General features: G+C 40.1%; 4 protein-coding genes and 1 pseudogene across 4 annotated transcripts; 4 read left to right on the top strand and 1 right to left on the bottom strand.

The window, feature by feature from the left end:
* The first annotated feature begins 12,463 nt into the window (after nucleotides 1–12,463).
* Nucleotides 12,464–14,896, top strand: hyal6 (hyaluronoglucosaminidase 6). The gene is made up of 3 exons (XM_069718715.1): nucleotides 12,464–13,399; nucleotides 13,859–13,948; nucleotides 14,408–14,896. The coding sequence occupies exons 1-3, from the start codon at nucleotides 12,464–12,466 to the stop codon at nucleotides 14,894–14,896; spliced, it is 1,515 nt and encodes a 504-aa protein (XP_069574816.1).
* A 15,262-nt stretch (nucleotides 14,897–30,158) lies between these two features.
* On the top strand, nucleotides 30,159–52,228 carry hyal4 (hyaluronidase 4). The gene is made up of 4 exons (XM_069718730.1): nucleotides 30,159–30,276; nucleotides 44,808–45,797; nucleotides 47,120–47,209; nucleotides 48,378–52,228. The coding sequence occupies exons 2-4, from the start codon at nucleotides 44,841–44,843 to the stop codon at nucleotides 48,885–48,887; spliced, it is 1,557 nt and encodes a 518-aa protein (XP_069574831.1). The 5' UTR covers nucleotides 30,159–30,276; nucleotides 44,808–44,840; the 3' UTR covers nucleotides 48,888–52,228.
* Nucleotides 52,229–53,817: 1,589 nt separating this feature from the next.
* LOC138632862 (hyaluronidase PH-20-like) lies at nucleotides 53,818–57,404 on the top strand. The gene is made up of 4 exons (XM_069718717.1): nucleotides 53,818–53,895; nucleotides 54,462–55,386; nucleotides 55,815–55,904; nucleotides 56,678–57,404. Exons 2-4 carry the CDS (start codon nucleotides 54,472–54,474, stop codon nucleotides 57,005–57,007), a joined length of 1,335 nt encoding a protein of 444 aa, XP_069574818.1. The 5' UTR covers nucleotides 53,818–53,895; nucleotides 54,462–54,471; the 3' UTR covers nucleotides 57,008–57,404.
* A 1,250-nt stretch (nucleotides 57,405–58,654) lies between these two features.
* LOC138632861 (hyaluronidase-5-like) lies at nucleotides 58,655–64,586 on the top strand. Its single transcript, XM_069718716.1, has 4 exons — nucleotides 58,655–58,745; nucleotides 62,508–63,468; nucleotides 63,854–63,943; nucleotides 64,040–64,586. The coding sequence occupies exons 2-4, from the start codon at nucleotides 62,527–62,529 to the stop codon at nucleotides 64,448–64,450; spliced, it is 1,443 nt and encodes a 480-aa protein (XP_069574817.1). The 5' UTR covers nucleotides 58,655–58,745; nucleotides 62,508–62,526; the 3' UTR covers nucleotides 64,451–64,586.
* On the bottom strand, nucleotides 60,526–61,797 carry LOC138632857 (trace amine-associated receptor 13c-like; annotated as a pseudogene).
* Nucleotides 64,587–72,089: the final 7,503 nt, after the last annotated feature.

The raw sequence follows: 72,089 nt of genomic DNA, 5'->3' as shown, positions 1-72,089 counted from the left end.
ACACTTCTATAGACTCAGATTAAACAACACATAGAAGCTACAGACAATTTAAAGTACAGTCAGATAGCAAAGTAGCAGCAGACAAAGCAGATCAATACATACATAATGTTCCATTAATGTGTCCCTATTTTACACAGTTTTTTGTGACCAAACACATCCAGAGTAGGTTTGAATGGATTGCTCAGTTTTCAATCATTTTTTTATCTGAAGTTTTGAGTGTCTAAGTGGTGTCTGAACTAACAGTTGTGTCAGCAGCTTAATGCAGGTGCGAAGGAGGTCTGAAAGCTTGCGTGCTCGCTTTTTCGAGAGAAACACTTTTTAACTGATGACAAAGATTTATGGAAACCAGCCTTTCCCCTTATTCCTTCCAGCTTTGTCATCCAGCAATAACATCCATCTTCTCTGCTCAGCATTTCTAATATTTCTACAGCTGACAGGAACTGTTTTACTTCTATGTTCTGCATTATAAAACAAAGGTGCTGCTGCTGCTGCAGTTTGTCTGTGTGGTAGACCTGCACAGCAGCTTCACACAGATATCCCTGTCTAATCTGCGAATATATTAAGACACCTGCTGCTATCAGAAGAAAAAACAAAACTGCCCAGCAGTCTAACGCCCTTCTGTACTCCCTTCTGCAATGGTTCCAAATCCCTAGACCCCAGAACAAATACCAGGCTGGAGAGACTGCTGTTCATTTCCCGTTTCAAACTAAAAAAAATCAGGTTGATTCCATTTTATAACAATGTTTATTGTTGTAACCATAAAAACAAATTTCCTTGAACCTGAAGGAACAGCTTGTTTTAACCCAAATCATGATCTTTTCCCAAACCTAACCCAGGAGATGAAAAAGTCCCGGCATAAAATTATGTGAGGGACACATGAGCAGGAATTTGAAACTGATTCATCTGCGTTAAGAAAGTCAATCTTAAAAATCCGCTGAGGTCATAATTGTTGCACAAAAAAATTAAAACAGCCATTGAATTTTGATCACCAGAGCCCAAAAGGAACCTCTAAGTTTCTTGGAGCTTTCCCAGACATTAGTCACTAGAGGTCAAAGGTTTGGGGAACTTTTGGTGGATACACTATAAATAAAGGAAAAAAACACAACAGGAGTTATCCGAGATGCTGGCCTGGTATTTACTGACCCGAGTTCACTTTAAGAACAGAATCTGGCCAGACTCTGTCGTGGGTTGATAGAAACCATTAAAGCAGCCTTTAACCAATCGGCACTGACCACTATAATGCATGTTGTGCAAGTCGAAATGTATGCATAATTCTTTCCCTGGTCTCAATAACTTAATATTTGCTGTTCATATTGCTATAGCTGGCTCCACCACCGCTGGCATTATCGAAACTACAATTTAAAACAAATGCTGGACTGATTGGTCAGCCCATCAGAGTGGCTTAACAAATCTATGTGCAAACAGGGTTTCCAGAGTACAGCCACACCTTTTCAAATTGAACCTGTGAGCAATAGGTGGGCGGAGCCAGACTAGTGAGGAGCACTCATTTGTACAGATTCATTCTCAAGTGGAATTTATGAGTAGAAAAGGTGAACAACTGCTTGAAACAAGTAGTTACAACACATTTTTATAGTTAAAAGAATTTTATTTGCTTGACTTGTGACTTTGTATTTCCAAGACTTGGAATGACACTCTCAATTTTGCATATTCACCGATTGATATAGTTCAAAAGAGAGTTCAGTACGAGTGCAAAGTATTTGTTGGAACGTGTAACTTGCACTTCCCCATTTTTGTGCACACATTGCATGAATCTTAAAGAGAGATGAAACAGATAGGATCAGATATCAAAACTGAACATGATGGAATTGCTGTTTCACTAAAGAGTTGACAGGGCCTTTGAAAAAAAAAAAAAAAAAGGAAAGACAATGATGAAAGAATGATACTCTGCACATGTGTGTTAGCATAAAGAAACAAGGTGCAGCTAGTGGCTTTACAATCAATTGTGCCACATCTAAAATCAAAGTTTCAATCAGTCAGAAGGCCCTTTAAGGTGGAACATACACAGGCATGTCAGTATCTAATTAACTGGCAGCTGTAACACACACCATTATACTAATGGAAGAAAGTGAGGCCACATACATATCCTTACCTCAGCAGGTAATACTGTTCACTTGTTTCTCCAGGAAGTTCTTCAGATGAAGGAATGTACTGTGATTTGATCTGATGTGCGCTAATGTTTAGCTGTAAGCTACTCTAAAGTCAGTTTGAGGCGATACTGCGTGACAGCTGTTAGGAAGTTTGATGATAAAGTAAACTTGAGTGTTAAGGTTGTCTGTTTGTGTAGCTGTAATGTGATGTTTCTGGACATTTGTGTGGTGCTGATGCAGAGGTGAGGCTGTACAGACAGTCACTTTGTAATCTTACCCATGTTTTCTCAGCTGGAAGGATACAGATGGGAGAGAAGAATAATTGAGGCAGTGTCGGGAATCAGCCCCATAACTAACCCTGAAGACACTGATATCATGATGTCTGTATTGTTTTGGAATTTAGCAATTTGGTGATTGAGAGAAAAAAAAAAAAGAATAGATAGATTGTGATTCAATATTAAAATCTTTTTTTTGTACAATTTCTGCCAGATAAATATTTTTTCTCACCGTGTGGAGATGCATTTCAATCTTTCTGGCAAGAAACACAATAGTTCAATTATTCAAATGAATAATACATGTATCTCAATGTATCCTAATGCCTTCGGTGGTCTCTTCACTTCGATCAGCACATCAATATTATTCATTTGTTCAATACTAAAGACAGTAATAACTACCAAAAGGGTTAAGGTGTTTCCAGACCAAAAACCATGGTTTGGACAGAGATGTCCAGTCTCTACTCAGAGCTTGGGATGCTGCTTTCAGGACAGGTGACATGCTGGCCTACAGAAGTGCCCGGAGAGACCTGTAGAATGGAATCAGAGAAGCTAAGAGTAGTAAAATGCAGCACATTGAGGGATACTTTGAAAAAAGGTAAAGTCCTGGAGCATGTGTAGAGGAATTAAGTCCATAATGGACCACAAGAGCAAACACTTCACTGACCAACCATGACAGTGCACTCCCAAGCATCCTTAACCAGTTCTTTGCATGCTTCAACACACAGAACAGCAGAGTGAGAGCTCACAAGACTCTACCTGAGGAGGAGCAGGCATTCGTCCTGCAGCACCACCAATTCAGACCCACTCTAAAGAAAATAGATATCACCAAAGTGCCAGGACCAGGCTGTACATTGAGCTCACGTGCTGACCAGCTAGCAGTTTACTTCTTTAACCTGTCCCTACAACAGGCTGTAGTCCCACATGTCTCAAATCCACCACTGTCGTCCAGGTGCCCAAAGAGGCAGCAGTAAATAGCCTTAATGACTACTCCCCAGTTGCCCTGACCCCAGTCATTATAATGTGCTTTGAGAAGATTATACTAACCCACAGCAAGGACATCGTCCCCACAGATCTGGACAGCCGCCATTTTGCACATCGAGGGAACAGATCTACAGAGGATGTTGTCTCAATTTCACTTCTTACAGCCCTGCCCCACTTACAACATCCTACCACATATTGTATGTTAGGATGCTTTTTGTTGATTTCAGCTCTGCTTTCAATACAGTAATCATCCATAAATTGGTACACAAACTCATCAACTACACCCCTCACTCTGTTAATGGATTATAGACTCCCTTACTAACTGACTGAAGGTCAGGATGGGTAACCACACATCCTGAACACAGGTGCACAACAGGACTGTGTGCTCAGCCAAGTCCTCCGCACTCACTTCACCCACAACTGTACCCCCTTCTACTCCTCCGACACCACAGTGATGTTTGCTGGTGACACCGCTGTGGTGGGACTGATACCCAAAATTGAGGAGACCCACAATAGACAGGAGGTCCAGCATCTGACCGAGTAGTGTTCAGACAAAAAATCTGGTCTTGAACACCACGAAAACAAAGGAGATCAAGTTGGACTTTAGAAGGTCCTGTTAGGATATGGTGTTGTAACGGACCCAGATGCAGACACAGTAGGAAGATGTCTTTTATGACCCAGGAAGTCCTTTATTCTCTCCAAACACTGACACACAGTAGGCAGAGAAAACACAACATACAAGTCTGTACGAGGCCGGAGGCCAATGTTCAGTGAGGAGTCCAATCTCCTCTCCTCTCTACTCCTGAGCTGGAAGCTGGCTCCTTTGCGGATTGCGGCTGGCAGGCAGGCAGACAAGTACGTAGCATGGGCGTGGCTTCGCTGGTGAATCCCGAGGTTTCTACCAAGCCAGCGGCAGGCTGACGTAGCTTTGTGGGGAAATCCCGAGGTCCTCCACAAGCACAGCAGACAGGCAGGGTCACTGTGTGACATTCGAAGCTCGACACAGGATTGCCAAGGCTTCTCAGCTGATCTCTGAGGAGGATAGTACGAGGAACACGAAACAAAATAATAACAATAACAAACAGACAGGGAAATGACGCACACATGAGGAGAGGTGATCGGGGACACAAATAGAGGGAAACACACTAGGATCAGACAGGAATCCTCACAGGTCCGGGAAGATCATGCAACAGCCACTTCATATAAATGGAGGAGAAGGTGAACAGAGTCAACGAGATCACGTTCCTGGGAATCCACATTGCTCAAGGGCTAACATGGTCCCTCAACACTTCCCATCTGGTGAAGAAAACCCAGCAGAGGCTTCACTTCTTAAGCAAACTTTAAAAAGCTAGACTCCGCCCACCCGCTTGCAGTTGCTCCATTAATTGCACCGGCCTAATTTACATGTATACAGTATATCTATGCCAAACCTTACACATCCCTGATCAAGGAGAGGTAGTATTTTTAGTGTCTTACATTTTTTTGTCTCATAAAACCTTTTTTGGGGGGAAACATTTTTACCCCAAGTAAGTAGGAAATCGTTTCATTTCATAAATCACATAATATAATTTAATTAATCAATATATAATCTTTTTCCACAATAAAGGGTAAAATGTATTCCAGTCTGACTACTGTTACTTTCTGTTTGGTCCAGTAAATGAGGGTCCTATTGGTTGGGGAGGAGGGATCAAGCCAACAATAGTGGGGCATCTCTGCCCTGATGACGTCCATGGGACCTGACAGGCAGGGGGACCAAGACAGAGACATGATTCAACCGCTTATCTGATGGATAACATTTTCTGAAGTTTAAAACACCAACAGACTCAAAAATCATCCAACAGGAAGTCTTCATCTTCCGCAGTCAGCAGAGGAGAGGCAGGTATGTTATTTTCTCCAGAAAATTGTTGTCATTAGCTTTTACATATTTATTTTTTTTACCTCATCACACCAATTTCTATAGTTTCTATAGTCCCTGGTAATTGTGATGTGCTGCTAATGTTTGCGATCACTGATTTAAATTTATGGCTTGGGTTAGACAGAAAAACGTTTAACACAGACTGAAAGCCAGGCTGGTGGCAGTCTCAACAATTATGATTTTGTCAGCTTAAGTTAGCCAGACTCAGCTAATATTAACAGCCAAGCTCAGTAGTAAGTGGGTTGAAATCGCTCTCTCTGGACTTTCATGTTTCCAGGTAACTCTAACCTTTCTTTTAAATTTTATACTTACAATTGGAGGAACGATTTGATGGAAACACTCGACTAAACTAAAGCTTATTCCTACCCTTGCCTTACCTACAAGAGTGAATCAAAAAGTTACGAGACAGGGGTATAATCTTTATGAGTAAGTATTCCAATTTTCGTCACTTGATCAACAACAGCACCTGAGTTGCACACGTTCTTTTTTACCGATATCATATATTACCCAACGGTCGACCTGAAACTTGAATGGAGAGAGAAGTTTATGTCAAATCTTTGGGGAACAGAAAGAAGTGCACTGTTCACATCTTAAAACCTATTAATCCACACTCATGTTAAACATCTTTATGTCTAAAGTAAAAGTTGCAAAGAAAACTTCCTGAGCTCAAAAGTTTAAATTTACCACAAAGGAAAATATTGCACTTTCATTTGAAGATGAAGGTTTGTGTTTGTTTTTTGCGATCAGTACTGTATTTAGATTTACACTAACTTACAAATCGATTAAAAATCCACAGTAACACACTGTACAAAGCTTAAACAAAAAGAAACCTTTGAGATTACAGTAATAATACTGTGACAAAAACAACATCTACAGAGACATACAGAACACAGTTTATAAAGACAGAAATTGTTGAGAATACTCTAAGCTAATTATACCTACTGGAACTTATCCTAGCTGACTTTGGTCCATCTGAGGGCCAACACAAAAACACTGACAACCACTTACAATCACAGTCACACTTACGGCAGATTTAGAATCACAAATTAACCAAACAGGGACTATGGAAAGATGCCGGATTACCTGCAGAAGCCAGATGGATGGACACCCCGGTGTGAAAATCAAATGTAAAATTCAGGTTGTTGTTGTTGTTGCAAGAGAGAAGTATCTGAGCACTTTTGTTAATAAAACCATAAAATCCCATCTGGAAACTGTAGCAAAGAGGCCGCAGCATGAAAACCCACACATGAATATATTTAAGACACCAATAAAACCTGGAAACTAACGACATATAATCAGTGTGCGTCAAAGTGCTGTAGTATGAAGGCCTCATTAGGCTTCAAGTAAAAAAAAGTTTGTATGACATTTCAACAATGCAGCAAGCACTTGGTTTGAAACAGACTGAAACATAAACTGTATTGCAAATGTATATTGTATCTGTGTGTTTGAGGATACATGAGGTTTGCAATGATTGAATCCTGTTCTACAAGGGGAGAGTCGAGGTAAAGGGAATCGAAAATGCGCAATGCATTGTGGTACATTTAGGCACTGACAACAATGCTCCAAAAGCAGGAAAGCTCTGAAGAAAAAAATCTGTTTTCTTTTTCATTATAGCACACACTGAGGAATCCCTGCAATTGACTACATTTACCACCAGAAATGTGTCAACATCCACATAAAAAGCAGCAAATATTTCCTTTAATTTACTCTTAGCACATTTTTATTTATTTATTTTATTTGCAGACCGCTACCATGATCAATGATGTTAAATCAGCTCACTTATTTAAGTGAAATCAGCAGCCTGACTCAGAGTTTCTATGGTTTAAAAGCTCCCAACACACACACACACACACACACGCACGCACGCACGCACGCACACGCACACACACACACACACACACACACACACACACACACACACACACACACACACACACACACACACACACACACACACACACACACACACACACACACACACACACACTCAATGATGTGTGGTGTCCCTGTAAATGGGTAGTCACTCTGTCTCTGGTTGTTGGACATTAACGCTGGATCATTAACTGCTAATTCATGGCTAGCTTCATATTTTCCAGATTACACTATATCTGCTTGTCATGAATTAAACATACCTACTAAAAGTCATTTAGACCAGCCTGAGAGCCCAAACACATAACCACATCTGCACACACTTCTGCCAAAATACCACAGATAAAATCCAGCTAAAAAGCAAGCAAGAAAAAGTTTGACCACAATTTAGCAAGCTTAACAAATCATTAATTCTTCAGATCTCATCAAATGTTGCAGTAATGTGTATGGGGCTAAGGCCAAGTTTTAAAGCTGCTGTGTTTTTAGAGCCTTTCCAAAACCACAAAGACAAAAGCTTTAATTGTAGGGCTGGATTTAACAATGGGTTATCATGGACAGAATTGTTGGTATCCTTCCGTTAAAGAAATAAAAACCCACAATGGTCACTGAAATAACTTGAAACTCACAAAAATAATAATAAATAAAAATTTACTGAAAATTAACTAATGAAAATCAGACATTGCGTTTGAATTATGGTTCAACAGAATCATTTAAAAAAAACAAACTAATGAAAATGGCCATGACAAAAATGATGGTACCCCAATAAAAGATTGAAAATAATTTGACCATAGGGACATGTTAAACTAAGGTGTGTCCTCTAATTACCATCACAGGTGTCTTCAAACTTGTAATCAGTCAGTCTGCCTATTTAAAGGGTGAAAAGTAGTCACTGTGCTGTTTGGTATCATGGTGTGTACCACAATGAACATGGACCACAGAAAGCTAAGGAGAGTTGTCTCAGGACATTAGAAAGAAAATTATAGATTAATATTATTAAGGTCCACAGGACTGTAGCCAACCTCCCTGGACGTGGCCGCAAGAGGAAAATTGATGACAAATTGAAGAGACGGATAATACGAATGGTAACCAAAGACCCCAGAACAACTTCCAAAGAGATTAGAGGTGAATTCCAAGGTCAAGGTACATCACACCATCTGTCACAGTTTGAGCCAAAGTGGACTTCATGGAAGACGACCGAGGAGGACACCACTGTTGAAAACAAATCATAAAAAAGTGAGACTTGAATTTGCCAAAATGCATATTGACAAGCCACAAAGCTTCTGGGAGAATGTCCTTTGGAATAATGAGACAAAGCTGGAGCTTTTTGGCAAGTCACATCAGCTCTATTTTCACAGATGCAAAAATGAAGCATACAAAGAAAAGAACACTGGACCTACTGTGAAACATGGAGGAGGCTCGGTTATGTTCTGGGGTTGCTTTGCTGCATCTGGCACAGGGTGTCTTGAATCTGTGCAGGCTACAATGAAATCTCAAGACTATCAAGGCATTCTGGAGCGAAATGTGCTGCCCAGTGTCAGAAAGCTTGGTCTCAGTCACAGGTTATAGGTCCTCCAACAGGATAATGACCCAAAACACACAGCTAAAAACACCCAAGAATGGCTAAGAGCAAAACATTGGACTATTCTGAAGTGGCCTTCTATGAGCCCTGATCTAAATCCTATTCCTATCCCTATCTGTGGAAAGAGCTGAAACATGCAGTCTGGAGAAGGCACCCTTCAAACCTAAGACAGCTGGAGCAGTTTGCTCATGAGGAGTGGGGCAAAATACCTGTTGACAGGTGCAGAAGTCTCATTGAGAGTTACAGAAATCGCTTGATTGCAGTGATTGGCTCAAAAGGTTGTGCAACAAAATATTAAGTTAAGGGTACCATCATTTTTGTCTAGGCCATTTTCATTTGTTTATTTTTTTAAATGATTTTGTTGAACCACAATTTAAAAGAAATGTCTGATTTTCATTAGTTAATTTTCAGTACATTTTTATTTATTATTACTTTTGTCAGTTTCAAGTTATTTCAGTGACCATTGTGGGTTTTTCTTTCTTTAACGGAAGGGTACCAGCAATTTTGTCCACGTGTATAGGTGAGGGGTTCAGCACTCTATGAAAGACTGCGTTGGCAAGTAGTGCAACAATTTAAGAGTAATGTTCTTTAAAGAATCCTCACAAATAATTTGTGGGATGTCATAATCTACGATACATAATAGAAAATTAAAATAAAAAAATTAAAGATTTAAAGAATCTAGATAAATTCCTGTGCACAAGGGACAAGGCAGAGTAATATTGAATGGCTGTAATGACCAGCCCTCAAGCAGTACTGCATTAAAAACAGCCACAATTCTTTAGTGGAAATCACTGCATGGGCCCAGGAATGGACTGACGCAAAGTAGAAAACTGTCCTATGGTCTGAGGAATACAAATTTGAGAGGGAGGGAACCATGTATGCTGAATGATATATTCAGGTTTTGGAGCAATATATGCTGTCATCCAGACATCGTCTCTGTTAGGGAAGGCCTTGCTTATCTCAGCAAAATAATGCCAAACTGAATTCTGCACATATTACAACAGCATGACTCCATAGTAGATGAGTCCATTTTAGCCTGCCTGCAGTCCAGACCTGTAACCTATTGAAAGGATTTGTTTATCATGGAACAAAAAATACAACAAAGGAGATCCTAAACTTTTAAGCAGCTGAAATCCTATATTAGGCAAGATTGGGACATTTCATTTTTAAAACTCCAGAAACTCATCATGTCAGTGTTGTTAAAAGAGGTGATACAACACAGTGGTAAATATGCCCCTGTCCCAACTTTTTTGAAATGTGTTGCTCGCATCAAATTTAAAATGAGCATACATTTTTCCATACATGTTTCAACATCTGATGTCTTTGTTCTATTTTCAATTTCATATGGGTTTACATGATTTGCAAATGATCGCAATCCTTTTTTCCTTTCATTTTACACATCACCCCAACTTCTTTCAAAATGGGTTGTATGTAACTGTCCATCTCCCTTTAAATGTTTCTATAAGTACACCAAAAGCTACTTAAAACTTGAATCAACGTCCTTGTGTATGCACACATATTTGGTCAGTAAAGCTGACTCAGATTGGGACTTTTTGCCCAAAACATCCAGCTAACGTCAGTCTTTGAGCACAAGATAACGTAGAAAGCAAATGCATATATTAAGCTTGCAAACTGACCCACAGTCAGCTCAATAGCTCAACTCTGAATAATGAATGGAAATTGTTAACAAACTAGAGAACAAAATGCCCTAATGAGCAATAAATGGTTCACCCAACAAGGGTAAAGTATCATCTATCATGTTTACCTTTGTCACCAATCGAGTTAATTATATTAAAATACAAAAACATTAGTTAATGAGCACCAAACCCATTATAGAACAGAGGCTGGTGGGAATGCATTTAGTTGGTTATGCACCAAAGTAAGAATGGAATGATAATTTTAACCTGTCAATGGTGCTGGATGGAAAGTGATATCTCTTTTTTTTTTTTTTCAGAAAAGAATGTCGGAATCATTTTGCAGGTATAATAATGCCTTTCCATTAGTAGTTATAGTTGCTGAGACAATGATATCCATAGAGACATGCCATTAGTGTGGCTAAACATCACGAGGGTTCGCGCACTCTGGCAATTTATCCCCTGTCCTCATCTGGATCCAATTAGTTGAGTTCCGCTGTTTTTCACTATTTCGTTAAGTCAGTTTCAGACACAACATCAAACTGAGTCTCCTGTGTCAGTTTGGACTCAGACTTTGTGTTTGGGGGGCCTTTCTTGTGGTCCTGAGTCCCAGTGTTTCCAGAGGCTCCTGGGTTTCAGTGGTTTGGAGGACAGCTTTAGTGGCTTCACTGCAATGTTTGCTTTGGATCAGTCTCCCCAGAAAAACCACCCATCAGGAAGGATTATGAAACCGGTGTGAAACACACAGTCTGCTTTCATAAGATGAGCTATACATGAGAAAACTCTGATGAATTAAAGCCTTCTTAACATGTTTTAAAGAAAACATTTCGACAATTTATTTGGCAATATATCTCTGAATCTGACCCCTTCCACAGTCCTCGCCTCCAGCTCTCCACTTACTGATCCACATTCAAACTACTGTGATCATAAAATTCTCAAGCCTTTAAAAATGATCAGCTCCAGGCCAGTGCCTCCTAAGATGAATGAAAAATAGCAATGATTGGAGAATCCTCAGCCCACCAGTGGTTTCCCTTTTCCCTGCTTTGGTTACAATCCTGAGAAGAGAATGATGGGAGATTTTCCATGGCATCCTTGGAGGCAACCTCAGTGGCCATGTTTCCAAAGAGCCGGGTCACAATGTCTCTTCCCCAACTTTGGAAAAAGTGAAATATGAATTACTTGCATATGAGGGGGCGCCAAGAGCAATTAGAAGAGGAGGGTGTGGGGGGCTCTTACATAATAGCTAGAGGGAGGTTGAGAAGGAGGAGGGAAGGAAACAAGTCAAAGCTAAATTGAGACTAAACATGTCTTTTCCCACTGTATGTATACATCAGAATTCAGGTTTTCAGGCTTTGAAGATGGCGCTGCAAAGCAACATTAAAGATCTCCTTTTACACAAATTCATTGTGAAATGTTTTTCATGCTAAAACTACTGAAGAAAAAAAAACTGTTGTCAGTGTCAACTACCTTGACTTTCTGAGCTGAGATGAAATAGTTTTAAATATGTTGAAGATTTATTTTTGCAAGTTGACTTCCAATCCGCCTTTCCTATTTTTTTTTTTAATATATATCTTTTAATTTTTCTATATATGTCTTTATGAATCTAGCTGCCTTTATTAGAAAGTGACATCTGCATTTATAATTTCTTCACCGCCACCATAAGAGCTAATACGTGCATAATTTCCTTTTAACCTTAATCAACTGTGTTAAATTCAGAAAAGTGCAGTAGAAGTACTATGACACTATCTGATCAAATTTGCAAGAATTTTTTGTTTTAGTTGGTGTTAAACAATAAAATGAGGGAATGGTAAGCTTTTTCTGATCGTTCATTCTTTCCACATCGTTTCTGATTCTTTGAGATTTGCACTGACGTCCTTCCCATCACAGACCTGCTCTCTTTGAGAACAGGCTAGCTTTGTGTTTTGTTGTGTTGTGGAATTTGGAGCATTCACTTCAGTGATCATCACTCGTGTCCTTTCACAGGCCTGCCTGATTATCCCTGTTCACTGAAGCTCATAACGTATTTATTTTCGCTCAAAAAATGCAATATGTCTTTTCTCCCTGTGTAGGACCATTAATTGCTCCATGAGAAACCAAGGGCCATGGCGCTGATGGGGTTCCACCTCCTGCTGCTAGTCTTGTGGCTTGGCATTGGGGTAAAGCTCCATGTTGGGGGCGACCAGATGAAGCCGGCCCGGGCACCTCTGATCCCTAATCGGCCTTTTGTTGTTATTTGGAATGCTCCTACCGAGCCGTGCCGTCTTCGATTTAAGGTGAACCTGGACCTCAGCGTTTTCGACATTGTAGCAAACCTCAATGAAACCCTGAGTGGACCAAACGTGACCATATTTTACCACAGCCATCTGGGATACTACCCATACTACTCCAACACGGGGGATCCGATTAACGGGGGCCTGCCACAGAACCAGAGCATGTCCAAACACCTGAGCAAGGCACGGGCCGACATTGACAAGCTGATCCCCCACAAGGACTTTCGAGGCCTAGGTGTCATTGACTGGGAGAACTGGAGGCCTCAGTGGGTCCGAAACTGGGGCTCCAAAGACATTTATCGCAACAAATCCAAGGAACACATACGGAAACTTCATCCAAACTGGCCAGAGAGCAAAGTAGAGAAGGAAGCAAAGGAACATTTTGAGAGGGCTGGGCAAGCTTTCATGAACTTGACCTTGGCACTGGCTGAAAGTCGCAGGCCAAATGGGCTGTGGGGGTTTTACCTGTTCCCAGATTGTTACAACTACGGCTACAAGAGACACCCACAACGCTACACTGGGGAATGCCCCAACGTTGAACATGTTCGCAATGACCATTTAATGTGGCTCTGGAAGGAAAGCACGGTCCTCTACCCATCCATCTATCTGGACTATGAGCTGAAGTCCTCCTCCCACACCGTCAAGTTTGTCCACTACAGAGTGAAGGAAGCCATGAGGATCGCGTCTATTGCCCATACGGACTTCACATTGCCTGTGTTTGTCTACTCCAGACCATTCTACGCCTATACCTTTGTAGTTCTTTCAGAGGTACGCTCTCAGCTTTTTCAACAGATTAAGCAGAAAACCGGGGGTATCTGGTAGACAAATGATAAAGGTGCATACCACATAGTACAACATCCGTGGTTTGATTCTTAGGCGGTAGGCCTTTGTTGCATGTCGTTCCCTTCTCTGCCTCAGTTTTCTTTTTTTCTTCTGTATTGACTGTCAAATAAATGCAAAAACACCAAAAAGAATCAAACACCTGAACAAAATGAAAATGCTCACAAACCCCTACAATTGGCTGCTTGGTTAAAGCTATTCTCTTTTGATGTCAACATAGTCACACATTATGGATGGTTGTAGCCCTTAAGAGCATTTTTAGATTTTGAAATAAAGGAATGGAATGAGGAATTTGGATTCCAACATGTGTCATGAGACAATATAAACTATAAAGTTATAATTTGATTCCAGTTTTCTTGGCTAAACATACCTACCGTTTGGTTTAAGAGTGACCTGGTTCACACCATTGGTGAGAGCGCTGCCTTGGGAGCATCGGGTGTTGTCCTCTGGGGATCATCAGAATACTCTCGATCACAGGTAACAGTAAAAAGGACAACCAAAAATGTATGTCGAAGGTGGTGTGTTATAATAGTGCAAACTTGGTGTTTATTTGCAAATACGCAATAGAAACGTTGTTTTTTTTTTGTTTCAATAGGTTTCAATATTAAATTCAATAAAACAGACAGCTTTAATTTAATTTGAAATCAGATCAAAGAACAGCTGCAAGTTATGTTATAGCACCCCTCCCGTTTTTTTCTTTTTTCTACAGTTTCTTTAAGTAAACATCTGATTCATGTCATGTTACAATGAAAAACTTTAAATAAAATACAATGCCTGCAAAGTAGGAAACCAATAGCTGATGGTAGGGTGTGGAAAATCCTCAACAGAGAATTAAAGCAGAGACAATCTGGTTTATGGTTAAAAACAACAACAAACAAACATGAAGAGACACCACTATGATCTTTGATTGTGTGTTTTGTCGCCTTTGTCCTCCAGAGGAATTGCCTGACAGTGAAGAAGTACATTGACGGCCCTCTGGGACATTATGTAATCAATGTCACGTCGGCCGCTAAGCTGTGCAGCAAAGCACTGTGCAAGAAAAATGGGAGGTGTGTCCGCAAGAGCCTGGACTCAGGGGCTTACCTGCATCTCAACCCACGCTTCTTCCACATCCACCGCAACACCGCACCACGGGGACCGCACTTCCACGTCAGTGGTCACCTCAACCACCATGATATCCTGGACATGAAGCACAAGTTCACCTGTCAGTGCTACCAGGGCTGGACAGGAGTTTACTGTGAGATGCCTCAGGCTCTGCCCCTTTCCTCTCCTCCTCCCCCATCCCAGCCGGTCTTTCCACAGCCTCACCCCTGGGGGAACAGCCTGCTGGGAAATATCTTCCTCCTTCTAACGCTCCATTTCTCCTGTTTGTGCATCATCATGTTCCTGGCACTCTGTCTGATTATCAAGTGTCTCATACTTTAAATACCAAGATTAATTTTAGGACAAGAGGGCTGCTGTTAGTGTTAGCCAGACCTGAAGTGTGATGTGCTACAGTTCCTCTAATGTCTACTCGTTGAAGAAAACTGACTGTATTGAAATTAAAAGAAATACCTTCAATGTCGCCCTATGAATGTATAGTTCCCATTCTGATAATAATGTCTTACTGGCAAACTTGAGACTTTTTTTTGTTTTACCACAAAATTGTTCTTAATATAGAACAACCACAAAGGGTTCCTCACAAATGTTTGTAGCTAAGGTTACTAAAGATAGATTTACAAAGGCACGAAAGTTGTAACGTCATGTTTTTGACTAAATACACTGTGCAAGATATGTTTTAGAAGTTTGTGGTTTGACATGTCTACAATTTCTTTGCTCCAGTAAAACTATGGGATGACTTGAGGTGGTCCTGTATAACAATTCTGATGGAATTTATGGTAATAGTAGCAAACTTCAAATTAGCCAATGCATTTGGTGTTTAACAATCTAAATACAGTATCACCATACAAATGCTTAAGAATTTATATTTTACTCTCATCTTTCGGTGTTTTCTGGCTTCCTGCTTTTTGGCTTCTTTCTTGCTACTGCAGTTGATTGTGCCTTTGCGTTTTACTGTTTAAATTCTTAGCAAGAAGCTACAGAAATTATGGGAAAATGAGAGACTTCCTGTATCACATTGTCAGTCTCCGAGGGTGTTCAACTTGGCCATTAGCACCCCTCCTGGGTGATCGGATCACAAGTGGTCAGCTAAAGGGACAACAAATGTTTACCCAGTGTGAACGCACCCTGTAGATATCCAAGATGATCTGCTTCGCATACGTCCTCTGACCAAGCAGAAGAAATACTGAAGGCAGCTCTTGGTGCCACATTCCTTTGTTTGTATCTGACCTGGTACTCAATGTGTCACTGTCCGGTTACCGCAGGCAATAGTACTGGAAGATTTTTCTTCCACTCAAACAGTTCTTAACCCTCCCGTTGTCCTTGTGTCAAAATGACCCGCAGCTGTGTTCAACCAAGTTCTATTTTATTTTCATATTTTTTTTTTCATTGGTGACAAGTGATCATTCTGTAAAGGTTTCTTTACAGCCTCCTCACCAATGATCCAAAAAAAAAAAAAAAATATAGAAATAAAATAGGGTTAAACCTGAAGATCTTGGCGTGCTCTTCGGTAAAACAATTCTATGATTCTGCTGAGAGCAGTAGAACTACATACATACATACATACATACATACATACATACTACAGTAAGCAGAAGAGACTTACTTGCAAACGTGCAGCTATAAAGCAACTGTTTAGTGATGAAAAACACCAGTGCTATGCTTATTTTCACTAAAGCCTCCTCTGGGTTTACCTTTTTTTTCTTTAGTTTATCTTGTCTTGTCTAATTTCTGACACGTTGGATAAGTAAACTATTCCACAGCTGTGATCAGGCCCACAGCTGTGGAATAGTTCATTTATCCACCGCAGTGCAGAGCCCAACCCTCTCAAAACCACTGGAATAATTAAATAATCAGAGCCTGACAAATTAGGGCCTCATGCTTGAGGTTGTGAATTGCAACTCACTGAAGTAATTTCTGACAAGTACAAACATGGAATACGTCATACATTTCCAATAGACGGTAAATTGTAATGAAGCTCCAGAGAAAGATGTTTCATTTTGTTAAATGCGTCTTCTCCCGATTCTGCCTGCATTCTTGTGCTTATTTACTTAAATATTTACGTGATGTTTGTGTTCATTTGCATATAGATTCATTACACAGGATGCATAATGACATGTGTGAACAGGCTCTGTGACATGTGTGACCATGTCATTTGGAAAGTTGTACTTTGTGGGAAAAGTCTAATTTCAGGTAGACTTTCAGAAGGCAAAATATTTTATTAGCAGAAACACAGTTGGATTAAAGAAAAAAACATATAATTTTCTTCATTACAAGCTATTTTGCCATCTGCTTATGATTTCTAAAGTTTAAGTTTCTTTAAGAATTTCCTAAAAATAGACTGTAGTCTAATGTACACTGTAAAAATAAAGGTCTTTGGCAACCAGCAGGAAGTTTTAGCATGTTGCAAACTCATCACAAAAAAAAGAAACTAAGAGAAGAACAACAAACTTAATTGGAGATAATGTTCTCAAGCTGGAAAAATAAACTAAACACTAGTCTTCCTTAGACCTAAACAAACCTCATAAAACAATCAGTAAATCAAAACGTTCTCTTGATGACACTTCACTCAGTTTACAGTCAAAATTGTTTAATTGGGGATAATAACTGTGATGAGGCTGACATCACAGTCAGCACTTGTCAGCCTGCTGAGTGAAACCGCAGTCAGTCAAATAAGTCACAGCGAGCTGTGGCGGGACGGGTCACATGACCAAACAGTTTAACAATAGTCCTAGTTTGTCTCATGGGAAAGGGAGGGATGGCTGGTTGTCAAACGCTGTTTTGGTAATGGCAGGGGGGAGAAGTTTTCAGATGCAATGACTGCCTCATGATTCATCTCTGTTAAAAAAAAAACACCTGTCAAAACATTGTAAAGTGTGGATTATAGAGGTGTTGAAGTCAGATAATTATAAATGAAGGGCTTTGCCAACCAACTTCAACAGCAGCTTCAGAGTGATTCATCTGCTAATGTTTGAGGGTCCAGAGCTACATGGTAATGTTTTAACTGATGCAACAAACTTATTTTAATATGCTTATTGTATGTTTGTATGTTTACCCGTGGATATTACTAAGCAAAGTAGGTGTTGGAGGGAGGATTTTTCATAAACCAAACCATTTTGTAATTTGTAACCTAATTTTACAAGATCAAGTCCCACAATTTAAAGGAACAGTTGAATATTTTGGGACATAAGCACATTCTCTATCTGTCAAAAAGCAAGCTGTTTGTGGATTAATATCTATCTTGTGTCTGTGTGTTAAGTACAGAGCAAGAGTAAAAAAAAACAACACTGTTTGTGGGGCGCTACATACTGAAACTTTGTCCTGACAAACAACAGTATATCTATTCAGATGCGTTTTGTGCAGTATCTGCATGTATAGAGATGAAATTAATACTTGTATTGGAACAAAAACCTGGAAAACCCACTGTGACAACAAGGTTTCAGGAAGCTGCACAGTCACTCAAAACAGTTCCTGCACTTTTATTCCATTTTCCACATGACCACCTATACCTTGAGCTCTATGGATAAGAGACACTAGAGACAATTCCCAAATACAATTAGTGCCTGTTTTTATAACCAGATCCAAGTGAGAGCTGAAAATCTCTGAAGTTGTATGTTCGAGATCATCTTATAACAATAAATCAGTGACACTGACGTTACTGGATCTGTTCTAAAAACAATAAAAATTCTTCCAAATGGGATGCAACAGAGATAAAGCATAACAATCTTAGTTATAGTTGTATTAGGTGGCCTGTTCAGTGAATGCACAATGCTTAGCAACTTTCTTAATGGAGTCAGGTTGTATTTTTACAATAGGTTGTTCAGGGACCTCCTACGTTACTTTGTAATGCATTACTCCCAACATAAATACGATCCCTATTATATGCACCCAGTGAAGAGAGCAGATTTCTTTTGATAGTATTAGCATTTGCTATGAGATGAAGTATGAGTTAGACTTTATATCAGGAGAGAAAAAAACTGGATTGGTGCATCCATCATAGACACATTGGAGCCCAGGAGCAGTTAGAGGATATTAAGGCCTTGCGGAAGTGCATTTCAGTACTGATAATGAGGAAGGGAATAGCGTCTCCTTTTCAAATATGGAAAAAACTGCATTATAAATGGTAAAATCAGGGTGTCACAAACATTGTAAAAATAAAAAAATCATTAGTTTAATCATAACAACGTGTTGGATTAGTGCAACAGACTATTTGAAGTATTTTGCATTGTGGTCCAACATGAGGATGGTGTTAAAACCCATTCAGCTTTGTGGCCATAGTTTTTTGGCTTTGCGCAGCTGATAAAATTTGTAAAATCCACCTTCCTTTGTGGCATAAAAAAATATAAAGTTTAGAATTACATGACTGTTTTTGTCGAGATGAACTTTAAACTGTGGGAATATACATGCTGCTGCTGGGACAAGACATTTCCACAACTTATTTTATAAGACAATTGTGTTTTGCAACCTCATCAACTGTAACTATGGCAGGGTTGCATGTACATCATTGCAAAGGCAACAGGGATCATTTGCGCTTCTGCTTCCAAAATGATTTCTGCATTATAAAAAGTTTGAAAAGTCCTGGTAGATATACATGTACAAGTGAAATGAGGGTTACTGCTTTCTGGTTTTGTTTGTTGTAACTATGATGTGAACCATTCGACCAATCATGATGGACATTCATGGGTGACAGCCTTTAGCGCCCCACCCATTTCCGTCCCTCCGTCCATATGTACGTACGTCCTATTCCCTTGGCGAGGCTGTGACATTTATGACAGTTACTGAATTGGCGACATAATAATTGACAAAAAATTCTGGTAATTGTATAGCTCGTTTGTGCTGTCAGGGTTGAAGTTGTGCGTGAACCATCTATGTTTTAGAATGTTTAAGCTTCTTTGCAGCAGCATCTATATGGGTTTGGAGGGATATGTATGTAAACTACAACTTGAATGATGAGCTGAGGCATACAGTCGCCAGGCAGTAATTCTAGTTTATATGATTAACTTAATTGGAAGGTTGCATCAAAACATCTTGTTTAAATTATTTATGTAAATGGGATGAAATACATCGACACCCACCAACATGTCTGTGGGATTTCAGACAGGTCTGTCCGTGTGCGCTCTCACCCACTGAAGCAACAGAAATAGTCATCGCATAGACCTAATTTGACCTTAGAAAATTACACTGAAATTGCACTGCACTGCACATCTTTACCGACACGCGCCTTGTTCCGCCGTTCCACCCATCTATTCACAGCCAAGTTCATGCTGAACCACAAAAATATAAACTTTATTTGTAGTGGAAAAGTGCTAATAGTCCCCTGTCCTGTTGGGGTTTTTGTTTTTGTTTTTTCACATCTTTATCAATGGTCTAAGAATACATAAAAAATAATAACAAAAAAAAAGCCACTTGCACTGTACCAAAATACACTTAGACCAGCCCTGGATGTCTAAACTATATTTCATGGCCTTCACAACTCCTCATGAGTGCATGTGACTCAAGCAGAGCTGAAGCTGACTCGGCCAAATTATTCTGTCAGTTTGCCTCTGTTGGTGTTATTATGGGATTATGATGCTTTGACAACCATGGAAGTAAACAGACTCAGCAGCTGTCTTTTTCTTCTTCATCTTCTAAACACAAACATAAGAATGTGACGTTGTCAATCAAAGTTAGTTCAGAAAACACTATGAAGACAGGTTTTGCAAAGTTTGTTTCCTTCAACATTACATGACATTTAAATACTTTCTAAAACACTGTATCATATCTATGCACTGGATTGCATCGGAAAATATACTAAGGGCTCATCGTTCAATAGGTCTTAAATACACAGACACCAAACACCTGTAATTTTAAAAACCTCAGACCTCACTTAGCTCCTGCTTTTTGACTAACAACCATAATCAGCTTTAGTTAGTATCAGCAGTCTTTCTACAAATTCAGTTTGTCTGCAGGTGAAGCTGGCAGAGACTAAACATGAGTCTCTTCTCAAACTGACAGTGACAGTGTTACACTGTATAAGAAGTCAAACCAAGTCAACCCAAGTCTTAAAGTAAACTAATGAAAACTTCCGAAAGAATGAGCAGAATCTGAGTTCATAGTGTGCAGCTTCAAATGGCTGTAGATCGTCTTTCTACTGCCTCCCCTTCAGTTTCATCTTCCACTGCAGATTACAGGCAGGGTGGCACGGCAGCTAAACATTTACATCCTTCGTACACAAACAGTTAACAAGGTCTAAACAGCTACAACTGATGATCCAGATGAATACAAATATCTCACCTCCCAAACTAATTCAGATGGGGGAAAAAACAAAAAACATCTAGACTGTCTCAACTTCTGACTATCTGGCCGTAAAGATGACAACTAACCTCTTGGAAAACACATCATTTTGTCCTTTCAAAATGAAAGTGTGTATTAGAGAACAGAAGGGCCCAACAGCTGTTTCTGGAAAACGTGAACTCACATGATTGCAGGTTTGAATCTTGAATGAAGAAGAGGACATTCTAAGCTACTGCTGAAGTGCAGGAGACATGAAATGAAAGTTTTGCTGAAATCTGAAAAGCTTAACACAAAAACAAAGGAGAAAAACCCAAATAGAGAAAGCTGTGTCTACATAGGAGGGGATCAGGAATGTGGTCTTCATTGGTTCCACTTTCTTTTGAGAAACTGACACCAGACTGGACCAAACACATAAAGAGCAACCTGAACATAGATGTTTCACATCAGCAATTTCTTTGAAAAGGTATGAAAGATTGTTGTTTCGTAGAGAAAGTGCTATAGTGAATGAGCCCAGTATTCGTCCACTGTAAAACATTTTTACACTTTTTGAAATTAACAAAGAGTTCTGATGGCAGTAGTAGCTATTGATATTATATTTAGCTAACTGTGCTTGCTTGGTCGTATGACATTTCTTCAAAAAAGTAAGCTGAAGTTTGTGTCTCATCAGTGTTTTCCAATGAAGACAGCTGGCATCTTAAGTGATGACGGGGAAGCAGCAGCACAAGAAGACAAGCAGCTGCCAGCTTGAGTCGCCTCACAGATGTGAATACAGACAAGTCCTGAAGATGTGAACCTTTCCCACTAGGACCTCCCATGTTGTGAAAGAGGCTTCATGAAACCCTGTCCTGTCCAGTTGTATCAGGTAATTTAGGATCCACATGAAGTTTTACTTTTTAGTTTTTAACCATTTTTTTGTTTAATTGACAACAACAATCTAACCACAAGGATTATCAGTTGTATCAGTTTTATATTCACAAACTATCGTATCTCAGCACCAGGGATCTTCCAAGAATTTTCTGTCAAGACCCTTTCTGCTTCTTGGAGCAACTTTTACTAACGAACCATTAGACCCAGACACAAGTGATAGATAGAGTTTCTATTCCCTTTAGGGCAGTGGAATATGAGGCAGACGATTCTGAGCCTTCAAGTACAGAAAACTACAGTAGACAGGACAGGAAGTCCTCTGATAAAAACTGCTCTTTATCCTGTTGGGGTTCCTACAGTCACATCTATTTGACCTATTTCTGGTCTACACGTTTGGGTGTGAGATTTGTGCTGAAGGAAAATAGTTGGTAGTATCAGCAGTGTTCTGCTTTTGTAACTTGGAGTATTAAAAGCAGCTTTTTTTGGATGAGAATAAGTAAAAGAAACTTAACAAGTCTTATGCACAAGGTCAGCTGCTCATTTATATGCTTTATCCCCATTTTAATCTTCATTTCCTTATAACCTGAAGGGTTTTCTGAGCTGTCCTCATCACAACAGGGCTGTAAACTCTTATAAACAACCGTCTTGTGAAGGAAAATAATGCTCCTTGTCTGGTCATGAGTTAAACGATTGGGGAAAGGTGAGAAGGTCTGATGGTGGTGCTAGAGAAGAAGTTATGGTCACTAATCATTAGGTGGGGAAGATACATATCCACAGAAAATTCAAATGGTTCTTAATCGTGTTTATATATATATAAAAAACCAAACATTTATTTAACGTGACTAAAATAGATGAAGAACAATCACAGCGTTTTAAGAAAAGAATCGGCTCATCAGAGTGTGTAGAAGCCGTCTCTTCCAGTAAAAGCATCAACATGGCTTCTGTTCAAGCAGCCTGGCGTCAGTCTGTTGATTCTGAATCCTGTGGTCCTCTCAGATCCCGATCCCACATCAACACAACAGCTCCGTGGAGGTTCTCGAGGGCCATAAAATGCAGCGTTAGGCTGGTGGGCAAAAAATGGCATCAGAAACAATAATAGGACTGCTGAGGAAAACTGGCAACTCTGCAATGAAACACATTCACTGATATGTTTTAAGGAAACCACGAGAATGTATAAGAGTGTTAGATCTCTGGACTCACCAGGTCTGTTTAATTTGTGTCAATAAGTGCAGCAGACTGTGTTTCAGCTCCTGGGAACTAAAGGTCAAAGCCTTTCTTACCGCAATGTTTTGTCAACTTCCTTCTGTGTGATGGTCTGATAAAAAAGATCAGAGAGCCGAGAGAAGAGATATGAACATGTTCATTTAAACAGGAAATGATAATTCTGCTTTTCTGTAAACTTGGTTACATAATAATGGCAGTGTATATTGATCTGACGATTCAACTTGCAACAATGGATTCTTTTAGGCCACTTGGAGGCAGCAGAAACAAAAGACTTTTTTCTTTTTTTTTTACACATCCCACAATAACAGCAACATTAACTTTCATTTGTCTTTGTGTGTGTGTCTGTGTGTCTATGCTACAGGGGAAGTGCCAAAAGAGGCTTGAGGAGCCCGTACCTATGTCGAAACCTGCCAATGATTAAGCCACTGATGGACCAGTGGTGGAAAATGCAGTGTGAACCCAGTTTTATATGGATAATACATACACGTTTTGCTGTGTACTATTGGACGCACTAGTGATAATGATTCTCAGATACATTTTAAAGTGTTCCAATTCCATCAGTCTGATGTACATTATCTCATAATTATGAGCTCCTATTTTCTCTCACGTGTCTACAGTGTCACTTACTGTATGCACGTACTAGGGTGTACGCCCCCCCCCCTCCCATATCATGTAGTAAGTATTGAATGCAGGCTGACCCTGACCCATCTCTTCCTCTCCGAGCAACCCGATGCCTCATTACAGCTGAAGCCATTAAAGCGGGCTGGAGGATCCACGCTGTCTGAGCCCAGACCTTTTCATAACACAGTCCATATGTTCGTGAGGAGCCTCCGACCGCCACAGCTGGCCGATGCTGAGGTTTCCGTGCAGGGGTGAGTGAGTGGGTGAGGGTTGGGGGTCGGGGGGTAGGAGGGCTGTATGAGTTCAGGGTGGGCCTTTCATCTACAGAGGTAGTGGAAATGAATCTGCAGTCAGGATCACAATGCCAGGCTGGAGGAATCCAAATACACATCCCACTACCACCGACCCCCCCTCTATCCACCCATTGTGGGAATGTGGCTTCCTTCACACACACACACACACACACACACACACACACACACACACACACACACACACACACACACACACACACACACACACACACACACACACACACACACACACACACACACACACACACACACACACTGAAGTGGGGGTTAAGGTACAATGAAATCAGCCTGTAGGTTTTTCTTTTTTCCATTTATCTTTACATGCACGAAGGCTATGTGTGCGTAATTCAGTAGGTCTAATAGAGTCAGTAGGGACTCTAATTGAACGTATTTTGACGTGTGATTAAAATGAATACACATTTGGTAAACTCACAGTTGGTTGCTCCTGGAGCTGAAAGGCAGAAGATAGTTCCCTTAAGGTTAAAGCTCAGTTAGACAGCAAAAGCAAATCGAAAACAGTTTACAGTAGAAACAGGAGTTCTTTGGACCTTCACAGAAATTATGAATGTGCCAGATTTCCTTTCCAAAACTACAAATTCTCTCGAAAAGGGACGACAAGACAGGAATATTCTTGACATTTTTGGAAAAATAAGACATTTTTGCATGTTGAGAATATTTTTCTTGACAAATCTATAAAACTTTGCTTTTTAATCTCCAATGCTAGAGACTGTTTCTGTCTCACCTCTGAATCATTTAGGGCCAAAAGGGAGACCCATTAAAACACCTACTCCCCAAAAGTATTTGATATGTGGAGGAAAATAAATAAAGAAATGCAGGTATGTAGTCATATTCATGATATTGTAACACTTTTTCACATTATCACCACACATTAACTTGTTGCAGAAAGAACAAGTTGCAATACAGCCAACATGGATATTCCAGATATCCTTATCATTTTTTAATCCTACGGACCCTCTTGAAAAACAATGAAGTTGCCCTTTAACATTACAAAATCAAAATGATGGCACCAACCCCGTGTGGTTTTGCGTGTCAAACCAAAATTTTGTTGACCTCATCGTTTGTCCAATTTGACATCTTAAAAATATTTGTTGTTCCTGAACTTTTTGGCTCCTTTGGCTCTTTTAATGGAAAACAGACTTTTTATTCAGGGAAACTTTCCCTGGTTTTTGTAAACTAAACACACCGCTTGGTTTAAAGAGATGTTATTGAAAAGTGAAGCTGAGCTGCTGCTGCTGAGCATCGGAAAACACACACAACCAAACACAGATGACTTCACCAAACAATGGGGCTCAGATTTTTATTCAACCTTGAACTGCTCTCTTACGTTCCTCATACACGGAATTGCAGTGCATATAATTATGACTTACGATCGGTCCCGACTGATGGCCCATCCCGCTGTTTGCCAAAACGTTCTGAGGAAAAGCGCCAACCTGGCTGTTCTTGCACTGAAACACACATTGTGTTTGTTTATGCTTTTGCTTAGACAAAGTGAAAGATGAGTTCTATAGGAGCAATTAAGAGAAAATTGTACCTGATGAGCTCAGAGAGAAGATCTGAAGGAGGCACAAATCACTGATTATCCAAAGGAGGAAAAAATAGCTGAGTCACCAGTTGCGGGTGATTTAAAGGAAACAAACAAACACACACATGCACAAGTTCTGATGCCATATCTCCAAGAAACACTGGTGTTTTAGTTCAACTTTTTTTTCTCTCTGATCTCTTTTAAATCACACAAGAAGATGAATATCAGTTTCATCTTTGTGCATTCGGAGCAAAGACAGTTCTCTCGAAAACAAACACTGTAAACTGATCTGAAGAAACTCACATGAGCCCTAAAAGTTACTGGAACTTTGGCTGTCAGTGTCTGTATTGATATCAAAATTCTTTGGGCTTGTTTCATTCATACTAACTTCAATTTATTTAGCAGTTTTTATATTATTTTAGTTTCTATTTGTAGTGCGCAAATTCAATTAACTTTTGTACAGTCAACATGTTTATCTTCAGTTTAGTTTAGCATCTCTGGAGTTACCACTGCTGCGTGTTGTTTGCTGGAAGACATCTCGCAAGGCTTGAGTAAAAATGAACCTCTTAAATACAGGAAGTGTTCAATCAAACTCTACCAAAAGCCTGCTGCACCATGAGAGCATCAAATATTTCCTTTTTTTGGGGTAAATAACATTTTTGTAAGAAAATACCTGTGACTCCTCTTGCCTGTCAGCTCGGTCCTTTACAGTCTTTAAGGCACATTGGTATCATGCATCCACTCCTCTAAATGGCTGACTCTTTTCTGAGGGATGCATGTCAAGGCCAACCACAAGATGTCTTCTGTCTTGTGTTTTGTCAGCTCCGTGACAGAATGACCACTCGGTATTTTTCATCACTATTAAATGTGGGACAGTTGTTCTGTGCTGAGTGTGAACAAATAACAGGAGCATGAGTTTGTGACATCACAAGTCCAAACTGCACAGTTGCTGAATATGAGCGACGTCACTTTCACAGCAGTTGTGCAGCACCAGAACCAGCTATATAATTACAAAAGAGAGACATGGAAATCTGAATCTATACAGCAAGGGACAAGAAGTAACATCAGAAAGTTTTAACTGAGTCAGTTTTTTTCAGTAATGATATATTTCTCCACGATGTCACATGAAATCCCATTTAAACACATGTTGTATTTCTTCCAACAGATGCAAATCTCTTTAAATGCTCTTTATTTGGATGACATATTTGCTTTGGAAACAAAGAGTTAAAAAGGGAAAATCCACGTGTATATTTAACAGAGGGACTCACAGGGATTGAGTTCACAGCAACTTTTGTCTTCTACTTGTAAATATGTGTGGCTAACCACTGGAATTTCAGCTTGGGCTGGGTAAAAGTGCCGGGTCCACATGTAGTGCCATTTAATTAGCGCAGTGACACTCCGCTGCACAGAGGAGCGATTATATAAATTAAAACATATATAAAGATGAATATTCTGGTTAAATGTCTTGTGCCACTTTTGAGACCTCCTTGATTTCCTGTTCCCTGCTGCTGCGTTGATTTTCTCAGGGTTGTTGGGTTTGTGTGGACTTGCCAGCAGACTGGCGGGTACAGTTTCCCATTTCCCATTTGACTGTTCAGCAAAATTAAAAGCATGGTGCTAAAGTCCACCAAACTGTGCCAAAAAGTCAGAGTCTTTGGTATATTTCAGGATAACTCATGAATCAATCTCACTAGTAAACTGTAAACCCAGGCCTCTGAGCTCAAACTGACAGAGGTGATAGGTAAATTGGTGATTCTGGGATTAGGCCAGAGCCTCCCACCATGTGCATAGACAATGGGTGCATTGTTATGTCATTCCTTGCATTCTACGACTGTAAGTTGCATACTATGTCTTTTTACTTTTAGTACATACTGCAGCTAACCTTAAAAAGTATGTAGTTTTGCATGTAGTATGTATACAATTGGGACATATTACTTCATCATAAAAATGCATCTTGAACTTTGATCCTCTTCGTCATATCCGTCCCAATTCGTACAGTGAAATTTGCTGTAAAAAGAAAAAAAAATGCAATTTGGAATGAGTGCCCTTCCTTTTTATGCCTCTTCTTCTTCTCCTCCTCCTGGTGGAGAATTAGCGCCACTTAATGTCTCAGCAGCTCAGTTGACGTGACACATCTTCCGCCGCACAGAAGATGTGCAAGAGCACACAAGAGCTTGAATAGAATGCTGGCCTGCATACTCATTGTAAACAATGAGTCTTCCAGACAAACAAGAGTTAGTTATGGAGTTCCACAAGGCTCAGTGTTAGGCCCAATACTTGTTACTTTGTACATTGATACATGCTTCCATTAGGAGATGTCATCAGGAAGCACTGCATAAACTTGCATTGTTATGCAGATGACACTCAGCTATATCTTTCTATAAAACCAGATGAAACTAATCAGTTAGTAAAATTTGAAGCCTGTCTAAAAGACATAAAGGCCTGGATGACCAAAAACGTCCTGCTTCTAAATTCAGACAAAATGGAAGTTATTGTACTTGGTCCGAAACACCTCAGAAACTCTTTCTGTAATCACTTAGTTACTCTAGATGACGTTGTCTTGGCCTCCAGCAAAACTGTGAGGAACCTTAGAATCATCTTTGATGAGGATTTGTCCTTTAGACACCATATAAAGCAAATCTCCAGAACTGCCTTCTTTCATCTACGTAATATTAACAAAGTCAGGAAAATCCTTCCTCAGCGTGATGCAGAAAAACTAATTTATGCATTCGTTACTTCTAGGCTAGATTATTGTAATTCCTTGTTGTTAGGATGTTCAAATTACTCATTAAAAAACCTTGCAGCTGATCCAAAATGCTGCAGCAAGAGTACTGACGGGATTTAGCGAGAGAGATCATATTTCTCCAGTTTTAGCTTCTCTTCACTGGCTTCCTGTGAAATCAAGAATATAATTAAACATTATATTGATGACTTACAAAGCTCTACATGACCAGGCTCCATCATATCTCAGAGATCTTATAGAACCATATAATCCTAGCAGAGCACTTTGCTCTCAGTACGCTGGTCTACTTGTGGTTCCTAGAGTTTACAGAAGTAGAATGGGAGGCGGAGCTTCAGTTTTCAGGCTCCTCCCCTGTGGAACCAACCAGCTCCCAGTTTGTGTTCGAAGGGCAGAAACCCTCTCTAGCTTTAAGATTAGACTCAAACCATTCTTTTTTGATAAAGCCTATAGTTAGGGCTGGCTCAGGTAGACCTGAACCAACCCTTAGTTATGCTGTTATAGGCCGAGGCTGCTGGGGGACCTCTTTACATGCTGATCTTCTTTTCTTTCCTCCTACTCTTTAACTGACTCATACCTCACCATCTTCTTCTCTCCCATAGCTTTCTCTTATTGTCTGTTGTCTCCATTCAGTTCCCTCACTCGTGTAGTTTCTGTTCTTTCTTTTCCAGATGTCCCGTCATGGAGCTGCATGTCTCTGCCCTGCGCTTGTCGTCTCCACCAACAGTTCTTCTCTTCTATCTCTATGCTGTCCTTTTCTCTCTCTGCTCTCCTCTCACCTCAACCGGTCGAGGCAGATGGCCACCCTCCTCTGATCCTGGTTCTGTCGGAGGTTTCTTCCTGTTAAGAGGAAGTTTTTCTTCCCTCTGTTGGAGGTTTTTCTCCCATAAAGAGGAGGTTTTTTTTTCCCCTCATCGCTTATGTGGGAATTGATGAATTGTTGGGTTTCTCTGTATAATATTGTAAAGTCTTGCTGTAAGGACTTTAATGTGTTAAGTGGCATGAAATAATCTATGTTGTGATTTGGCACTATATAAATAAAATTGAATTGAATTGAATTGAATTGAATTGAATTGAATTGAATTGAATTGAATTGAATTGAATTGAATTGAATTGAATTGAATTGAATTGAATTGAATTGAATTGAATTGAATTGAATTGAATTTAATTTAATTTAATTTAATTGAATACTGCAAAATATGACCAGATATAGGAGGACATCCTGGTACTTTTGGCATAATACTTTGTACGTACTACGTATTGGGACTTACTAAATCTTTTTTTTGGCATACTAAATAGTTTGGTAGTATGGCTATAGAATGCAGGGTCTGTCTCCCTCTGTCTCCTGCCTACTACGCCCACCTCACCTATATCCAGTTCTCCAATCACCCCCAGCATGCCCCCCCACTGTGCAATCAATAAGTCACAGTACTTATTCTGCAGCCTTACCAGAGAATAGATCAAGTCTTTACATCAAGTCTGCTTGAAGTTCTGATCTAGTGATCCTCCACTGTGTTTCTGTATTGAATATCTTTGATCTTGTTTGAAATAAAGGGAATCACTTTATTTCTGATTCCCTCGCCTGGACTTTTGTACTTTCTTTGAACCGTCGTAAGTGAAGTTTTCTCTTTACTGAACACTTGCCTCTGTCCTTCCTCCTGTTCAAACTTTGAAAAGTTAATGCTAAAACAAAATGAGTATATTTAACATTAATTTTTCAAGTTGAACACACAAACGCACAAACATACGCTGCTTGTTGACAATTGTGTTTATGTCTGTGTTCCAGACTGATTGAGGTGGATGAGCTGAGACTTTTCTTCCAGAGTGGATCAGACCTCAGAGGAGCTCAGCAGACTCCCAGGGATTTAAAACATCTCTCTCTCTCTCTCTCTCTTTACTTTGTTTCTATGCCTCTCTTCTCCCCCTCCCTTTCTGCTCTCTAATCGCTGTGTTGTGGTGGTGACGCTTTCTCCTCCCTCTCTTCTCTCTGGGCTGTATATAAGTGTGGATGGCTGGCTTGTATTTTAGACTAACGGAGGGAATGAATGCAGGCCCGTTGCACGTATGGCGCAGAGGGCCACCATGACCCCTGCTGTGACCCCTGAAGAAGAGACCCCAGCTTCTACAGGTGAGTTCTGGTTGCATGTTTTCACCATCTAACTCTTGAACGCTTTATTCTTTTTATCAGACTTTCTTTCAGTTTGACTTTCCTGCAGATTTAGTTTTTTCCAGAAGGAGGAAGATAATGTGTATTTTTAAATCCAGAGGGAGGCGGTAACTCCTGGGTGTTACAGCATGTCTTGAGTGTTTTGGGTAGTGCAGGAAGGAAAAGGAGGCGGGGGTGCCTTGTCATGCATGGAATGTTGGCTCATGCTTAACAAAACCCTCACAGTAGAGAAAGTTCTTCTCATTTAGAAATCAGATACAAAGCAGCCCATTTTTTTCAAGTCTCTGACTGATATTGTGTTCCATCAGGTAAAAGCTGTGCCTCAGTTATAACAGAGGAATTAAAAAGTCACATTCATGTTGAATTTCAATCATTTAGCAGATGCTTTACTCATAACGACTTACGTGGAGAAAAAAACCAACAACACCGGAGGTCACGGTTTTCGAGGAATGTCAGTGAGAGCGGTTGGATGGAAGTTCATCACAGCTGCCAATAAAAAGCTCTTCTCTATTTATGAGAGCTTGTTGTTTTTCAGTCTTGCCCTCCATGGAGCGACAGGGGGTCAAGTTGTCTGCGGTTAAAGATCAAAAGGTGGAGCTGGCAGTCTTGATCAGTTAACAGGATTTCAGGAATGTGCATTTGAAGCTCTGCAGTGAAATGAGTCAAGCAAAGTTAATCTGAATGATCCGCTACCTTCAGCTGTCTAATTCGGGAATTCTGGTGACCAAGGATAACCAGACAAATCTCTTCCAATTAAAAGATGCATGCATCATTAGCATACGCAGTGTACTGACATTTTATGATAAATATTGTAAAAGAAAATCACATCTGGTTTTATAGTTGATCCTAACATTGGATGATAAGGAGAAATCAGACTGAGATTATGTTTATTTCAGCTGCATTGTGTTGATCTCACAAGTTACAGCAGCAGAAGAAACTGGTGGAATATACAATAAGAGTGCCTGTTTTTTTTAAATATTTTTTTAAGAAATCTGAGAGAAACCTAACTGTTTTAAGTCATAAAACAAGGAAAATATTATGAATGAGATCCTTGTAGTGATTTTCAGTAGTTTTTAATATACTTTTTCCAGCTTGGATGATACAATATCATCAGAGGATTCAACTGCATATGTAACAGTGAGTGGTGGATGTATTCTTCAAGATCCTTGAAGTAAAAGTGGAATTACAGCAATTTGAAAATAGTGTCAACAGTGTCACAAGTCAAAGTCACATAAGTATTACCAGCAGGATGTATTAAAAGTATCAAATACAAGTCAATACACAGAAGGGTCATTTCAAAGTGTTTTAAATTATACTAAAATTCGGTTATCTCAATTATAAGGCAATGTTTATAGTTATTACCTCCTGCAATATAAAAACTGTTTTGGGTCTTCTGTTTTTTTTTTTTTCTGTTAGTTTTACTTATGGATAACACATACCAGCCACAATAACTGAAAAGTCTGTAATTTATTATAGTACGTTATATATTACAAGGGAAGCCTATGTTTTGTATGTACTATAAAGTCTTGTAACTGTACCTGTCAAATAAATTTAATGGAGTAAAAAGTTTCCACTGAGGTAGAATAATCTGAAGATACAATTTTGGGGAAATGGAAATATGAGGGCGGATCAAAAAGTTCAGAGACTGTTCCCGCTGTGTGCAAATGCAGCGCAGCACATTGATGTGCAGGGGGAAGCAGTGAGCCTCATGAGTAAGTATTCCAAGTTAATCAACATCAGCACCTGTGTTTCACAGGTTTTTGTGACGTGAGGTACGTGAACATTTATAATTTCAACATGGACCTGAATGTTAAGGGCAGAGCGCACATCAAATTCTGTGTCTGATTTTTAGGGGAACAGAAAGAAGTTGCAGGGAGTCAAATCTCACAAGTATTGCTGATGGAGAGCAACGATTGTGTTGTCCAGTTGAGTTTTCAATGTACTGTGAGCACATTGTCATGGTGGAGAACCCAAGTGACATCTGGGCCACAGCTCAGGTGGTTTGCACCACATGTTGTACCTCAGACGCCCCAGAACGTCATGAGTAGAACTCTGTGTTGACAGTCTGGCCCAGGGGGACGAGTTCACGGTGCACAACCCTGAGAAAATGAAAGAAAACCGACCTGGTTTTCACCTTGTCTGCTTTGTTTGGTCTTAGACAGTGATGTTCTGCCCAATAAAAATCCCACTGAAAACACCTCACCCAGGTAAATTGTTCAGTGAGTTTCCTGAAGGAAAGAGGAGAGAGATTTCCTTTGACACAAAATTAAACTCCTTGAAATTGCAAATACACACATACCACTGGTCACAAAAACTTGTGTGACACAGGTGTTGATGTTGATCAGTCTCTGAACTTTTTTTGATCCACCCTCGTACACGCATGCTTTTAAAATTCTTCAAAAATTACATATTGGACAATATATCAGAGAATATCTAACTCTAAAATATCGGCATTGGTATGTGACTCAAAAATCCTGTACTGCTCCAACTCTACATTGGATGTATATATAATACCAGAGGTGGGCATGATCCATCATAAAAAACTTTACGCTGAATTTATTTTTAACCCAGGGGGAGGTCCCTGTACTGGGGACCAGACTGTATCCTGCTACACAACCCACCGCTATTTTTAGAAGGCTGCTGAGCCTTAAGTGAAGACCCCACCTAGTACTACAGTGATTAAATGGGTGTAGCATTGTTATGCTTAATTACTTTAGCATCACATTTGGTAGAGCTGTTGCTGAGAAGTCTTAAAACAGGTTTAACGAGATCAAAGCTTGTTGACTCATTGTTTCAAGGCTGTTATTTACTCTCTATTTTACACTTTGGATTAGGCAGAAGTGAAAATGTAAATTTTTGCAAATGTTTTTCAAATCTTACTCTGGCCTGGTGATGGTTATGGAGGCTTGTTATATTTCAATATTCTCCCAAGTTAGACTCCAAATTTGTTTCTAAAATGCTTCACTAAAAACACGTATTAATAATAAAACATAAGATTTTCACATCCTTTAATTATTTTCTTCTGATTCGCACGTTCTCACCATCTTCTGGCCAACCAAACCAAACTAACAGGAATCTGCTGTATAGAGCTGACGTATTGAGACAAAAATTTTGGAAAAGAAATATCAGATCCTGAAAACAACATTGTTTTTCTGCCCCACTTTTACCATACTTTCATCTCCATGTTTGTCTTCTCTCTTTGGTTATCCATCTGTTTTCTCCATCTGACAAATCCACCCGAACTCGCCAATAGTCTTCGTCGTGGCATAGTGATTTCTGAAGCCCCAGTGCTCACCAGCCGCTGTGATTAGCTCTGGCTCCGCCGAGTGGAATGATTTTAGCTTTGGTGGTTCCTCTCCTCCTGCTTTTGTTTTAATGCTCTGATGTGAGGAACATGAATCATGACCACATTCAGTTACCAGGAACATTTGTTAAAATGCTTCACTCTTTGCTCTGGTTAGCATGGTTCAATTATCTTTGTGTATGACTCATGGAAAGTCCTGATGCAGAGTCATGTTTTTGAGTGTTGTGATTATGGAGGCGATGATGGAGGGGACAAGCTACAGTCCGATTTGGAAAGTTTTCAGGGTTCATGTAAAGTTGAACAATCACACAGGCACCTCTGTGTGCTGAGGCTGCTCTCAGTCTGATGAAATACTACATATGAACCCATTGGATAAACATTTTACAGTAATACATGATCATTAGGCTGAAGATAATGCACTTGTTGGACATCAACATGGTACTTGGATATCCTGTTTTAACTATAGGCAGATTATAAACTGTGGTACAGGCAGCAATTCTGACTACTTTTCACTCATGCTACAATAACATTATAAAATCCTTTTTGTAAATGCTAACAGAGGATTCTGATGAAGGAAACGTCAGTTGGTTCGTCCAACACTTTGGGTGAGAGCAAGATGTAGCTGCCTATGCTCATCCAAGTCTCATTAAAATTAAATGTGAATATTCATGAAGTCCACAGGATCAATCCTAATGAGTTTTATGAATCTCTTTGCTTTCCAGTGTGACACACATCTGCTGTGCTGGGAAGAATCACATCTAATTATTTGGTGTCCATGCACCAAAAGCTGGAATGTATAGATGAAGACTTAGCATGTGATCAAATTGCTGCTGTAAAAGAGCATCACATTTGCTAGAGGACCATGTATGATGTTTCCTGACACGTCCTGATGACGTTAATGTACATTACTGTTTTGATATGTGTTATACTGTAGCCTGTAAGCACTGCCATGAAGGACCACATTTCCATTTCCAAGATTTTCTCGATGGCGCATGTGCCTCAATGTTCTCTCAGTTCCTATCCTCATGTATAATGAATAAAAAAAGTTAGTTTTCTCAGTTGGGTCTGTGGACTCAGGACAGACCTATGTTGGGTTTTGAGTTCAGACATCAGGAGGGAGCTCAGGGTCAGCTGATTTAGTTTAAATTCAATTCAATTCAATTCAATTCAATTCAATTCAATTCAATTCAATTCAATTCAATTCAATTCAATTCAATTCAATTCAATTCAATTCAATTCAATTCAATTTTATTTATATAGCGCCAAATCACAACATAGATTATTTCATGCCACTTAACACATTAAAGTCCTTACAGCAAGACATTACAATATTATACAGAGAAACCAACAATTCATCAATTCCCACATGAGGGAAAAAAACCTCCTCTTTAAGGGAGAAAAACCTCCAACAGAGGGAAGAAAAACTCCCTCTTAACAGGAAGAAACCTCCGACAGAACCAGGCTCAGAGGAGGGTGGCCATCTGCCTCAACCGGTTGAGGTGAGAGGAGAGCAGAGAGAGAAAAGGACAGCATAGAGATAGAAGAGAAGAACTGTTGGTGGAGACGACAAGCGCAGGGCAGAGACATGCAGCTCCATGACGGGACATCTGGAAAAGAAAGAAGAGAAACTAAGCGAGCGAGGGAACTGAATGGAGACAACAGACAATAAGAGAAAGCTATGGGAGAGAAAAAGATGGTGAGGTATGAGTCAGTTAAAGAGTAGGAGGAAAGAAAAGAAGCTCAGCATGTAAGGAGGTCCTCCAGCAGCCTCGGCCTATAACAGCATAACTAAGGGTTGGTTCAGGTCTACCTGAGCCAGCCCTAACTATAGGCTTTATCAAGAAGGAACGTTTTGAGTCTAATCTTAAAGCTAGAGAGGGTTTCTGCCCCTCTAACACAAACTGGGAGCTGGTTGGTTCCACAGGGGAGGAGCCTGAAAACTGAAGCTCTGCCTCCCATTCTACTTCTGTAAACTCTAGGAACCACAAGTAGACCAGCGTACTGAGAGCAAAGTGCTCTGCTAGGATTATATGGTTCTATAAAATCTCTGAGATATGATGGAGCCTGGTCATGTAGGGCTTTGTAAATCATCAAGAGAATTTTAAATTCTATTATTGATTTAACAGGAAGCCAGTGAAGAGAAGCTAAAACTGGAGAAATATGATCTCTCTTGCTAAATCCCGTCAGTACTCTTGCTGCAGCATTTTGGATCAGCTGCAAGGTTGAGGAAGGATTTTCCTGATTGTATTAATATTACATAGATGAAAGAAGGCAGTTCTGGAGATTTGCTTTATATGGTGGCTAAAGGACAAATCCTCATCAAGGTTCCTCACAGTTTTGCTGGAGGCCAAGACAACGTCATCTAGAGTAACTAAGTGACTACAGAAAGAGTTTCTGAGGTGTTTCGGACCAAGTACAATAACTTCCATTTTGTCTGAATTTAGAAGCAGGAAGGTTTTGGTCATCCAGGCCTTTATATCTTTTAGACACGATTCAAATTTTACAAACTGATTAGTTTCATCTGGTTTTATAGAAATATATAGCTGAGTGTCATCTGCATAACAATGGAAGTTTATGCAGTGCTTCCTGATGACATCTAATGGAAGCATGTACAAAGTAAAAATTATTGGGCCTAACACTGAGCCTTGTGGAACTCCATAACTAACTTTTGCTTGTCTGGAAGATTCATTGTTAACATGGACAAACTGGAATCTATCTGATAAATAGGATTTGAACCAGTCTAATGCAGTTCCTTTAATCCTCGTAATGTCTTCTAATCTCTGTAATACGATTGTATGATCAATCGTATCAAAAGCAGCACTGAGGTCCAGAAGAACAAGTACAGAGACGAGTCCATTATCTGAGGCTAACAAAAGGTCGTTAGTAATTTTCACCAGTGCTGTTTCTGTGCTATGATGAACTCTAAAGCCTGACTGAAAATCTTCAAACAGATTATTCCTTTGTAAATGATCACAAAGTTGATTTGCAACAACTTTTTCAAGGATTTTAGAAATAAACGTCAGGTTGGAAATTTGACTGTAGTTTCCTGAAACAGCTGGATAAAGAGTCGGCTTTTTAAGTAAAGGTTTAATTACAGCCACTTTAAAAGCCTGCGGTACATAGCCGGTTACAATAGATAGGTTTATCTAATCTAATATGGACGTATTAATTAAAGGGAAGACTTCCTTAAAAAGTTTAGTTGGGATGGGATCTAACAGACAGCTAGAGGATCCAGATGAAGAAATAATTCTAGTTAACTCAGAGAGCTCAACAGGGGAGACATTTTCCAAGTTTACATCTGGTCCTACAGTTGCTTTCAGGGCTGCTGTGCTTAAGTTAAGAAGTTCAGGCTTCTGACCAGGATGCTGCCTAGCCACGTACCTAAGGAGGGAAAAAAAATTCTGAGCTCATTCCTCCTCCCCTGATGATGAACCCTTTAGATTTGAACAAAGCTGATCTCTAATTTTAGCCTCATGGATCAGTGACCCCTGACCTTTTTTTGGCATGTCAACTTTGGAAATAGGTTTCATGAGATGTGAGCAGTTCAAAGCTCCATATCAAGTTGCTATATTTAAAAAAAAAAGTGTGATAACACTATCTACTGATAACTAGAAAAAAAAGTTTTTAATAAACAGAAAAAAATAATTTTACGATGCAGAAACATGTTTTTTATGGTTTCATATCATATGAATGACCTTGTGACCCACAAGGTTAACTTTGAACTCCTTGATCACATCAGGTTGATTGCATTATGACTTTTTGTTCTACTTGCTTGCTGCATACTGTATTTTTTCCACATCATTTTATTATATTATTGCTAAGTGGTTCAACAAAACCATCGACAACACCTTGATTCTGGGACCTCTGGGACAAAATGATCAATCTGTTAGTTGAATATTAATCTAGAGGTTATTCAATAATTCATAGAATTAGTTTATGCATAATTCTGTATGTTTATTTATGTTTGTTGCAGCTTGTATTTAAACAGATCAAAAAAGAGAAGATCCAAAGTTCTGCTTCATATAGAAAAGTAAACTTTGCTGTCGGAACAAAGAGCACCATTGTTATTTGATGCTCTCTTTATGCAAACATTTCATTATGTGTAGGTTATTGGAAATACAGTCAAGAACAGCCAAATCTTATTTTTTTTACGTGCTGACGTTAACAAAAACTGCAGCAACAATTAAAAGAAATAAGCGAGGAAGATTAAGCATGACATGTCAACTGCTTCCTGAATCTGAATCTGAGTGAATAGTAATGTGACTTGTTGACGTCCGGTCGGTGTTTGGACATATTTATGTGACAGATGGCATGTGAGGGAATCTGTAATTTTGGCTCCAGCCCATCATACCTCCATCGGGGGTTCGGCTCGATTCCCAAACATCAAACCAAGGACCTGCTTCTTCCGCTCCTGGCATCTCTGAATGTGCACAGACTGTGCTCCTCTTTCCATCCTCTCAGAAATGCCTCCATCAAACTGTCGGTTGCAGTTACTCCTGAGGTCTTTCGTTATAAGATTCCCTCGTGTTCATGAAGTAAATGGTATAAAATTAGCTCCTTTGAGGTTATTGAGGATTTTCAACATTGTACAGTAACACTTTGAGCCATTCAAAGAGAAAAAAAAAGTCTTTCCTCCAATCTTTGTGTAAACCTGTAGCTTCAGTTCAGTTCAGTTGTATTTATACATTGACAAATCACCTCAGAGAGCTTAACACAAAGGAAAGTCCTTACAACAGAACAGAACATTTTCGAGAGGAAACAAACAATTCAACGATTATATACATGAGATAAGAGGTCACAAACTGATCAGCTGTGAAGTTACAGAAGACTACAAGTATGGTATGCAATCATTCCTCCAGAACAACCCTCTAAACTTCAGACACAGGCAACTGCGGTTCAAATTCACCCCAATTTTCCAACAGACACTAAAAATTAAGACGGTCTCTCTCTTTCTTGTGTTTTGTTGAATGAGTGGAGGCATTCCACAAGAACCACATACATCAACAAATTCTTATCTTAATCTATGCCAGATCGACCTGCGGCTCCAAACTACTTCTGATAAATAATTCATTTTGACACAAAGCCAAACTTTAAACATAAAATCCAGTGTGTATAATCGGAGGCTTCTCTTTCTGTCTTTTACTTTGATAAGAACCACGAGGCGCAGCATATAAAGGCTCGGTTCAGTTCAGACTTTAAGGTGGACCCAGAGTCTTTGTGCATATGAGAACCAAATTAACACAAGTTTATTTTTAGACACAAGTTTTATCTTAAAGAAACCTGAGGTCATTTGTTAATCATGTAAATAGATGGATTGTGTTCCGATTTAATTTATCATTTACATGATTGGACCCCTTAAGCCTTTAACATATTTATAAAATACTGGTCTCAGTAGAGGGAACTCCTGGGCGGAAATGGTTAATCAAATTTAGAATGAAAAGGATCATTCGTTGCGTGATGGGTGTAACACACACCGAATCACTGTCAAAGTATGATTGAAAAGCAAAGCACTTGTGACATCTTTTCTCAGCCCAACAATCACCACTGACTTCTTTTATCCATGACCACTACCTTTCCCCAACCTTAACAAAGTAGTTTTAATTTCAGTAACCAAATCTAATCAACCCATAGAGGTGGCAGATCAGGGAAAACACTTTCGTGAAGGTTATACAAGTTTTTTTGGAAGACATTGGCAACCAAGTTTACCAATGTAAAAGCCATTATATGGCTCAGTATTATCAGTGTCCTAAAATCAACAAAACATCACTTGCAGAATCAAACACTTTTTCCAAGATCTTTGGAAAACTTCCATGCTTTGACAAACCAATAATTAAAGCTTAAATCTTTACAGATGTGCACAGTCCATGTGACAAGTGATGTAATCTATGATGGTATTCACAAACAAGTATCAAAAGGTACGGATCTATAACACCTTGATTTTCAAGGAAGTCTCAGATTTGAGCACAACTCAGAGATTTCAAGCTCAAACGGAAAACCCACTAAAAGAATAATCACACACATTCCTCTGGTCAAATCATGTCTGCTCTCTGCTAGGCTTCAGATGGAAGTGATTTCAGCTCGAACTGAGAGCCATTCATTCAAACATTTACTGTAACACTGCTTTGAAATATGATCTGCTATCACTGAGTGCAGCAATGAAATTAATTCCAAACCTACAGTGAGAAACTGGCAAGAATGCAAAGAGGGGGAAAATACTTTGATTCCAAACCGACAACTCAGCCGGGAAAATTCCTGTTCAATTCCAATTTCTCAAGGACGCTATTTCCGAATACCAAGCTTAACTTCACATAAAATAATGACTGAATAATAGTTGTAGATGTTTCATTTAACTACCTATCCTACAATACTACATTATATGTATTCAATTCAATTCAATTCAATTCAATTCAATTCAATTCAATTCAATTCAATTCAATTCAATTCAATTCAATTCAATTCAATTCAATTCAATTCAATTCAATTCAATTCAATTCAATTTATACAGCGCCAAATCACAACATAGGTTATTTCATGGCACTTAACACATTAAAGTCCTTACAGCAAGACTTTACAATATTATACAGAGAAACCCAACAATTCATCAATTCCCACATAAACTAGGAGGGTAAAAACTTATTTTTAAGGGAGAAAAACCTCCAACAGAGGGAAGGAAAAACTCCCTCTTAACAGGAAGAAACCTCCGACAGAACCAGGCTCAGAGGAGGGTGGCCATCTGCCTCGACCGGTTGGGGTGAGAGGAGAGCAGAGAGAGAAAAGGACAGCATAGAGATAGAAGAGAAGAACTGTTGGTGGAGACGACAAGCTACCAAGCGACAAGGGACCGGCTGACTAAGCCTGCAGCCCTGGACAGCTGTGCACCCCCTCCCTGAGAAGCTCCTACGGCTAGCTGGTTATTTAGCATGGTGCACAGCCGCGATTCCCCCCCCCCCCCCCCCCCCCCCCCCCCCCCCCCCCCCCCCCCCCCCCCCCCCCCCCCCCCCCCCCCCCCCCCCCCCCCCCGACCCTAATTTTATGACCCTGGCCTCCAGAGCCCTGACTACACTACATTTATTACAGGTAGCATTATCATTAAGGGAGGCAGGGTCGTAACTAAACATGTCACACACCGAGCAGGAAAAACAAGAAGAGGTGGAGGGAGAGAGGGAAGCCATTGCTAACTGCTAAGCTAGCAGTACCAAAACACCAAGTTAGTGAACGTTGGTCAAAGATTTAACAGTAGAATTGCTCAAGAAGAGCAAGCGTGAGTTTTAACTTGAGATTAGAAAAAGTGTGGAGAGAGTTAAGATACATATAATTCAGGAAAAGAAGCTGAAATAGCAGAGAAGTAACACCAGTCACAATGGTTGTAGACAGGAAGTGACGTAATACTGTCAGCGCATTCGTTGATTTGTGAAAGAAGAACTACTCTGAGAATCGTCAACCTGCAAGTTGATTTATTATAACAATTGGAGAGTCAAAAGTCATCCTGTACAGGGAAACCTCTCAGTTCGTGAGCAGCACACACTTAAGCTCGCTGAACATTGATCCAGAGAAGAGTAGCCATCTTACTGTTATACAGAATTTTATATGAAAATGTGCTGTTATCTGTTTGGTCCAAAAAACTGTTGGAAAGGGGCCGTGGTTTAGACATGGCCGTGGTTTAGACATGGCCCTCTCTTGTTGGTGCACAGGCTAGTCCCAGCCTCTCGGCACACGATCTCAGCCATTCCTGTGAGACAGCGCCCGAGGTGGGAGGAAACCTGCTGAGTTTGTTGTGCACTTGTTTTTCTGGCCTTGGTGTCATGTAACTGAGCATCATGTTCTAACTGACAACCGCCATGTCTTTGTTATCATGTGCGCGTATGCGTCCTTCCTGATGACTTCAGATCTTTGGGTATGGTGACCTGTTCCTCTTTACCAGTAACATGCACACACACGAACATTGCAGGCAGTAATACAGCTTATGCACACAGTCCATCATTCTGATCCTTTATGATGTATAAACCTGAAGTTGCACAGTAGTACAAGGGTATAAGAAACAGTATATTTTATACAGTCTAACAATACGCTCACTGTAACGTCAAACGAGATCCTTTGACTCCTCTGTCCGCAGGTTTGATGACAATACTTTTTGTAAGTATGTATTCTAATCATTGGAAGTGGTAAACACATTACTGTCTGTGTTTACTGGTTTAGACTGAATGTTACCAGGTGACTGAAAACTAATTGTCTTTTTTACTACATTTAGCATCATCTATAAAATGTACACAAACATTTTTGATATAGGCAGGAGTTGTCCCATGCTCCTATGGTTTAGGTTGCACTTCAGTTGACAGTACTCTTCATGAAAATGTGTGACTGTGAAGTAAAAGGTGAAGGAGGGACGGCGAGTTTATTGTACAGTGAAGACAATATAAAAAGGCATTAATAGGATTTTAAAATAATAGAAGTGAAAACATAAACAGTGAAACTCTAACATAACATTTATCTGACTTATTCCTCAAGATAAGTATATGCTAACACTTCGGCGTAAACGTCCCGAGATCGTAGATTCGCCATGCTAATGCTTTAGCATTTAAAGTAAGACATTGTTGAAAAAATTATCCATTGATTGATTTAAACTAACGATTATTATCAATTACAATTACAGTGTTTGCAGCACAATGACAGTAGCTGGCAAGCTAATGGTTTATCACAAGTTTTTAAGAGAGTAGAATGTTACAAATTAACATGGCGTGTGATGAAGGAAACAACATCCAAAGTTCGAGAATAAACATTGTTCAAATACTTTTAAATGTTACATGAAATGAAAATAAAGTACACAGTACTTTATAAAAAAAAAAAAAAATCCTTTCATCCATCCCTTATCTCGTCCCACTTCATCCTGAACAGGGTTAAAAGGGGCAGGAGTCTATCCCAGCGGACGATTGGGGGAATGCAAATAATGCATGTCCAAATAATGTTATGATTGTTAAAAACTGCTATTATGGGTCAAACCCAGTGTTAAGATGCAACACGACTGGTGACGTAATAAGTAAACTTTTGAATTTCACTGAGAGTCACAAGGAAAGTCAACTGAAATGTCTGAGGTAGAGAATTCAGACACGTGATTGCTGTCTTTGTCCGCTGTCTGACTGGATGTTTGCTTCAGAAAGCTGTGTATGGGATGCAGAGACACAGCAAACACAGAACCTCGAGATCTTTGGCAGGGAAGCCTGTCATTATGGTCTGAGGCTTCAGCTCCGGTCAGAGGAGGACTAGATGTGGACAGGAAAGCTGCGATGTGTCCGGCTGAAGTCCTCGTTCCAATCCTTGGGTGTCAACTGACTTCCTCTCTGTATCCTTTGACCTTTGGGTGCCTGAGCTACAGGCCACAAACTAATTATGTCCTAAAAAAAAGTGAATTAAATCGTTTTAGCCTAAAAATAATAATAAAAAAAAAAAAGATAAAAGTTGCTGCAATAGTTGAATTTAGGATTCAAAAACAACAAGAACAAACAATAGAGGTTATAAATGCAGTGGAATTATAATTAGTACCGGCTTAATATCAGAAATTACTCATGAAAAATCTGATACGTATTGGTTGATTGATTCAATAGTCTATCAAAACTGTAATTTTTTTTATTTAAGTGATGGTTTCACATTCTGAGATTTGGGAATTTGCTGCTTTTCATTGTCTTCCTTTCAGTAAATCAGATATTTTGGACTGTTAGTCAGACAAAATGTAGTCCAAAGAAAAACAACTATAAAAAAAAAAAAAATGACCTGCAGATAAACTGATAAAAAAAAATAATAATAATTATAAAAATAATGGTTAGCCTTATAGCAGAAATATCAATGGCTAATTTCATGGATAATTTGTTTCTGCACAAAGGGCTGTAACTAATAATCATTATCGATTAATCTGTAAATGTATTGTGCAAATGTTTGATTTTTTTTTTTTTTTTTTTAAATGTCCTTCAGAGTTTTCTAGTTTTTGTTGTCCCCCTGGGCTCTTGATCTCAGTTTTACAATCATGATACAGAGAAAAACACCAATTTGTCACAAAGGAGAGCCAATGACTCAAGCAACTGATCTAGTTTTGCTTCTTTCTTTTCACCAATCATTTAATTTGATAATCATTTTTTTGGGAAAGAAATGCAGATGAACAAAAAAAATGAAACAGGCATCGACTTATAGAAAAACAGATAAAAGTTCAGAACTATGGGTAAAAAAAAAAAAGAATCCACCAGGAACCTGCACTGAAACAGTTTATATTAATACACTGAGTCGAACATTTAAAAAGTCACCACTAGATTGCAGCATAAGACAATGATTGGTTCTTAATAGTCTTCTTTAGGAGTCCAGTATACATGTTGTCCCTACAAAGAACAACTGAACAACCCATTGTGAGCATCACCATTTTCAAAATAAATAGAACTGCTTTACCATGAATAAAATATATTACAATTGAATTTGAATTTGGTTTTCAGTTGCACAATGGTCTTATTCAGTCGCTCATTTTATTTGAGGTGCAGCAGATCTGCAAAATGTATTTTCTACCTTATTCATGTTTTTCTTAAACAAAAAAATGTATGTAGGCATAACATATTAATCACTACAGTTACAGTGCAAATAGTTAAGTAACCACTAGATTGCAATTCGGGTACCCACAGCAGATTACATATGACGAAAACATAGTCCACCCAGACCCAAAAGAGACTAAAATCATCCAAAAGGGGCGAAAATCCCCACGACACAACTTGATGCTGCTTGGACTATTATATTCGGAGGCAAGATAAATTGTCTACAACAGTCACAGCTAGTGTAACACCGTGGTGGAATTTGACATAATATAATTCCGTCCCTTTTTCCCTTCAGTGGTGCATTGCCTTATCACCCTAAAGAACAAACCTGTTCAAAGGTTTACCATAAGATTGACATGGAGCTGATTTGGAACAAGCCTTACTATTCAAATACTTTACTGTATGTATGTATGTATGTATGTATGTATGTATGTATGTATGTATGTATATGAATATCTCACCTTAGATGGGTGAATAATCATCTAATCATATTTCTATTGACATTTTGTGAGACAAAAGAAATTTGTAAAATGCGCTTGGGGAAAGCTTCCATGTTAGAAATGGAAATAAAAAAACAACCTTTTTTTTTTTCTTTTCTTTTCTCCCTATCAATCTCTCCTCAGGATGATTGACAGCAGCAATTCCTGAACCCCAGAATGCCTGTGGTGCCAGTGGGTGGGGCATCCTCCTCCCAACACGTTGTACCTGTAGTCCTCACCTGCTCCTGGCTGCTTCTGTTTTTCCATGCCGCCTTTGGTCAGAAACCCGCCAAGCTGCCTCTGATTGGTCGGAAACCTTTCATCGCTGCCTGGAATGCCCCGCTGGACATGTGCACCATAAAGTACAATGTTACCACCAACCTTGACCACCTCTTCCACATCCATGGGAGCCCGCGTGCTGATTGGACGGGTCAGAACGTTACCATCTTCTACGCCAACCGGCTGGGCTACTACCCATACTACACCCCGCAGGGCAACGCCGTGCACGGTGGCCTGCCCCAGAATTGCAGCCTGGACGTGCACCTGCTGAAAGCCTACCAGGACATCAACCACTTCATCCCTGCAGAGGACTTCCGCGGGCTGGCCGTCATTGACTGGGAGTTCTGGAGGCCTCAGTGGAGCCGTAACTGGCATAAAAAGGACATTTACCGCCGCAAGTCAAGGGAGCTGACTATGAAGGCGTACATCAATGTGACTTCGGCACAGGTGGAGGAACTGGCGCGGCGGAGGTTTGAGAAAAGCGCCAGGGTGTTCATGCAGAGGACTATCCAGCTGGGGACGCGCCTTCGACCCAATGCCCTCTGGGGTTTCTACCTCTACCCTGACTGCCACAACTACAACTTGCATGAGCAGAACTACACTGGCTTCTGCCCCGTGCTGGAGAGGCTGAGGAATGACGACCTGGCGTGGCTGTGGAACAGCAGCACGGCGCTCTTTCCTTCCGTGGCTATCAGGAAAAGTCACACCGACAGCATCAGCAACCTGCACTTCTCCCAGCACAGGATCGGAGAGTCTCTCCGCATCGCCTCGCTCACGTCAAAGGAGTATGACCTTCCCAGCTACGTGTACCTGAGGCTGGGCTACCGAGACGAGGCCCTGGCCTTCCTCACCACAGTAAGGACAGAGTTGAACACAACAATGTAGCTGTTTTACTGTGTTTTCAGCACTAAGCACATCATTTCCATACATACTAACATTTCCACTACACCGATGCACAACAACGTGGGTACTTCCCTGCTCATACACACTCGAACACTGGAAACTAAACCTTTGGCCGGTTTGTCTAAACAGTGTGAATTTCATACATTTCATAATGACCTAAGCGGAAATAATTCCACCAAGTTCCACCATGCGCTGCTTAACTCTCAGTAATGACACTTCCAACTTTGATAGGAATTAAATGGTGATCACATGTTAGGATACTAACTTAAACAAACTGTATCAATTTGCCACAGCAATAACACACACATCTGCTTATTGCCTGCAGACTAAAATAAGTCTTTAACAGGAGCTATGATTCTTTGTTAACTGAAGTTATGGACATTTTCACTGCAGTGGTGTAAGACGGGCCTGCTGCTTTAATCTGAGTCTGACAGGTAAAATGCTGCCCCTCCTCCTTTAGCGTGACCAGTGATTATGTAAAACGTTTATGACAACACAATAACATCAAGATGGATAATTCATCATTTCTAGTAATTAGAAGTTTCAAACAACACGATCAAAACAGGGAATAACTGTCAAATACATCAACACTACTTCCTCAGAAAGATAATATGGAGGAAAAAGAAAAGGCTTAAAAATGGTAACACGGCACAATAAGTCACATATTGTATTCAATCTTCCATTTGCAACAATAGCTCAGGTAATTAGCCACAATTACAGTGTGAGTATCCATGGCATTAGCATACAGTAAGTCCAGAGTTTTATTGTTCCGTGTGGGGCAGTTAACATACTGGTGCAAAGTTGGCAGTACTTTATCCAGACTGGTTAAAGTCTCCAGTAACTGCCAAAAATGCACCAGGATGCTGAGTCTGCAGTTTAGACACAGTGGAGTGGATGGTGTCCACTGCTGCCTCTGCATCAGCTGATGGAGGAACGTACACAGCGATAACTAGTGGAGATACACAGAAAATCAGATAAAGAAAACTGATCTGCTGATTCAGCAAGTAGTTTTAGAAATAAGCTTTGAAATGTCGAGGTAAAAGTATCTTACTTATCAAAGTGAGATACATTTTATCTGTGGTCACATTTAATGCATTTAACTGTCTATATTCCTGCATAGATGTTAAACTGGTATGTTTTCACAAACTCATTTCATTCATAAGCATCTGCTAAAACCCTAAAGGACCATTTCCTTTAAGTTTTGGGTGACAGAGGTAGAAAGAATAAATGTTTATGTGTGTCAGTGATGGTTGTACCTGTGTGTTTTCTTGCAGAAAGACTTGATCCACACCATCGGGGAGAGCGCTGCCCTGGGAGCTGCGGGATTCGTCATCTGGGGAGACCTGAACCTTACCTCGTCCAGGGTAGGTCGCCTCTGCCCCCCGACACTCTGTCGGCTAACAATTCCTGTTACACAAAGAAAATGTACCTACTATTCATGTGTGTTATTGTAGCGGAAGATCCATTTGCTCTTGTATAAGTATTATACACATGTTTGTTTCACACAATCTGAGGTCAACCATCATAATCTTGGCTTTAGTATATCTGTTACTTTCAGATTGGACGAGTTAAAGCAGCCTTAATTTATTATTGTTGTCCACAAGGGGGAGACAAACTGCTCATCGAGGTATAAGAGTCACAGCATGATGTTGGCTTCCTGTCTCCACATCCTGTAGACATGGAGCAACATGATCATCTAGCCCAGTCACATAGAAACATTTTTTATATTACACATTAATTGAAAACTTTCATAATACAATATAATAAATGATCAAGATGAGCAGGTAGCTGAAAGATCATCTTCTTGTTGTTAACATTCAGCTGGTTTTAGGAAAGGAAATTAAATTTATGCACTCAGTTTTTCAATCTACATTGGTTATCGTACAATTTATTTGCAACAGAAAATGTGCTTTAAAGGAAATGCAATGCAGACTGTAAATGTTAACTAATGTGTTGTTTTACACCATCTTGCAGTATAATATCTGCAGAGCTCCTCAGGGGTCATGTGGTGAAAAACAAAAAAGTATTATATTAATTAGGTTAGAATACATAAGGAACAGATTAGCAAACCAAACAGAATGAATTACAGACATGCAACTGTCCGTGTTGCTTGTTTACAGATCAATTCCCACATAATCTCACCTAAATATTTTGTTTTGTACCAAATGACACCTTTGGTGGCTTCCTAACTTTTGTATGATTATGTTTAGGCACTGGAAACCTGTGGTTAAGGTTAAGGAAAGATCATGGTCATGTTTAATACAGAACTGAGGTTAACATGCCATGAAACCAAAACTAGGTTCTAAAATAGGCTAAAAAAAACAACCCAGAGCTACAAGGTGTGGAAATAAGGACTTTAATTCATCTGGTGGACTCAAACACAACTTAAATAGGATGATGATGTTTTTCTATAATGCTGGATGTGGGAGTAGGCAGATGTTTGCCATCAATCACTTTTGAGGAAAGATGTGCTTCCAGCTATCTTAAAGTAACCAGTAAATCAATGAATGAATATCATACTTTTTTTCACAGCACAACTGCACCGTGGTGAAGTCCTTCGTGAGCCACCGCCTGGGTAAGTACATCACCAACGTGACACGGGCCGCCGAAGTCTGCAGCGACCTCATGTGCCAGAGCAATGGCCGCTGCGTTCGCCGGGACCCTCACGCCCACCATTACCTCCACCTGAGTGCCGACAGCTACCGGATCCATCCCTCTGGTGACGGGGACTTTGTCGTGACCGGGTGGCACTCGCAGCATGAACTGCAAATGCTGACTGAACGGTTTCGCTGCCACTGCTACGAAGGCCACGAGGGCGAACGCTGCGACAGCATCAATAAAGTGAGGGAGGACGATGGGCCGTGGAGGGAGGACAGAGAGGATGATGATGAGCAGGAGAGGAAGAGGACAGAGTGGGAGGACGAGCAGGGTGAACGTTTGGAGGGAGGGAAGAGTGCGGCGTCACCATTGGGCTGCAGTCGCCAACTGATGCTATTGATGCTCCTGTTGAACTTATCACTAGTAAAGACGGTAATGGTATGATTAAGGCTTACAGAAGGAGTCAATTAAGATGCAGCTGCTGAAAGATGCTACTTTTCAACACAATAGTCACTATGATGTTTTGATTCAAGATTGATTTTAACTGTGGGTGTTACTATTATGTGAGTGTATGCGCCATCAGCACGACAAAGATAATGCTCCTAAATCAATGGCTACAGCTACGGCTAGCATGAACATAATGGCTGGATGATTTAAGGAAAAAAAATAATAATTTAGTCTGAATATTAGGCTATCATCACTTAATGTTGATTTGTAAAATAACACCAAAAGTTCATGGTTAGTTCCCAGAATTCAGTGTGATTCTATAAACTGCTTTTTTTTACTCCGACCAATGGTCCAAAAACCAAAAGTATGGAAGAAAATTTCCTTGTAAATGTGACATCCTGATCTTGTAATTATGAGATCTTTTTTTACTATAATTACAGGTAAATTTCTTCCAGTTTGTCAATCAAAAATCAAAACTTTCATCAAAGATTTTTTTCTGTTGATTGACTAAAGCAGCTTAAAAATGAAAAGTGCTTGTCCCAGACCTAGTTTGGCAAATAACTCCACCATTAAATAATACATTATTCCATTTACAATTTAAATTTAAATTTAATTGCAAATTTTGGACAGAACCAGGCTAGATGATAATTTATCCACTTTCTAGTCTTCATGCTAAGTGTAGCTAACTGGCTGCTCAATGTAGCTTTGTGTTTGAGTGGAGTAATACTTGTTTCCTCTGACTCTTATTTAGAACATCCAGCGCACTAAAATAGAAACATTTTTGAATGTCAGTGTGAATCAGAAACAGAGCGTTTTTCTCTGGCAGCTGCTCTGTTTAAAATGTAGCAAATGGGTAAAACATGTCACTTCCTTTTCTTTTCGAGGGGTGAAATGGCACTTTACACAACACAGAGGTTTGGCATTTTAACAGACCAGGATGATTGTTTAGTTTGTTTTGGAGCCAAGCTTTTCAATGAATACCAAAGGGTGCTAACAGTACCACAGAGCCATATGAAAATAATCACTAAGATGTGGTATTGGTGCGTTTAAAAACATCCTTTACTTTTCTTAAAAGAAGTAAGTTTACGTCGGATGGCATGTAACTTGTTGATGTTGTCAACAAAAAGCTGTTATTTCACTAGATACTACACATAAAATACATATTTTTTTGTACTGTAGCTTATATTATACCCTTGAAGTACAGTTTGTCAGGAAGTGACACATATGGTATCCTGGTCTGACGCAGCACATACATGTGAAGGTGCTCATGATTTCAAAATATATTGTAACTGAATGTTTTAATTGGGTTTATTACCCTACAAAAGAGAACCAAGTCTGTTTTTGTAAAAAAAAAAGAAAAAAAGAAAATCATTTAAAAAAAATTTGTCTGTTAATGACTTTTTAAAGACTGATAATATAGCTCAGTTTGGAGGAATCAAATCAACACTTTGGGTTTAAAATTTTACTTCATCTCAATTGGGCTGACAAACAGCTACTGTCTCTGAAGCTGATATAGAGTACTGTGGGTATGACAAAACACTGAACAGCATGTAAAGGATGGCACATACTGTATCTGACTCAGATAGACTTGGTGTTCTGCGGTTCTTTGAGGCTTAGTTCTTGCCAGTTTGTGGTTGGGTAACAGGTTAGAGTCCATACATAATGCTGTTGCAATTTTGTTTTGATGCCTCGAGTTAGTTTTAAACTTTTGATATTGTCTTTTTCTTTGTCTCGGTTGACTTTTATCTGGACCATTCCAACATTAATCCTACGAAGCATCTAACTACATTAGTTGACAAGACGATCTCCTCTCTGTGTTCATTGTGTTTGCTCAGTTATCACAAAACTCAATGTATTGAAGTCAGATGGTTAGACTGTCATTAATTCAAGCACTTTTAGAAGTTCATTAAAGCAACCAGCTACATTAGAACGTAAGCAATAAAAAAAAGTGAATTTTCTGAGCAGGTATCATTGCTGATCTTCTCCCCGGCTCTAGATGTTCTGATCCCATTTGCTGGCACTAAATCTTTGAAAGTTTGGGAATTCAGACATGCCAAAACATTTTCATCATCGTCTTCGAAAGAAAAACTGTTGTTATCATGACTTTAGTCTTCTTTATCAGTGCCAAAACTATTTTGAGTCAAAGTTCAGTTTTGTTAAACATTGACCACAAGCTTCATGAGAAATCAACATACATTACAACACTCACACAGCTTCCCGTGGAACTTGTGGTCATGGACTGCTCTACACCGAATTTGTGTGCTTTTCTGTGTTTGGTATCAAAGACCTGTTGTAAGAAATATAGGACTTTGGTATGAGAAACCAGACATCTCGCCTCCTACCAACACTCAAAGTTTATTTTCTTGTAACCACTAGTGAAAATGTGTCTTCAGCTCCTCTTACACCTTCTACAGCAAGTCTGTTTCCACTTGTCTTTGCATCGACTTTGTGTTCTGTACAATCATATCCATCTGTCCATCATAAGCAAGTTAGTCCAGAGGGTCTTGCTCCTGGGAGAGCCAGAGGTCAAATGAGATATACTGTACAATCCCTGGGATCGTCTGCCAGCTTGACATGGCCCCAAAAAATTAACACTAGGAGACCTTCTGAACAGATGACCAAACCAGCTTAACTGGCTCCTTTCGATGTGAAGAAACACCGGCTCTACGACAAGCTTCCTCTGGATGTCTCGGCTCCTTACCTTGTCTCTAAGGATGAGTCCAGTCACCCTACTGAGGCTCCTTGTCATGTTTCAGTCACTACCTCTAGCTTATGACCCTATTGGTCAGGGCTGCATGTAGATCAGCTGATAAATCTACAGCTTTGAGTCAGCTCCTTCTTTACCGCAACAGTCTACGTAAACTGCCTGTTAATCTCTCTCAATATACTTGCACTATTTCTAAACTACACTTTGCATTCAGCCTGAATAAACAGCATTGTTTTTTTGTGGCAGCTGGCACATGATGATGTCAAAACAATGTGCAGAAAAAAGGCTGCAGTGAAACTGACAGAAAACAGCCTAACTTTTCCAACCGAAACTGAGCACAGACCAGCAACCTAGAGCAAATTACATCAAACTAATTGCAACCTCAAACCTGGTTTGTTTCTTGTAATTTCTTAGTTATTTGATGTAGCATATGTCGTGGATCTCTCAAACTGACCTTAAGAAGAAGTTCAGGCCTGAAGAGAGTCACTACACTCATCATGATGCAGTAACTTTCCTTACTGTATCTTATTGTTTCAATTTTAAGATTGTAAACCATGTATGCAACAATGACTATGCAAATGTTATATGAATGTAAATGCACTGCTAATAAAGACTTTTCTTCAGTACTGTGTTACTTCCTCTTTTTTTTCTTATGTTTTGCAGCCTCAAATGCCATTTATGAGGCTTTAAACTTTTAGTCTTCTTCAAAATGTAAATTCCAAGGAGTCTTAAAAAAAAGAGTAACTTTAATCTTTCCATATAATTTATGAAACTGTAACCTGTCTACTGGTTTCTGTCTAAATGCAAGAAGCATAAAAAGAGGAAGAAGTACAAATAGAGAGATCACAATCAATGCATTGTCACCAACGGTAACAAATTAAAAAACATCACCCATTCAAAGACCTGAGAATGTATCTACAGAGGAAAACAAGTCAAATGCAGATACTGGTTTAAAGTATTTTACAGCAGTATCTGCATTTGACTTGGAACTAGGTGATGGCCCAGACAAGACACACATCATTGCAGATATCACTTAAAATGAGAAACATGTAATCATGATAGCGATGGGTCAGATATAGACTGTGTGGCAGCATAAACAATTCAGTTTATGCTGAATTTATGCAAGCAGATCACGACAGGAACAGTTATCAGGCATTTTGACCTCATCCCTTAATATGACCAGTTATAAAACACTCTTTCACCTATAGTTCTATGATTTCTCATTTGAAAGGGTTACTAGTGACACATGGTTTGGATATTGTCATGTTTGGGAAAAATGCAGATTTAAATGGGTTAATTGTCTCTTTTTACAAATGAGCTTATTATCTACCATGACAGCTTCAATATGATCACTGCGACTAAAGAAAAGGGACCATGTGACTCCTCTGACATGCAAATTAAGACACATGTAATGGCCTCCATCATGTAACTTTTTACCTATAAAACAAAATAACAAACCATTTCTGGAGAATTTTAATGTTAATGCATGATGTGTGAAGAAGCTGTCAATGTTTCTAAAGCAGGTCCCAAACAAAATCAAAGTGACAATTCTATTCTACTTAGTCCATACTTTAACGCTACAGCATGTATATTCCAGTTGTAATACTGCTTTAAAAATGTTTAAACAATCAGAAAGTAAGAAATGTTATCCATTCAATTTTCTTTATGAATTGTGTAACTCAGTAAACACAACCAAAAAGCAGAGAAATCCACCCAAAAAAGAAAAGACTAAACAGAGGTTATCCTCACCATAACTCACAATGTTGCCATTTAAAAAAATTTGATTTCACTCCTATACATTATCATACTATTTACTGTAAAGAAATAAACAATTCAATGTAAGTCTATCTTTTGTGACTGGAGGCAAAAACAAAAGGTATACTTACTTATATATGATACCATTGATCTATGTATCCCTTATACATGCACAATACACAATAAACAACATGTCATTTACCTTTAATCACTGGAAATTATTATAACTTTTTTTTACAACTTTCTTCACTTTTGTTAACATTTGGTTTAGAAGTTTTCTTATGTTTATTTGCTGCATCAAATCATCAAAAGTCACTATAATGAAAACAATAAAATATTTTTCATGAACTGACCAATGAAACCTCAACCTGTCCAACAACAATCTACATGCAGAGAGCAACGAGAAGTTAGGACATCAATCAGATAAGAATCGGTCAGAGTGAAGAAACTCTTTCCTCCGGCACATGAAACAGCAAAAAAACAAATGCTGGAAACTTAAGAGACAGAGAACAGTACTTTAAAGGTCACTGAAGAAAGCAGAAGGTAGGAGCTAATAACATTTCTTAACAATATTAATACTGAAAAATTATTTAAAATGCAGATTTTCCTTTTTTAGAGAGATACAGACAATTGTTGTTTGATACATTTAGACAATTTGGAATCAGTGAACTGAATATTGGGACAATTTGTCATCAGAGTCATAATGAAAATGTACTGTAATAATCTTTCAATTTATGTTAACATTAAAAAGTAATTTAAAAAAAGTATTATTAATTTTGCTAATGATTCAGTGTAGTGCACGAATACGGATCAGATGCTTTAATGTTGAAAAAGGCAATTTAAAATACAATTAAACAATATTCCTATTGATTTCAAAATTAAATGTTTTATAATGTCTTTAATCCTCCAAATGAAAAAGCAGTTTAAAATAACATGTCGGCATTAGTAAAGACTTGCCATGCATTTTATTATACACAGGTTTGGGACAGCGTTTGATAAAGTCCCCTGAATGTGAACATGGAGACAATGTAGCCAGAACAATGTTTTAAAGATTACATTTGAATTTAATTGGGGCTGATATTTATTTGTTTTCTGTCCTTCTTGTGCAGAGCCATTACAATGGCCCCCTCCTTCCTGTCCTGTGTCGCCATCTGTGTCATCGGATCTGTCGCCTCAGTTCTTGCCCTACCACTAACCGAGCCACCGTTGATCCATGACCACCCGTTTGTGACAATATGGAACGCCCCCACTGACGAGTGTCAGCAACTTCACATCCCATTGGAAACTGCAGCTTTTCAGGCAGTGACCACACCTGCAGCTGTTCCAGGTCAGTTTCTCACCATCTTCTATGAGGACCGCCTTGGTCTTTACCCTAAAGTTAACTCCATCAAGCAGAAGCGCTACAGAGGCGCAGTCCCCCAAAATGGCAACCTGACGGAGCACCTGGCGAAGGCCCAAAGTCAAATAGATCACGATATCTCTCAAGATTCCTCTCCTGGACTGGCTGTCATTGACTGGGAGTCCTGGCGTCCCCTGTGGGACCAGAACTGGGGATCGAAGCGTATTTATCAGACGTTGTCCATTGCTAATGCAATGCAGATGGCCCCATTTTTATCATCAAAGGAAATTTCCAAACTGGCAAAGAGCCAGTTCCAGAATGCAGGGCGCAGCTTCATGGAGAAAACCATCAGCCTCGGCATTGGCGAGCGTCCTAGCCGCCGCTGGGGCTTCTACCTTTTCCCTGACTGCTACAACTATGGATGGGAAAAGCCTGGCTACACCGGTATGTGCTCAACAAAGACCCAGAAGCAGAACAACCAGTTGCTGTGGTTGTGGGAACGCAGCACCGCCCTCTTCCCCTCCATCTATCTCCACCTGACTCTGAGGAACTCCCCCCGGGCTGCACTCTACGTCCGCAACCGTGTCCAGGAAGCGCTAAGGGTGGCGGCACTGCCTAAACGTCCCTACACGGTGCCAATCTACGTCTACTCCCGACCGCTTTATCGGGATCAAACCCAGATATTTCTGAGCCAGGTGTGTATTAGGTTCCTTAAAAATCAGTTGCAATAACTTTGAATAAACTCTCCTCAGGCCAATAGGTGTTGGTGTAATCAGGTGCTGCCCACCACTCCAACGTATGAAAACCAAACAAAATATGATTATCAGACTAAATCTTATTTTTGTTTCTATCCTTGCTGAAATGATTGAAGCTGTCTCATATGACTGTTCGAGTTCACTTAGCAATTACAATCATTTTCTTACATTAAACTGACTGACAAAAAAACTAAATGGAGGGAGAGAGTACAATGTGAACAGTATGTTTCAAGTTGATTTGAATTGAATGGAAATAATCAATGGAAGTAAATCAGTCTAGAAATGACCTGAGAACAAATACATTTACAAATTATCTTCAAATTTGTTGAGAAACAATCACATTTCTTGTGTTGTTCTTCCTCTTTCAGGCAGATCTTGTCAGCACGGTCGGAGAGTCTGCTGCTCTGGGAGCCTCTGGGGTTGTAATGTGGGGAGGCACCAAAGACTACAACAACAAGGTAACCACAACGTTATGGTTGGACTGACCTGCCCTCTGTCATCAAAGGATTAGTTACCTTGACACATTATTCACATGGCAGCAAGTAAGCTCAAAAAGGGTCTGTAATCATTCCTTCTGTTTGCGTAATGGCTATGAACTGATCCCTTTTTAACATGGCAACATTGTTAGCGGTGGGTTTATAAAAAATAATGTTTTATTGTATCTGAAGCAGTGGGAAGATGAAGATCATCACATGGAAATGTGTCACTTTAAGTTTCTGTGTTTGGCCACTGCCATGATAACGTACTCAATATATAACACAGATGACTAAACTTTAATCAGCACATAAGTAATCTGCTTTCTTTCCTCTTGTAGGAGGAACTGTACGTACTTCCTAACTCTGCTGACAGATGTGTGACAAAACTATCGAAGTTTCTGCTTTTTTTTGTTTTTTGTGTTGATGTATCTTCATTTTCATTTTCATTGCATTTTGATGTTAATATGATCCTGTCACGCAAATAACATATATTGTTTTCTGAAGTAAAAAAAGTAAATAAAGAATTAATGCACACTCACTATAATTTCAGGACTCAATCATGAACATCGCTGTTCCTTTTTTATTTTTTTATTTTTAAGGTCATGAAAATAGTACATCAACGTGTCAACATTTGGAGAAAACTTAGTTTTTTGTCTTCAGCTTTTAATATTTGAGGAATATTATGTATGTTTTTTGATTACTAAAAAAAAAAAGATTCCTAAGTCTCGGGTATGAACCTCACCATCTCTCTGCAGGCTGCCTGCCAGTCTCTGTCCGAGTACCTGACATCCACCTTCAACCCGTATGTCGCCAACGTGACGGCGGCTGCCATGCTCTGTAGCGAGGTCCTGTGCCAGGGGAAGGGCCGCTGCGTCAGGAAGAGCTATGACTCCCCCCACTACCTGCACCTGAACCCCACCTACTTCCACATCCTGCGGGCTGACAGGAAGTATGTGGCCATCGGTCTCCCTTCCGCCGCCGACCTCAACGCCTGGGGGGAAAACTTTACCTGTCAGTGCTACGCGGGGTGGAGCTGTTCTCCCAAGCTGTTGCAGCCAACCTCCATCAAACTCATCTGGGTTTAGTCTGAGGAGAATAAAATGTTTCCAAAATGGTGTCCCTTGCCGACTCACTAGTCTAATTATGTGTTGCTTAATCCAATTAAAAATAAACATGTAAATCAGACGCAACAGAGCTTTATTTGAATTTTAAATCAAAAGGTGCCAAAGAAAAGGTTATCCTGAAAACAAGTATTGTCACTGGAAGGTTTGTTAGTCTGTGAGTGATGGCAAACAAGACACGTGAATAACTAGTCTATGTCAAAGGAAAAGACCTGCCATGAGTTTCTCATTCTCATAAAAAAAAAAATCTAAGTTTTTCGAGATTTATTTTGCTTTTTTTTTAATTTGGCACAGCCCACCAACCCCACACATGCTGTCAACCTGTGTTCGACTATTAATAAACCGCTTTATTTTGCGACTACTGCATTTGGTTCATTTAAATATTGTTTGTTGTGTCGTTATAGTCCTTAAATCCCACCAAAGGGATGTAACAAATGGCATTAATAACAATTGCAAATCAATTTTGGAGGTTCAACCAGCTCATTGCCTGTGACACGAGTGGGTGGGTGTGGGAGAGAAAGCTGGAAGAAATATTTTATTGGTGTTTTCAGTGATTACCTTCTTTTCTTTTCTTTTTTTTAAATGTGTGCACACAGAGATAGCACTCTCAAAGAAAACAGAGGAATGATCAGAGAGAGAGCAACATCAGTCTTCACAACAAGTCTCTCTCGCTAACCTTAGAGGATGACAAATTTCCAGGTCAAGATGATTTACTTCTCTGCTCTACTAATTGTGCACAATATATTAACATGTATTACTTATGTCTGACTATATGCTTCATTGAATACTTACTAGACCAAGTGTTGATTACATTAACATCACGGTTTCCTTCAACACACCACTCACAGCAGAAGTTGACATATTGATACAAAACTTTACCAAATACAATTTAAATTTAAACAAAACTTAATGATTACAGAGATCTTCTTTATGTCCCTAAAATGGAGGTGGGTTTCCACTATGTGACTGTGCAAACTGATTTATGTCCCCAAAACATGAATGAAATCTTGTATCCACAGACTTTAATTATGAACTTCCCATGTAATAAACAACCTCAACGGAAAGTAAAGATAATGCTCTTTTATCAGAATTAGTGATTTTGTGGAAATTTCCCACAACTGCAATTGTTTCACTTGGAAAAATTTGACTTGACCTCTTTGTTTTGTTAGATAAAGAAAAAAAAAACTGTAAATCAATTGCTATTAGTAGCAACTTTGAGCTAAAGCTGATGATCTGTGATGGAACCAGTCAAGCTGCTTATGAATATGATTCATCAGTCCATGATTAAACCAGAATTATTTCCTTCATCTCAATAAATTTCCAACCACAGTTGACTAAGTTCAAACTATCACTGCATTCCTCGTGTGTCCGGACAGAGGCCTCAGATATCAGCGGAAGAGACACATTGTCCTCATTGTCGAGCTTCTTTGGATATCTTCCTCAAGGCGGGAAGGAGGGAGCCTAGAAAATGTCAAAAACCAATAAAGAGACGGAACACCTCAAGGCTGCAGATCACTCAGCTCTGACAAGTTGTCACACATGTTCCACCTGTAACTCAAGCGCCCGCAACAGCTTATTTAAAGAGGAGCTATTTAGACTTCCAGAGGAGAATGAAGTTGTACTGTTTATGACGAACAGGTAATAATTTCAAGACTCGGTGACCGTGCAGTTTGGACGCCAGGGATTTGGAGCCCCAGAGCAGGTTGGTGCTCATTGATGTCTTATTTAACTGCCTAATTTGGGTTAAAAGGTTTATTGGGAGTTTAACCTGAATATTATAAGGGTGGAGTTCACCAGCAGCTCTAACACAACTTCTTCCTTGAGTATAACCTCACATAAGTGCAGTTTAAGTGTTAACCTTCCAGGTATCCTCGCGGACACTATACGAGAGCTGCGTTCGTCTAGGTCAAATTTGACCTGGAGGACAAAAGGTGCGTAGTCCTATAATGAAAAATGTATCAACATTTTTTTTTTCAAAATTTTCGTCATCCAACTTCATTCCAACGTATTGACACTGGTTTTACACTTTTCTTTTTATATTTATGGTCAATAGACCTAATTTTAATGAAATTTGTACTCATTTTTGAGTAAAAGAAAATTGTGACTTAATTGTATTATAATGAAAATTAAATTTGTATTTCTCGATGGATTATCACAGACTGGTATCTGTCATATTTTAGTCTGATTTATTTTTTATTTTTTTAAACCATTTCATATTTTCCACTGGCAGCAAATAGTCACACCTGTTGTCCTCCTGTTGTCAAAACTGACCCAGTCTGTTTTTTAGAGCTTGTAAGGCATAATGGAAAATTCATCACATCATTTTTTGTCAAACCTTGTTAGCCAACTTCATTCCAACTCACTGACACTGGTTTTACACTTTTTATTTAAAAATGTTTGGTCATTAGAGCTCATTTCTTCTGAAATTATAATTTGCCCATGACTAAATGTTTTCTAAGCCACCAAACGTGTGGATGGGAGACAGCTAGCTATAAATAGAAGTAAATATAACTGTCGAGGCTGTAAGAATTGAATTACTCTTTTGAGTGTTGACATCATCACACTAATACCACAAAGGTCTCACCGATACATCAATACCAGCATAGATGTTGGCTGATATTAAAATGTGTTTTGAATAATTTGTTACCACATTTTTATTTAGTCTTTTCTTATATTTATCTTTTATTTTAATCCTTCACTCAAGTTATTTGTAGAACACATTAAAAAACAATTGCTGGACATGTAAATCTACACTGATATTATACACATGAAAATGAAAAGGTAAAAGGCTATAAAAGACTAAATAGATTACACATTTGAGGAAATGACATTTTTAAAAATAATTTCAATAAATAAATACATTTTTACCAAGAGTTATGGGACAAGAGAAGACACCACTGTCTGACTGTCCACACCTGGACTTTGGTGGTTGCTTGTGATCCGATCCCAGCAGGACACATGTGGGTGTGGCTGGAAACAGCAACTATTTGGATTCTGCCCCAGTCTGCATACTCAGTTTTCAATTGGTTGCCTCATTTTTGTGTGAACCAGCTTTTGTTGAGACACAGTTTGCACAGTTGGACAGTTTCTGAAACTCCACTTCTTTTTGACGTCAGAGTAAAAACTTTACATTCTAATCCAGGGCACAGCTACACATGTACTGTTGGCCACTGTTGAGACATTTTATTTCTTTTAATACTCACTGTAGAACAATAAATATTGTTTAAAATACATTTTTGTGCAAAATAAGCTTTACTACATCGGGACAATATTTTTATCCAACAAAGCCTTCATCCAAATTAAACGTCCTGCTGTCAATATGCATCTTTCCATTTCACTAATTACAAACTATGTTGTTTCAGTCTGTTCCCTTTGTTTTATTTTGTACTTTTCAAACTCTACCTCAATTGGCCAGCATATTTTAGTCTGTAGATGAAAAAAAAAAACACAAGGTACATAAAGTCTTTTTTTTAAATGTATTTCTATGACAGTCTGAGGTTACTGTTCATAATCTTTAAATGTGTTTGAGGGTGTTTCCATCTGAGCAACATGTTGGCATCAGATGAGTCAGGCTGCAGTTTCTGAAGTTTGACGATGAGCTTAATTGATTTTCTGAACCAGGGGTAGAAAAAGACAGATGATGGACAGGAGACAGACAGGAGTTAAAGTAGAACAAACATATCATAAAAGGCAACAGCACAATTATTGAGCAGGCTGTCTTTGCCTGTGAGAGAAACACAATAAGATGGGAACATACATATTAGAAACACAACAAGAACAACACCAAGAGTTCTGGCTGCTTTCATCGCAGATTCGTTTTAGGTGTTACTGTAGTTGACTGCTGCAGTGAGACTGGTGCAAGCTGAGGCCGCATGGCTCGAGCCTGAGACGCAGCCACCACTTATACTATCAGATACAGAAGTACAATAACTGAGATGGGAACAATGAAGAGAAATATAAGATCAAACAGTCCAGGAATGTAGTTAACAACAAAGCCGCACTCTCCATAACAGAAGTGATACCTGCCTGGTTGTTTCAGGACATCATTCAGAACCAGACCAAACCACAGAACAGATACAACACACATCCGAACTCTTTGAATTTTTGAATTGTGATTTTTGGAGGAATAATGCAGAGCGTAACAAATAGCCACATAGCGATCAATAGATATGAACACCATGCTTCCTATTGAAGCAGACGTAACGATGAATGCTAAATACTGATACACGGCACACATGAGGTCACCAAATAGCCAGCAGCTGTCTATGAATATCATTTGAAAGAGCACGAGGAAGCCCACGAAGAAATCTGAGACGGCCAGAAAGAAGAGGAGGAGGTTGCTTTGGGTGTGGAGCTTCGTGGGGAGGAAGAATAGCAATACTTCATGATTATTCTGTTGTATCTATAACCAGTAAGAGTGAAACAGACAGAGAAATACTGAAATACCAAAATATACGTTGCATAATGTGGCCACTTGAAGTGTGCGATGGAGATGATGACCAGCAGGTTGAGAGTCACTGAGCAAAGAGATGAAGAACAGCAGAGTGTAAATCAGCATTTCTCAAAGTGAGGACGCTTCGGTCTCCTTCGGAATCTTGAAGATTCTGAAAAGCAGAGCTCAGCTTCATCCATCACCAGAGAGAGAAGCAGCTACTGAACCCAGCAGCTCTCTGACCCAATCCTTGTGTCACACAGCTGATTAATCTGCACCCCCCCTCCACCTTCCACACCACTGTACTGTTGTTTTTCTCCATAGAGACTGACTCACTATCTTCCTCGAATTCCCTCCTTTCCTTCCATCCATGTGTTCAGTCAGTACTTCCAACCACAACCTTTTTTTCTTCCAATTGTTTTTTTCCATCCTCTCAGAGAGGAGAGGTGCCTGCAATTGTTGCAGCACACTTTAATAATAACAAAAACACGTGTAATCGTTCCAACACGAGGTTCCATCAAACGTTTCCGAGCACAGTGTGTTAGTATGACATGCACTGAGCAGGGAGAAGCTATAACCTGTGAGTCTGTGTTGTAGGTATCGTCACTAAATCAACATTAGCACCCGAGTTATGCATGTTTCGGCTGTTCCAGTGTGTCTACCCTGTGGATCATGATTGGGCTTTTCATTATTGCATCACCAACTAAGAAGGAAAAAAAACAAAATAACCCCAAACGAGCCAAACCTTGCTCAATTATGATATACATCTGCTAACAATTCAGTTCAATATTTCATACAGAAGGTTAACTTTGTTACTGTCTGGAACCATCTTAAATTGACAAATATAAGAACTAATTTTTCTTTGTGTGATGACTAACAGGGAGACATTCTTTTTTGAATGTGTTATAAATAAAAGCAACTTAAAAAGCTCCTGTACGAATCAAAACAAAATGGATTTCTCTAAGAGCTGCCGTAAATCATTTGTGACCTAATATTCCTGATTTATTCCTTCCTTCCTTCTTTTTATTGCAGATCGGACTCTTGCTACAAAATGAGGCAAGTCAAACTCATTCATAACAAACATCTCTCATTTATCTTCGTCATTAAGTGGGCCCTGCTGTGCTCCAGCAGAGCCTTACCGAGGACCGACCCTCCCGTTCTTCCTGACTACCCCTTCATGTTTACGTGGAACGCCCCAACCGAGCTGTGTGACCTCCGCTTCGGCCTACCCCTTGACCTCTCCTACTTCCACTTTGTCAGCAGCACCCTGAGAACAGCAACCAACCAGAACATCTCCATATTCTACATCGACCGCTTTGGCATTTTTCCCTACATTGACGAAGACACCGGAGAGACATATGACGACGGTTTGCCGCAGCTTATAGACCTGCAGGAGCACCACGAGGAGGCTGAGGATGACATCAAGTTCTACATTCCTGTCGACCGGCCGGGCCTCGCCGTGCTTGACTTTGAAGAGTGGAGGCCGCAGTGGGCTCGAAACTGGGGAAGCAAAGACATCTATCGGCAGTATTCCATTGAATGGGTCAAAATGAAAAACGCGTCATTGTCCGACGATGAGGCAAAGAACCAGGCAAAGTTAATGTTTGAACATGCGGCCAAAAGGTACTTTCTCCGATCTATCCAAATCGGGAAAAAATTGAGGCCCAAAAGACTTTGGGGTTACTACCTGTACCCCGACTGCTACAATTACGACTACAACCAGGACATGGTGTGTTTCACAGGAGAGTGTCCTGACCTTGAGAAGCACAGGAATGACAACTTGATGTGGCTCTGGAAAGAGTCCACAGCGCTCTTTCCATCCATCTATCTGGAGTTTGTGCTCAGAGACTCCCAGCAGGCCCGGATGTTTGTCCGCCATCGCATCCAGGAGGCCATGAGGGTGTCAACCCTCCCCAACAGCTCCTACTCCATCCCCATCTATGCCTACATAAGACCTGTGTACAAAGACAGTATTGACAACTACATGTCAGAGGTCAGAAACAAACTGGAACACAGCTTTTTATCACCTTTAGGCACAATGTATGTATGTGTTATGTATAATTTGTGTGTATGCTAGTTTGTGATTGGCTGGCAGGACCCTACCATCTGTCTTTTTAAAAAATATATAAAACTCTTTGAAAAAACTTTTGTTATCACAAAATTGGGTTATTATTGCTAAAAAAAAATTTTTTTAATGAAAAGTAAAACCAAAATTGAAAACAATTTAAAGTATCAATGAAACTGTGTTTCATATGTTGTTTCATATGTTGATCATTATTGATTATAATATTTTAATGTTGATCCTTGGTGATGAGTTTTATTGCCTCCCTGTTGAAGCCCTGCTCTACTGTAATTGTCCGGTTACCATGTTTTTGTAGTTCGATCTAGTCAACACCATCGGAGAAGCCGCTGCTCTCGGGGCCGCCGGTGTCGTTTCCTGGGGAAACATGAATGTCACAGATACAGAGGTAGAATGAGACTTCACTCTGTAGTTTTTAAATAAACTTATCCTGTTCACAGCTTCACGAACAACCATAAACTGACTCTGTCCCACAATCTTGTAGGACTCCTGCTTTGACGCTCGACGTCACTTGGAGCAGGTCATGAACCCGTACATCCTAAACGTCTCCACGGCGTCACGGCTCTGCAGCAGGGCACTCTGCCAAGGCCGAGGCCGCTGTGTGAGGAAGCGCTGGAACGACGACGTCTTCCTTCATCTTGACCCCCGTCGTTACCAGATCCATCGGCAACGACGCGGCGGCCCGCTGACAGTAACCGGCGGCCTCTCGCAGGACGACATTAACTGGTTCGAACACAGCTTCGACTGCATGTGTTATGGGACAGAGCCGTGCCAGTCAGTCCTGACACTCAATGTCCTCCACGAAGCCGTCTTCACCCAGAGGAGTCGAGGTGCTGACCAGACGCACTCTCTCTTGTTGGTGGTGATACTAATCTGTCTCAAGTATGTGATGTGAATATAAATTATAGAATAAACGTCGCACTTTTGAGACAAGACGTGTGGGTGCAAACAGTTAGAAGACAATTACACCATTTTTTTTAGCTTGTTGTTCACTTGTTTTGTTATTTCTGACTGTTTTTACCTGCATCTCCATAAAGAATGTTTCTATTTAAAGTCTCTAAGTCTCATTCCACCACTTTCTTTCCCCAAATAGTCATGTAAGCACAATGTAAACTAAAACATGGTTTAAAAGGGACATAGGATTTTAGTGTTTTTCTGCCATTTCTACACTGTTATGATATCATAAGTGTTGTACATGCCCAAACTTTGAAAACGCGAGGTGAACATGTAAAATGCCCCCTGCAAGTCCAAACCCATACAGAAACCAGGAGAAAATCCTTGCGTGAAGGACTTCATATCTTTAACCACAACTGGATTATAACTGATCGGATGTAAACACAAAGTGAATGTTTGCATCATAACTGCTGACTCTTTGCTAGCTCTTTGAGGTGACTGAAAACAAACCAGTAGAACACAAGCAGAAATTTACATGAGACTTCTGGACAGGTGGTATACTCGCTATAAAGTCAGGAAGCTTCTATTCCAAAAGATGCACACTTTGGTTTAGACATCCCGCCCCTCTCCAGGAGCTTGGTTCCAGAGCCAGTGCTGTGCATGGAGGTGAGCCCAACTACGCTGCTCAAAGAAAATAAAGGGAACACTCAAACAAAACAATGTAACTCCAAGTCAATCACACTTCTGGGAAATCAAGCTGTCCAGTTAGGAAACAACACTGATTGTGAATCAATTTCACCTGCTGTTGTGCAAATGGAACAGACAACAGGTGGAAATGAGGCAATTATCAAGACAACCCTATAAAGGAACGGTTCTGCAGGTGGTGACCACAGACCGTTTCTCTGTCCTCGTCCTTTCTGGATGATTTTTGGTCCTTTTTGCATTTTGCCAGTGTCCTCACCACTAGAGGGAGCATGAGGTGTCTCCAACCTACAGAAGTTGTTCAGGTAGTGCAGCTCATCCAGGATGGCACATCAATGCACACTGTGGCAAGAAGGTTTGCTGTGTCTGTCAGCACAGTGTCAAGAGGACGGAGGACATACCAGGAGACAGGCCGGTCCACCAGGAGACGTGGAGGGGGCCGTAGGAGGACAACAACCCAGCAGCAGGACCGCTATCTGCTCCTTTGTGCAAGGAGGAACAGGAGGAGCGCTGCCAGAGCCCTACAAAATGACCTCCAGCAGGCCACTAATGTGCATGTTTCTGCTCAAACTGTCAGAAACAGACTCCATGAGGGCGGTACGAGGGCCCGACGTCCACAAGTGGGGTCTGTGCTTACAGCCCAACACCGTGCAGGGCGATTGGCAGCTTTGCCGTTGGCGCCCTGTGCTCTTCACGGATGAGAGCAGGTTCACACTGAGCACATGTGACGGCATTGATGCTATGGACTGGCCTGCTCGTTCCCCAGACCTGAATCCAATCCAGCACATCTGGGACATCGTGTCTCGTTCCATCCACCAACGCCACGTCGCACCACGGACTGTCCAGGAGTTGACTGATGCTTTGATCCAGGTCTGGGAGGAGATCCCTCAGGAGAACATCCGTCGTCTCATCAGGAGCATGCCCAGGCATTGCAGGGAGTGATACAGGCACGTGGAGGCCACACATATTACTGACTCTCATTTTGACTTGTCTTGAGGAATTTCCACAGAAGTTAGATCAGCCTGTGATCTGATTTTTCCACTTTTATTTTGAGTATGATTCTGAATCCAGACCTCCATGGATAATGATTTTGATTTCCATTCTTATGTTATTTTGTTCTCAACACATTCCACTATGTAATGAATAAAGATTTTCAACTGGAACATTTTCATTCATTGAGATCTAGGATGTGTTGTTTAAGTGTTCCCTTTTATTTTTTTGAGCAGTGTATATCTAGCTGGTACCGCTCCACCTCCTGCACCAGCTCCGGCTCTTTCCCCGCTAGCGAGGTGACGTTCCACGTACCGTCTATGCCGCCGGCGATCGGCGCCCAGTCTGCAATGCACCCGACCCCGATGCTTGTCTCTGAGGGTGGTGGGTCCACAGGGTGGCTGCTCCATGTTGTTTAATCGAGCTGAGCCTGACCGGGACCCATGGACAAAGGCCCGGCCACCAGACACTCACCGGCGAGCTCCCCTCCTAGGTCTGGCTCTGGGAGGGTTCCCCGGTTTCCCTGATCCGGGCGATGTGACCTCAGACAGTGGGATGCTATTTATCGGGGGTATTTGTGAACCGCTCTTTGTCTGGGCTCTCACCTGAGACCAGTTTCCTTTGGGAGACACTACCAGGGGCTGATGCCCCAGACAACGTAGCTCCCAGGATCACTGAGCCACTCAAACCCCTCCACCACATTAAGGCGGCGACTCGTGGAGGAGTTTCTGCAACTGATGAAGATTATATTTGACTTTATTAATCCCACAGTAGGGAAATGTACTCGTCACAGCAGCATAGAGAAGACAAAAAAATAATAAACAAATTTACAAATACTTATGAAATATAGGAAATAAGGTAAATAAAAAATAATTATTTCAGGATAAATTCAAATAAAATAAGAGCAATGAATAAAAAAAAACTACACACACACAGACTATAGATACTGAATGAAGTATTCTACACACGTTAAGTTTGAGCAGAAACCCTAAAATATGTTTTTATGTAGTGTCGCTGGACATTTGGAAACAGCCTGACGTTTCTTTTGTTCCCTCTGCAAGTGAGATTGTGTGAGGAGGTGACACATTAGTCTTTAGAGGTTCATTTTGTTAACAAACAGATTGGATGCGAAGAGTTTGTGAAGGAGGCTGCAGCAGATGTCTGAAAGAAATCCTTAGTGTGAATCAGATCACAGCACCTCTCTGACAGCAGCCGCAGCCAGTATCCATGAAGACTCATCACCCGAAGACATGGTGGGCTCCTGCAGTCAGTGCTGCTTAGCATTGAGAGGGAAGAGAAAGTGGGTCAGTAGTTAGAAATGAACACATATGGATTGATTAAATGAAAAGCACACACAGATGGTCTGAGAATGGAAAGTCTGTCAGCTTGTGCTGCACACCTAACCTGCTCTGGAGCCGGTTAAGTTTGAGATCAAAGATCAAAATGTATAAAAGCACTCTGTACTTACAGATCAATTCCCTTGGAAAAATGGCAACTCCATGTGTAAAAGATCCTTTCAAGCTTTAGTGAGAGGATAGTGAGAGCGTCAAGATTATTCAGAGACAGGCAAAAGCCCTTGAGCCTTCCCTGAGATATAGATTCTATTTCATTGTATACCGTTATTAGACTGGAGCTCTAAAGCCTTGTACCTGTAAGATATGAAACCTCCCTATCACTTTGAATCATGTTTTTATGTTTATTTTTTACTTACTCCCAAGTATGTTTGACACTGCAGGGGTAGTAGCTGAAAGAATGAGTCTGAAATTGTCACACACTCACACACATAAGAGCACATCTAAGCAGCACATTAAAGCCTGGAACAAACCAGAGGACGAGCTGAAAACCCCTTAAGACTGAACAAACAGAAAAATAGCAACCTGCATTTGACAATCAAGAACAATCCTAAACCTTAAGACTGATTAAGTAACGAGACAACACAGAACAAATGGTTGATGGGCTGGAAAATACCTCACGCAACAACTGTTGGGTGTTCTTGTACCAAGACAGGTATTGCTGGCAACCAGCCCCTTGCAAAAAAAAAATAAAAAACAGGTTGAAGAACACAACACTGGGGGATTTGGTACAGGCATGAGTCCAGATATGGGCAAAAATGGGCCAACAAAACACAAAGGGCCATCTGATGTCAAAACAGGATCAAAGACAGGCAAGGAAAGAAACAAAGCTCAAACACAGTGAGACGGAAACTATAAATTGGCACGAAGTAAAAGAAGATTAAAAGAGGATATAAACTGCTGGAGTAATAACAGGAGTCGAAACAGATGAGCTGATTGAAAGTGGTGGAAAAAAAAACATGACTAAAAGCAGTTTTGTGGACAAAACCTGAGGGGAAAGGCAGTTTGGACGAGATCCTTAATGGATAATTCAATTTCAATTCAATTCAATTTTATTTATATAACGCCAAATCACAAAACAGGTTATTTCATGGCACTTAACACATTAAAGCCCTTACAGCAAGACTTTACAATATTATACAGAGAAACCCAACAATTCAACAATTTACACATAAGCTAGGAGGGAAAAAAAACCCTCATCTTTAAGGGAGAACAACCTCCAACAGAGGGAAGGAAAAACTCCCTCTTAACAGGAAGAAACCTCCGACAGAACCAGGATCAGAGGTGGGCGGCCATCTGCCTCGACCGGTTGGGGTGAGAGGAGAGCATAGAGAGAAAAGGACAGCATAGAGATAGAAGAGAAGAACTGTTGGTGGAGACGACAAGCGCAGGGCCGAGACATGCAGCTCCATGGCGGGACATCTGAAAAAGAAAGAACAGAAATTACGCGAGAGAGGGAACTGAATGGAGACAACAGATAATAAGAAAAAACTATGGGAGAGAAAAAGATGGTGAGGTATGAGTCAGTTAAAGAGTAGGAGGAAAGAAAAGAAGCTCGGCACGTAACGAGGTCCCCCAGCAGCCTCGGCCTATAACAGCATCACTACAGTGCATCCGGAAAGTATTCACAGCGCTTCACTTTTTACACATTGTTATGTTACAGCCTTATTCCAAAATGGATTAAATTAATTTTTTTCCTCAAAATTCTACACGCAATATCCCATAATGATAAAGTGAAAATAGTTTGTTTAAATTGTTTGCAAATCTATTAAAAATAAAGAATGAAAATATAACACGTACATAAGTATTCACAGCCTTTGCTCAATACTTTGTTGAAGCACCTTTGGCAGCAATTACAGCCTCAAGTCTTTTTGAGTATGATGCTACAAGCTTAGCACCTATTCGTGGGCAGTTTCTCCTATTCTTCTTTGCAGGACCTCTCAAGCTCCATCAGGTTGGATGGGGAGCGTCAGTGCACAGACATTTTCAGATCTCTCCAGAGATGTTCAATCGGGTTCAAGTCTGGGCTCTGCCTGGGCCTCTCAAAGACATTCACAGAGTTGTCCCGAAGCCATTCCTTTGTTATCTTGGCTGTGTGCTTCGGGTCGTTGTCCTGTTGGAAGATGAACCTTCACCCCAGTCTGAGGTCCAGAGCGCTCTGGAGAAGGTTTTCATCAAGGATGTCTCTGTACATTGCTGCATTCATCTTTCCCTCTATCCTGACTAGTCTCCCAGTTCCTGCCGCTGAAAAACATCCCCACAGCATGATGCTGCCACCACCATGCTTCACCGTAGGGATGATATTGGCCAGGTGCCTGGTTTCCTCCAAATATGACGCTTGGCATTCAGGCCAAAGAGTTCAATCTTTGTTTCATCAGACCAGAGAATTTAGTTTCTCCTGGTCTGACAGTCCTTCAGGTGCCTTTTGGTAAACTCCAGGTGGGCTGTCATGAGCCTTTAACTGAGGAGTGGCTTCCGTCTGGCCACTCCACCATACAGGCCTGCTTGGTGGAGTGCTGCAGAGATGGTTGTCCTTCTGGAAGGTTCTCCTCTCTTCACAGAGTAACGTTGGAGCTCTGTCAGAGTGACCATCGGATTCTTGGTCACCTCCCTGACTAAGGCCCTTCTCCCCTGATCGCTCAGTTTGGCCGGGCGGCCGACTCTAGGAAGAGTCCTGGTGGTTCCAAACTTCTTCCATTTACAGATGATGGAGGCCACTGTGCTCATTGGGACCTTCAATGCTGCAGAAATGTTTCTGTACCCTTCCCCAGACCTGTGCCTCGATACAATCCTGTCTCGGAGGTCTACAGACAATTCTTTGGACTTCATGGCTTGGTTTGTGCTCTGACATGCACTGTCAACTGTGGGACCTTATATAGACGGTGTGTGTCTTTCCAAATCATGTCCAATCAACTGAATTTACCAGAGGGGGACTCCAATCAAGTTGTAGAAACATCTCAAGGATGATCAGTGGAAACAGGATGCACCTGAGCTCAATTTTGAGTGTAATGGCAAAGGCTGTGAATACTTATGTACATGTGATTTTTTTTTTCCGTTTTTGATTTTTAATAGATTTGCAAAAATTTCAAAAAAAAAAATTATTTCACGTTGTTATTATGGGGTATTGTGTGTAGAATTTTGAGGGAAAAAATGAATTTAATCCAATTTGGAATAAGGCTGTAATATAACAAAATGTGGAAAAGTGAAACACTGTGAATACTTTCCGGATGCACTGTAAGGGTTGGTTCAGGTCTACCCGAGCCAGCCCTAACTATAGGCTTTATCAAGAAGGAATGTTTTGAGTCTAATCTTAAAGCTAGAGAGGGTTTCTGCCCCTCCAACACAAACTGGGAGCTGGTTGGTTCCACAGGGGAGGAGCCTGAAAACTGAAGCTCCGCCTCCCATTCTACTTCTGGAAACTCTGGGAACCACAAGTAGACCAGCGTACTGAGAGCAAAGTGCTCCGCTGGGATTATATGGTTCTATAAGATCTCTAAGATATGATGGAGCCTGGTCATGTAGGGCTTTGTAAGTCATCAAGAGAATATTAAATTCTATTCTTGATTTCACAGGAAGCCAGTGAAGAGAAGCTAAAACTGGAGAAATATGATCTCTCTTGCTAAATCCCGTCAGTACTCTTGCTGCAGCATTTTGGATCAGCTGCAAGGTTGAGGAAGGATTTTCCTGATTGTATTAATATTACATAGATGAAAGAAGGCAGTTCTGGAGATTTGCTTTATATGGTGGCGAAAGGACAAATCCTCATCAAATATGACTCCAAGGTTCCTCACAGTTTTGCTGGAGGCCAAGACAACATCATCTAGAGTAACTAAGTGATTACAGAAAGAGTTTCTGAGGTGTTTAGGACCAAGTACAATAACTTCCATTTTGTCTGAATTTAGAAGCAGGACGTTTTTGGTCATCCAGGCATTTATGTCTTTTAGACAGGCTTCAAATTTTACTAACTGATTAGTTTCATTTGGTTTTATAGAAAGATATAGCTGAGTGTCATCTGCATAACAATGGAAGTTGATGCAGTGTTTCCTGATGACATCTCCTAATGGAAGCATGTACAAAGTAAAAACACTGAGCCTTGTGGAACTCCATTACTAACTCTTGTCTGTCTGGAAGACTCATTGTTGACAATGAGTATGCAGGCCAGCATTCTATTTGAGGTCTTGTGCATAATTCTGTGCGGCGGAAGATGTGTCACGTCAACTGAGCTGCTGAGACATTTAGTGGCGCTAATTCTCCACCCGGAGGAGGAGAAGAAGAAGAGGCATAAAAAGGAAGCATACTCGTTCCAAATCACTTTTTTTTTTCTTTTTACAGCAAATTTCACCTGCATAACAATGGGAGTTTATGCAGTGCTTCCTGATGACAGCTCATGAAGCATGTACAAAGTAAAAAGTATTGGGCCTAACACTGAGCCTTGTGGAACTCCATAACTAACGCTTGTTTGTCTGGAAGACTCATTGTTGACATGGACAAACTAAAATCTATCTGATGAGTAGGATTTGAACCAGTCTAATGCAGTTCCTTTAATCCTCGTAACGTCTTCTAATCTCTGTAATAAGATTGTGTGATCAATCGTTA

The sequence above is a fragment of the Brachyistius frenatus genome, unplaced genomic scaffold, assembly GCF_029030835.1.
Source record: "Brachyistius frenatus isolate BFR_SWC_R1_liver_20210118 unplaced genomic scaffold, ASM2903083v1 Contig_197, whole genome shotgun sequence".
Classification (NCBI taxonomy): Eukaryota; Metazoa; Chordata; class Actinopteri; family Embiotocidae; genus Brachyistius; species Brachyistius frenatus.
The sequence above is the reverse complement of the archived record's forward strand: the minus strand, read 5'-3'. Positions and strand labels throughout refer to the sequence as shown.

Excerpts from the sequence above, each read along its gene's own strand:
- hyal6 (XM_069718715.1), top strand. The coding sequence starts at position 12,464 with ATGGCGCTGATGGGGTTCCACCTCCTGCTGCTAGTCTTGTGGCTTGGC. Across the intron at positions 13,400-13,858 it reads CCTTTGTAGTTCTTTCAGAG|AGTGACCTGGTTCACACCAT; the intron begins GTACGCTCTCAG and ends GTTTGGTTTAAG. Across the intron at positions 13,949-14,407 it reads CAGAATACTCTCGATCACAG|AGGAATTGCCTGACAGTGAA; the intron begins GTAACAGTAAAA and ends TTTGTCCTCCAG.
- LOC138632861 (XM_069718716.1), top strand. The coding sequence starts at position 62,527 with ATGAGGCAAGTCAAACTCATTCATAACAAACATCTCTCATTTATCTTC. Across the intron at positions 63,469-63,853 it reads TTGACAACTACATGTCAGAG|TTCGATCTAGTCAACACCAT; the intron begins GTCAGAAACAAA and ends ATGTTTTTGTAG. Across the intron at positions 63,944-64,039 it reads TGAATGTCACAGATACAGAG|GACTCCTGCTTTGACGCTCG; the intron begins GTAGAATGAGAC and ends ACAATCTTGTAG.
- hyal4 (XM_069718730.1), top strand. The coding sequence starts at position 44,841 with ATGCCTGTGGTGCCAGTGGGTGGGGCATCCTCCTCCCAACACGTTGTA. Across the intron at positions 45,798-47,119 it reads CCCTGGCCTTCCTCACCACA|AAAGACTTGATCCACACCAT; the intron begins GTAAGGACAGAG and ends GTTTTCTTGCAG. Across the intron at positions 47,210-48,377 it reads TGAACCTTACCTCGTCCAGG|CACAACTGCACCGTGGTGAA; the intron begins GTAGGTCGCCTC and ends TTTTTTTCACAG.
- LOC138632862 (XM_069718717.1), top strand. The coding sequence starts at position 54,472 with ATGGCCCCCTCCTTCCTGTCCTGTGTCGCCATCTGTGTCATCGGATCT. Across the intron at positions 55,387-55,814 it reads CCCAGATATTTCTGAGCCAG|GCAGATCTTGTCAGCACGGT; the intron begins GTGTGTATTAGG and ends TTCCTCTTTCAG. Across the intron at positions 55,905-56,677 it reads CCAAAGACTACAACAACAAG|GCTGCCTGCCAGTCTCTGTC; the intron begins GTAACCACAACG and ends ATCTCTCTGCAG.